This window comes from Erinaceus europaeus, chromosome 15 (assembly GCF_950295315.1).
Source record: "Erinaceus europaeus chromosome 15, mEriEur2.1, whole genome shotgun sequence".
Taxonomy (NCBI): domain Eukaryota; kingdom Metazoa; phylum Chordata; class Mammalia; order Eulipotyphla; family Erinaceidae; genus Erinaceus; species Erinaceus europaeus.
This window is the reverse complement of record NC_080176.1, coordinates 64,913,782-64,985,870: the sequence shown is the minus strand read 5'-3', so window position 1 is coordinate 64,985,870 and position 72,089 is coordinate 64,913,782.

The window sequence follows — 72,089 nt, the reverse complement described above, 5'->3', positions numbered from 1 at the left end:
GACTTGTGCTCCTTGTAACCAATGAAATGCATGCCGCTCCCAGCTTGAAGGGTATATAAGTGGTTTTCCAAAGCAAGCAGGGAGGGGTGGGGGGTTCCAGCATGGCTGGAGTCAGCTAAACACCTCTGGCATAGTAAAGTATCTCCCTGCCCTGCACGTGGTCACGGCCTCAGACTCATCCTTTAGGTCTGCTGTACCCTAAAGCTGAAACACTTGGAGCTGAAACACTGTAACACTCGAGCTGTAAGACTCAGAGCTGTTCTGTGGATATTTTTCTGTAATGTTTTGGAAGCTCCAGTGAGATGACATTTGAGCGACCATGCCCTGATTGGGGCCAGTCATGGGCATCGGGACCAGAGGGGGAGGCAGCCCCCGGAACAGAGATGTGCATACCCTTGATGGAAATTCTGAGGTCTCTCTTCTGTGGTGGACTGAACCCCTCTGAGAACGAGACACCTCTGTATTCATGGTGAGAGAGCAGATGACATACAAGGGCCATGGTATTTGGCACAGGGGCCATGGTGTTCGTCCCAAGAAGTTAAGATAGGCCTAAGTCAACTGAGGATTGTTCACCTTAACCAGCCAAACAGGTTGGCTGGCTGCTGGCCAGCGAAATTTGGCCAGTTAGAAGGGCTATGGTATTTGGCCCAGGGGCTATGGTATTTGGCCCAAGGAATTATCTCAGAAATTTAAAAAGGGAATGTTTTAATCAATGTCCAGCAGGACAATGCCCACAGAACTGCCGTGAACAGCTGAAGAAGCTGCCTGCTGGCAAGGGGGTTTCCCCAGAAGGGAACATCAGTGCCCTCCCCTGACATTTCAGTCCTGGATCTTAGCCCGTGGTGCTGGGAAAGTCTTCCTTTAAATTTTTTTTTACAACTTAATTTTTTAAAATTATTTTTTAAAATATTTATTTATTCCCTTTTTGTTGCCCTTGTTGTTTTTTATTGTTGTAGTTATTGTTATTGATGCCATCGTTGTTGGATAGGACAGAGAAATGGAGAGGGGAAGACGGAGAGAGACAGACACCTGCAGACCTGCTTCACTGCTTGTGAAGCGACTGCTCTGCAGGTGGGGAGCTGGGGGCTGGAACCGGGATCCTTATGCCAGTCCTTGCACTTTGTGCCGCATGCGCTTAACTGGCTGTGCTACCGCCCGACTCCCTTTTTACAACTTTTTAATTTAAAAAAATTTATTTGTACAAAGGAAATGATGACAAAAACCCATAGGATAAGAGGGGAACAACTCCACACAACTCCCACCACCAGAACTCCACATCCCATTACATCCCCTGATAGCCTTCCCATTCTTTATCTCTCTGGGAGCATGGACATAGGGTCACCATGGGGTGCAGAAGGTGGAAGGTCCGGCCCCTGCAGTTGCTTCCCTGCTGAATATGGTCAATAGGTCGATCCATATTCCCAGCCTGTCTTTCTTTGTGGGGAGAGGCTCTGGGGAAGCGGGGCTCCAGGGAAGTCTGGTTGGCATCATGTTAGCTTCTGGAACCTGGTGGCTGAAAAGAGTTGATAAAAAGCCAAATTGTTGACTAATCATGATCCCAGTTGAAGATCTGGAAGTGAGGTAATGGGGGGCATTCATGCAGAAGGCTGGAGTAGTTCATATGAGTTGGGGGGTCTCCGTTTTATAGTTAGTAGGCCTATTTTAGTTTTATTCCAAAGGGCCTATGACTATACTAGTACCCCCCCCCCCCCAGCCCAACATCTGATATGCAGGTGGATCAAAGTTACTGTCTGGGGAGGTGATGTCATGGCTGGAAAAAGGACCAGAAAGCTGGTTCAGGGAAGAGAGTATCTCCAAAATATGGGAAAGGTGTATAAATATTGTTGACTGTAAACCCCATCAATTTGATCTGATCTGGGGCCCATATTCAGCTTAGAAGCCTATGTGACCTCTGCATCCCTGTAGGTCTGAGCTCACATTCTGTGGTCATGAGTAGGAACGTTCCAAGTTGCCCCAATTCCAGGACCCATCTTCCTCAGGTGGTAGAGTATGTTTTCCACCCTCCATTGGGAGGATGGAACATTCTCTAACGTTGTTGCCTCCACATTAAGGGCAAGGTCCTGTGGGGGCCCACAAACAGGTCTATTGTGTTCTTCCTGATAGAGATGACCAGTGACAATGGAGATAGAGATGACCAGTGACAATGGAGAGAGGGATTTATTCGAGGTGTAGGCCCATCATGACACTGGACTCCATCAAATAGGGCCCAAGCTGATGGGGTGGCCTGATAGTGACTAAAGAGTCATCATTAAAGTATGCCAGTCTCTTGCCCTTATTCAGCTTTTGCAGTCATTGCTTTGACTGAAGGAAGTGTAATAGGAAGTAGGTGAGGAGGGTATCTAAGTCTAAGTAGAAACTATTTCACTGTGAACTTTATGGTGTCTTTTTAGGTCTTTGTACTTGCTTGCTGCATATACTGACTCACTGCAGACTACTGTGCACTTTTGCTTTCAGGTATATATTTTGCCCTAATTTATGGATACATGTGAACATATGCCCTATCTCATGGGGCCTGGTCTATATCTTGGTTTTGGGACTTTGTTAGGAAGTGAACCACACTCTCCAAGTCTTCTTTTGACTAAGCACAGTCATTCCAACCTCAGTGTGAGCCTGTCCTAATTAGAAGTGCTTGTTGAGTAGGCTAATAGTTTATTGATCCATATTCTTGCTTAATATTGTGCTGAGTCACCTCAGGGTACATGCAGAATAATAGGTAGCAAAGGGCAACTCAAACCAGTGTACTAGGAGCAAGGTGCTGAGAAGATTGCGAGGGTTTGCCCAACTTCTGACCACCACTTTGCCATCATTCACATCACCTCTGCCCATCCTTAACCTGCAGGTGGGCTGGCATTGCCCTTATAATCAAGGACAGCTTGGTGGGACAGCAGCTGTTTAGTGTTTCACAAACTAAGTCAAATTTAGTATATGGTTTGCACACTCTTGTCCCTAGTGTCCCATGGTCATGAATTGCCACCTTTTTTTCGAGGGAGGGTAGACTTTTTTGGGGTGGAAAGTTAAAAAATTCACACACATGATATAACCTGTGAAAATTCAAATAATATAGAGATCTCTAGAGTATAAAATCTATCAACCCAGGAAATGTCACAGTGGCATTGCAAGCATGCAGTCCTGAGTTCAAATCCAAGAACAGTGTATGTTGGAGTTGTGTTCTGATTCTCTCATGCTAATAAAATCTTAACAAAAAAGTGAAAGTCCCCGTCTCCTTATCCTTACTAGATCCTTCTTTTATTCGTAGACATACCATACATATAGTTGATCCTTAAACAACTCTGAGGGGAGAGGCAGGATTGTGAGCCCATTTAACACACACACACACACACACACACACACACACACACACACACACATATCCATACAAGAGAAATTGAGGGGAGGTAGGGAGAGACACGTGCAACACTGTTTCACTACTCACTCATGAAGCTTCCCCTTTGCAGGTGGAGACTGGAGGCTTGAACCCAGGTCTTTGAGTACAGTAACTGTGTGTGTTCAACCAGATGTGCCACTGCCTGTCAGCCAGGTTTTTGACCCTCCGCCAAAGCTTACCTGTGGTCTCGCCATGGTATTTGTGAATTGCTTTCAGAATTCCCTTCATAATCACAGGTTCTCCAGCATCAAATTTAGTCTATTAGTACATTCTCGGTGGATTCCATGAATGTGGAATCATAGGTATGGAGGGTCAGCTGTACAGATTTTTTAAAAAGCTTTGCATACAAGTGGACATGTATAGTTCAAGCCTATGTTCCAGGGTTTGATGGTATGTATGTGTGATGGTTAGTGTGTTTTTATTTAACTCCAATATCACTTTATGGAGGAAATGTTAGTTGACAGGATTTCTGTTGTCACCAGGGTACATTTCCACACGCCCCCAGATAAGTAGATAGGTATCAGTACACTTCGTCACTCTTAACCACCCCCCCCATTTTAAATTAATTTTTTATCAGAGCACTGCTCAGTTCTGGTTTGTAGTAGTGCTGGAAGTTGAACCAGGGACCTTTGGTGTGTCTGGCATGAAAGTCAAATTTTCATCTTACTCCACCATACGGATTTAGGTCCCCAGCCTCTCCTTAATAATCCCCCCGCCTCCTTCAGAGTCCCCGAATCTGTTGTGATTGACTGTAGTCCATTGAGGTTTTTCCCTGCATTATCTGCTCTGTGCCTTATAGCCCATCTGTGAGTGAGGTCTGGTTCACCCTTTTCCCTTCTGGCCTGTCTTGCTCAGAGCAATTCCTTCTAGCTCCTTCCGTGTTTATAGTTTGTGTTTTTATGGAATCAGGGAAGGCTGTGGAGCCCTGGCTGCTGGGAAGCATCCCCCCCCCACAGAGCCCAGGAAGCTAACTGCCCCAGTGTGTGTGTGTGGGGGGGGGCAGGCAGGGGTCTGTCTATACTGGCTCCTTCCCCTACTGGTGGCTGGTGCTTTGCCACTCAGTGCTGGGACATTGCAGATGGCACCAACATGCTCCAGGGGCCTGGGAATAAGGGCTCTGCAGTTTTGGTCACAGGCTTTCATCAACTTCCCACCACAGGTTGACCTGGCTTTTCTTCTTACGAGGAAAAGGAACGATTTTTCATGCTGCCCTGCTCGTGAATTGCTAGACTAGACCCCATGTCTTCAGTGTCTTATATTATAACTCCTGCATTGCTATGAAGACAGGACCTCAGGGTACATAGGAACCTTGAGAGTCAGTTTTGAAACAAATATTTGAATCACTTTGCTCTTTTAAGATTTACTTATGAGAGGAGACCAGGGCATTACGGTGATATGCAATGCTAGGGAAGGAACCCAGGGCCCTAGGATTGGACTCAACCAGGGCCCTGGACTCAACCTGCCAAACCACCTTCCTACCACTGAGTTCTTGAGCCTTACAGAAGATACTTTAAATCTTGCAAATAGTGAGCATGACCACAACTCTGGCTGGAATTAGAAGATACCTATGGCATCTGCCCCACTGGCTGAGCTGGAATTTTATTGCAGATGAATTCATGCAGCAGACATGGGTACTCTTGTGAAAGACCTAATCAGCGCCTCAGATTACTTGCTTTATGGCCATGACGAGAGGAATACATCCAGTGTGCATGACTGTAGATAGTAGCAGTAGTCACCTTAGTTTGGTTTCCTGAATTTTCCCCAGAAGAGGTTCTAGTTGCTGCTATTTGTTCAAGTTTGGAAATCCAGAGTCACCACTGTCTAAGCAAGGGTTATGAGTTGACTTCTTAAAAAATCTTTTGCTTTACTTTTTTTTTTTTTATATTTGGGGGTACAGAGAGAGTGTCCGAGAGTCTGAGACCGAGACCTGCTTTACCGCTTGTGGAACTTTGAACTTCACCATTGCAGGTGGGGACCTGGAGCTTATCCAGATCCTTGCAAATGGTAATATGTGTGTTTAACTAAGAGCACCAGCACCTGACCCCTCATGATTTGACTTATTTTTGTATATATTTTGGGTAGAGACAGAAATTGAGAGGGATGGGGCAGATGGGGAGAGAAAGATACCTGCAAGACTGCTTCACCTTCTTGAAGCTTTCCTGCCCGCCTGCATATCCCTGAGCATAGTAACATGTATGCTGTACCTCCTGTGCTGCTGCCTTGCCCGTGAGTTGACTTTTCAAGGATCTTACTTGATTCTGTTATTTTTAAATTTTGCAGAATACATTTTTTTTTATTTAAGAAAGGATAAACAAAACCATAGGATAGGAGGCGTACAACTCCACACAATTCCCACAACCCAATCTCCATATCCCACCCCCTCCCCTGATAGCTTTCCTACTCTCTATCCCTCTGGGAGCATGGACCCAGGGTCATTGTGGGTTGTAGAAGGTGGAAGGTCTGGCTTCTGTAATTGCTTCCCCACTGAACATGGGCATTGACTGGTCGGTCCATACTCCCAGTCTGCCTCTCTCTTTCCCTAGTAGGGTGGGTCTCTGGGGAAGTGGAGCTCCAGGACACATTGGTGGGGTCTTCAGTCCAGGGAAGCCTGGCCGGCATCCTGATGACATCTGGAACCTGGTGACTGAAAAGAGAGTTAACATACGAAGCCAAACAAGTTGTTGAGCAGTCATGGACCCAAAGCTTGGAATAGTGGAGAGGAAGTGTTAGGGGGGTACTCACTGCAAATTCTAGTGTACTTCTGCTTTCAGGTATATATTTTGCAGTAGTTTACGGATACGTGTGAACATATGCTCTCTCTCACAGAAACTGGTGTACATCTAGGTTTTGGGACTTTGTTAGAAAGTGAACCACCTAAGATGGAATTAGAGTATACTATGAAAGGAAAGGTCTCACCCGAGTAATGAAGCTGAAGGGTTGTCATTCCACACGTGAAGTCTCTGGACACAGTCTGAAGTGAAGTATGTTGAGGTGGCAATCATTGCGTTGATTAGGTTGTGATCAGCAGATGCAATATTATTTGATATGCATTGGGAGAGGTATACGGGAAAGTGGGCCCTATCCAAGGGTTCCAAGACTGGGGGAAGTAGAGGCTCTATAGTGGAGATGTGAGGTTCCTGCTGTCTTAGGGTTCCAAAAGACAATCGATAGTTAATGTTATCATCACATTATTTGGTAATTGGATTAACTTTGAAAAGTCCTTTTGTTAGGGTTTGCAGAATACATTTTTTAAATAAACAGAAACTCATAGTCAATAATGCTTTTAAATCTGCCTTTTCGTTCATCCAGTATCGGAATTTAGGAAATAGTTTTGCTTTCCTGAGTTTTAAAAGTTAAAACACTATTCTCCATAAAGCATTTTACACTTTTTCAGACTGTGGGCCCATTTTTGTGGTGTTAGGCTATAGTTCTCACTGCTGGGGAGGGGGGCAGGTGGGGTGTAGGGCAGGGCAGTCACATCAGCACCCGTGGCTCTTGCAGAAGGCTTTTAAGCTCTTTAGTTCCAGTGCTTACATGTCTTAGTAAATTCTTAAAACCACCCAAAAGTTGTTCTTTAGAAACTTGCTAAAAGCAAAGGCACTAACTCACTTACTAGAATATACCTGTCATTTTATATCTCTTAGTACATGAGGAATATTTTTACTTTGCTTTAAGGTTGGTTTAATATGAGTTTCCTATGAAAGAAGCTGAAGCACCTCCACTCTGGTGCTGAAGCACCTCCACTCTGGTGTCAGGGATTGAACTAGAGCCTCAAACATGCAAATCCTGGGCTCTTAACAGCTAAACTACCTCCCTAGTAGCCTTTATTATTTATACTTTTATCTATCTATCTATCTATCTATTGGGAGTTGGGAGGTAGTGCAGCGGGTTAAGTGTACGTGGCACAAAGTGCAAGAACCGGTGGAAGGATCCCGGTTTGAGCCCCCGGCTCCCCATCTGCAGCGGAGTCAACTTCACAGGCGGTGAAGCAGGTCTGCAGGTGTCTTTCTCTCCCATCTGCCCCTCGTCTCTCCATTTCTCTCTGCCCTATCTTAATGATGACATCAATAACAACAATAAGGGCAACAAAAAAAAGGGGGAAATAAATAAAAAAACATTTGTTTATTTACCAGAGCACTGCTCAGCTCTGGCTTATGGTGGTATAGGGGATTGAACCTGGGATCTCAGAGCCTTTGGGGTTAAGAGTCTTGTTTGCATCTCCCCAGCAGCCATTACATTGTTCTTTATTTCACTGCAGTGGAACTCAGCATTTGCATTAAAGCAGACCCACCTCCCCAACCCAATATTTTTTGAATGAGAGGAGCAGAGAGAGTGTAAGTGAGCGAGTGTGTTTAAAGTACTGTTTTCCCTTCCTTGGAGTTCTCATTGCCATTCCAGCTGATGTCAGGGATTAAACCAGAGCCTCACATGTGAGGCATATACTCTGCTACTGAGACACCTCCCCAGCCCCATGCCTTTAGATTAAAAACAAGTTAAATATATTGTTTATTGGATACAGACAAATTGAGAGGGAAGGGGGAAAGAAAAAGGGAGGAGAGACACCTGCAGCACTGCTCCACCACTTGTGAAGCTTCTCCCCTGCAGGTGGGGACAGGGAGCTTGAACCCCCGTCCTTGTGTATAACATGTGCACTCAACCCAGTGTGCCACCACTTGCCCTCCTTTTAATTTTTATGTATTTATTTTCACATGGTTCTAATTTTTTACAATAAAAATTAATGTGCTTCTTTGGAAGTCTCAGCTGTAGTTGGATGAGGTTTGCTGAGTTCATTATTTGTCAGTCCTGATATTTGGGGAGTGACTCTGTGTCTGCTGTTACTACATGGACATACCTTCTAGAAGTCTGTCTTTAGATTTTTTTTTTCTTTTGGTAATTTTTTTTCCTTTTTACCAGAGCACTGCTCAGCTCTGGCTTATGGTGGTGCGGGCAATTGAACCTAGAACTTTGGAGCCTCAGACATGAGAATCTCTTTGTATAACCATTATGCTATCTACTCCTGCCCCCGGTAATTTTTTTGATATCTCTTGAATTTTTTATTTTGGATTAAGGACAGAAATCCAAAGGGAAGGGGGAGATATACCCACAGTGCCATTTTACTGCTCAGTTTCCCCCTGTAGGTGGGGACCAGTGGCTTGAACCTAGGTCCTTATGCGTGGTAATGTGTATGTTCAACTAGATGCACAACCATCCTGTCCCTTGCCTTAGGATACTTAACCCAGCTCAGGAGGTAGCACAGGACAGGGAACTCGAAAGCATGGGATCCTGAGTTCAACCTCCAGCAGTTCTTCTTCTAGCGTTTGCCCTTCTTCCGTAGCCAGTCAACAGCGTCAGGTTGAGCCTGATGTAAAGTTTCGAGACCTCCTTTGAATCTGGAGAGGTGGCAGTCGTTGACTATGTGGGTCATAGTCTGTCTGTAGCCGCAGGGGCAGTTCGGGTCGTCTCTGGCTCCCCAGCGATGGAACATAGTGGCGCACTGGCCATGGCCTGTTCGATAGCGATTGAGGAGGACCCAATCATAACGTGCTAGGTCAAAGCCGGGTTGACGCTTGCAGGGGTCTGTGATGAGGTGTTTGTTCTTTACCTCAGCTGACTGCCAACTCTGTTTCCAAGAGACTGGAACAGAGAAGTTCAGTGTAGGCGTAGGGGACCAGATTGGGTGACGAGACGTCAAGCGTTGAACAGGGTGGGCGAAGATATCCGCGTATATTGGCAGGTCCGGTCGAGCGTAGACGTGGGAAATGAACTTAGATGATGCCGCATCCCCACGAATATCTGGCGGGGCGATGTTGCTAAGAACTGGCAGCCATGGAACCGGGATGGAACGGATGGTTCCAGAAATTATCCTTATGGATAATTTCTGGCAGTGATGCCAGAGTAGTGCTCTCATATACTTAAGCTAAACTGATCATTCCAGAATGTCACTCAGATTCCACTTGGTTATGCCCGTCTGTGTCCAGGCCCTGAGCACCAGTGAAGGCTCTGCATTCTCTAAAGTAGCTTATGCTACACGGTCAGACAGGTGGCTTTAATTAATTGCCTGCCACCTGAGCAGGGAGCCTGGGGACCCAGATCCAGGACAATGACTCTGCAGGCTGTGCTTTCCACCAAGGCCTGAAAATCGACCTTCTGTATAATGTATTGGTCTTGGGTGGAGGAGGCATGGTCTGGAGAGGATTTCTCCTTTGTAATGATTCAGCAGTTTTATTTGCATAATTTTTTATCCCAATAGTTCTGTGCTCAGCATGCCCCCAGCTGTCCTTGAGGATGTATGTGTTGGGGGCGGCGGGGTCGAGAAATCGGGCCAGGGTGGGTGTTCCCCGGGCACTCAAGCTCATTAGGTTGCTGGTTTTGTCTATCTCTGGGGCTTGGGGATGGGGAGGGAGCTGAGAAGTCCAGGAGTGCGTCCTGATTCAGGGGGACCTCTTCTCCAAAGAAACCAGGTAGTTAACTAGGATCCCCAAGCAAGGGATCAGAGAACTGATTGTCTTTGGAGTTCTCTTGAAAAGACAAGCCCGTACTCTATAGGCCCAAGCAGTGTTCAGATGCAGTTCACCCAACTATGCAGGTTTTTACAGGAGAACTTAAAAAGAATGGTAACGAACAGGCATATAACTAATTATTTACACTGACCAAGCATTTTCTTGCCTGGTATTACTTAATTTGCATGACAATGTGTTGGAGTAAATCCCAGTTTTATGTGCTGAGCCTGTATTTATTTGACAGAGCAAATTGTCTTTGACGATACACTGGGGGATGTTTTGGTGCTGTGGTATCTTTGTCTTTTCTTTCTACTTTGAAAAGTAGGCCTCCTTTGTGTGCAGGAGGCAAGATGGTAGCCTTCAGTGAAGCCCTGTGAAATGATGGTGCTTAAAGGAATGGGGGAGAGGAAAAGGGCCCTGATGGAGGCAGGGTGCACCCATGTTTCAGAACAAAAGTAGAGTACTGTGGAGTCCAGTCTGCTCCTTCTCTCTCCTCATAGCCTCCCCAGAAGTAAATAACCACAGAAAACATCACATCCTCTACCCTTCCAGCCTTCTGCACCTAAACAAGCCTTTCTGTGTGTGATGTTTATTTTTACTCAGATCGATCTGACTTTCACAACATTCTCTCCAATTCATAGCAAGCATCTGATTTACGTAGGAAAAGCATTTAAAGAGATCCCATAGAAAATACAGGTTGAGTCTTAATGGCTGAGTTAATTTTTCTTTGACAGCCCTTGATTTTTAATTAAAATCAGAATTTTACAATGTTTCCCCATAGTAGCAGAGGATAGATTATTTGGGGGCTGTCTTCACCACACACACAGGAACAGAGTAGGGAGCCCAGCTGTCTGTTCCCTGCTGCTTGTGCTGTGATGCCCATTTCTTTCTTTCTTTTTTTTTTTTTATTTGGATAGGACAGAGAGAAATGGAGAAAGGAGGGGAAGACAGAGAAGGGGAAAGAAAGACAGACACTTGCAGACCTGCTTCACCACCTGTGAAGTGGCTCCCCTGCAGGTGGGGAGCCAGGGGCTTGAACTGGGATCTTTATGCTTTGCACCACGTGCGCTTAACCCGCTGCGCCACCGCCTGACTCCCTCTAACTTATTGAATATCTTTCTTCCCTTGCATTGGGATCTCTAGGAGGGCAGACACCATGGCTGTCTTTTCTTTTTTTTTTTTTTTTAAATAATTTATTTCTTTATTGGGGAATTAATGCTTTACATTCAACAGTAAATACAATAGTTTGTACATGCATAACATTCCCCAGATTCCCATTTAACAATACAACCCCCACAATGTCATTCATCATCTTTCATGGACCTGTATTCTTCTTCGCGGCGGCTGCTGGGCAAGCCGAGTCTCCCGGTAGCCTGCACTGCAGTTGGCAGTGTAGCAGGACTCCAGACACAGTGAGGTCACCCAAGAGCAGGTTCTGCTTGCTTCCAGCCATGGGTGTTTTCTTTAGGAAGAAGCTTTCCAGGGTCCTGCTTCCTCCCAGGGTAAAGCTGCCATCCACAGATGTGTGACCCTGGACAGGTGTCCTGACCTCTCTGGGCTGCAGTTTCCCCATATCTAAAATCTGAAAAACCACCTCTGGCATATGGTGGTGTGGGGCGTTCAATCTGGGACTTCAAGGCCTCAGGCTTGAGAGTCTCTTTGCATAACCATTATACTATGTCTCCTGCCTTGGCCTGAAATTCTTTATTGGGTGCAGAAGGTGGAAGGTCTGGCTTGTATGATTGCTTCTCTGCTGGACATTGGCATTGGCAGGTTGATCCATACTCCCAGCCTGTTTTTGTTTTCCCTTAGTAATTAAGTGCCATTTTATTATTACTATTTAAATTTATAGCTTCTAGGGTTACCACTGTGGCTTGGTGCTTACACAGTGAATTCACCATTCCTGGTGATCATTTTTTCTTTTTTTTTTTTTTGTTGATAGAGACAGAAACTGAGATGAATGGGGAGAGAGAGATCTGCATCACTGCTTCACTGTGCATGAAGCTTCTCCCTTGCAGTGTGAGACTGGAGGGTTGAACCTGGGTCCTTGGTAACGTGTGCTCAGTCCGGTCCCTCAGTGCTAATTTTTAAGTTAATTTGTATGACCTGCAGGTGATGTTATGGTCCTCGGCAGAAGACTTGCCAGCCCTCCTCTAGATGTTGGAAGACAGGTCACTACGAGGGCTCATTCCTTATCACGAGTGTGGCCTGGGTTTGAGGTCAGGCACCAGGGAAAGCTCTAGTGCTGTGGCTGCTTGCTCTCTGAAACAGAATGAAAGAGCTGATGCAGGAACAGATCATGGGCACTACCTTGGACTCCCCCCTCCAAAAAACAAGCAAATGGAATTGGGGGCAGTAACACAGCGGGGCAAGTGCACCTGGCGCAAGGACCGTCACTCAGGTTCGAGCCCCCTGCTCCCCACCTGCAGGGGCATCGCTTCACAAGTGGTGAAGGTCTGCAGGTGTCTGTCTCTCTCCCCCCGTCTTCCCCTCCTCTCTCCATTTCTGTCATATCCAACAACGATAAAAAAATAACGGCAACAAAAGGGAATAAATATTTAAAAAACAAAACAAAAAATAAGCAAAGAAAAAGTCATGAGGACTGCCATGCAGTTTGCCCCTCTTCTGTCAGAGTTCAACTCAGTTGCTGTCTCGGTGGCCTCTGCCTCTTCTACCTTCTAGGCAGCTGGCATGGTATGGTGTATTGGGAATGGCTTTTTCAATTTACAAACACTTTTGAAAAATGAAAAGGACCACAGAGGTGTTTTGGAGTGTATCAGGTTTCGGTAAATGGTTTCTTCCATCAATGTCACAAGCACCAGTGAAGACCAACAGTGTAGCCTGTTTGCAGATATAATTACCAGGGCTTCTGAGATTCTAAAATATACCTTAGGATAGTTTTTTTTTTTTACATGCCATGCTATATCCTTCAAGTGACATTCTCCCCCTTGTTTGTAGAAATCTTTCCTGACACCATGAGGGAAATTTCTACCCTCTTGGGACTTTTGGGTAGAGCTGGTTGCAGCAGCATCTTAGAGATTTTCTTTTAAGTGGTGGAATATATATTCTAAAGTAATGAAAAATAGACTTTGGAGGAAATACATTTTTTAAAGCTCTCCCCATCAGCATTTTTTATTTAAATGCACCACTTCAGGGGGTGGTCCTGAGAGGTTTGCTACTCTTCAGACAATTAAAGACACCCAGGAATAGGCCACTGGGCTGTCTCTCTGATTTCTCACTCTTCCAGTGAGTTGGCTCAGTGGGTAGAGCACATTCCTGGTCTGAGTGAGACCTGGAACATGTTCAGTTCCCAGGTCAGTTTATGAAGGAACAGTGCTCTGTTTTTTCACAACATTAAAGTATACCTTTAGGGCTAGGGAGATAGCTCAGTGTCAGGGCACCATCTTGCTTGTGTGAGGCCCCACAGGCCTCAGATTTGATCTTGATTCGACTATAATGGCTGTGGTTTACCTCTTTCTAATATAGAAAATGTTAAAAATCTCTCCTCTTTAAAAGATAAGTCTTTTAAAAATTACAGTATCATTTTAGCCATAGCACTGCTCAAACCTGACTTGTGATTGTACTGGGGATTAAACGTCAGAGATCTTTGAGTCTGTCAGGAAAATCTTTTGCATAATGATGCTGACCAGACTTCCCTGGATGGACAACCCCACCAATGTGTCCTGGAGCTTTGCTTCCCCAGAACCCTTTCCCACTATGGAAAGAGAGAGACAGGCTGGGAGTATGGATCAACTTGTCAACGCCCATGTTCAGCAGGGAAGCAATTACAGAAGCCAGACCTTCCACCTTCTGCACCCCACAATGACCTTGGGTCCATGCTCCCAGAGGCTTAAAGAATAGGAAAGCTCTCAGGGGAGGGGATGGGATAGAGTTATGGTGGTGGGAATTGTGCAAAGCTGTGCTCCTCTTATCCTGTGGTTTTCTGTTTCCTTTTTATAAATAAAAAAATAATAAAAACCCATTTTTTTTTTTTTTTTACGTAACCATTGTTCTGTTTCCCTTCCCCTAAAAACTACTATTTCCTGTCAGGAGCTTCAGCTTGCCTTTGTGCTAAGAAGACTTGGGACATTCAGACATAAACTCCATTCTGAAGGGAGCACCTAAATGTTGCTCTCTCTCAGGTAACTAGTGGGTCAGGTAAGTCTGCGTGGTCTTCACCCTGTGGTCTGGCAGTTCCTCTCCTAGAGATGTATCCAAAGAATGTAAAAATACTATCTGAAGAGATCTGTGTACACCTATGTTCATAGCAGCACAGTTCATGATAACCAAAACTTGGAAGCAACCCAGATACCTAATGACAGATGAGGGGTTAAGAAAGTTGTGGTATATGATTGTTAATAACAAAATATATTAAAAACCCAAAGTTGGGGCATATATGCACAGTGCAATATGACTCAGCTGTGAGAAATGACAAAACCTCCTTTTCCATATATTGGATGGAACTTGAAGGAATCCTGTTTAGTGAGATAAGCCAGAGGGAGAAGAATGAATACCAGATCTCACTTATAGTTGATACTTTAGAAGCAAGGCAAGAAGAGGGACATACAGAACTTGGACTGGGTGGGATGTATTGTAGCAAAGCAAAAGACTCTGGACTTGGGTAGGTTTTGGGGAGAGTGCTGGGAATCCAGTGCATGGTGGGTAGGTGATGGGAGTGGTGTACAGACACCTATCATGGCGAGATGAGAAACTACCCACATGCTGACAACTGTCCTGTAAACTATAATTTCCCCGATAAAAAACTGTACTGAGCCCTAATGTGTCCCCAAAATCCTGTGGGACCTGAGATACATGGACATGCATCACACTGTAGCCACTTTGCCTGGATCTGGACTCACACAGTCCAGTTGGTTAATGGAGGAGGCTGGAGTTGGTTCTCTGAAAGCCTGGCAGGTAGGTGTAGGGATGTGTGCGTGTGTGTGTGCGCGCACGCGCGCTCACGCGCCTTTGATGAATTCTGCACCTGCTAGGTGCTGTCTAAGCTGTGACAAAAAGCCTTGCAGATTTAGTCTGTGTACTTCTTCCCATGGACTCTTGATGGCATCTGACCTAGTGTTTCCCTCTGTGGTGAGACCAGCAGTCCCCTTTACCCCACGTGGTGTTTCACATCTCTGGAGAACAGACTTCTCTTCCTTCTCTTCCTCTCCAAGGTCTCTTGGGGGTCTGTCTCTGGCTATTTTTTTCTTCTGTCTCTGGTTTTATTTGCTGCTAGTCTGTGGATGGGTAGCTCATAGAGAACTTCTTCCAGAAAATTCTGCGGTTTTCCATGTGAGTTATGTTTTTGGATGAAAATGAGAGGTGGGTCTCAGGAAGGTCTGTGTTCTCGTTCCAGCTGAGATCCTTTCTAAAATTATTATTCCTATTTTCTACTAGGGTTTGTAAAATTTTATTTATTTATTTTCCCTTTTGTTGCCCTTGTTTTTCTTGTTGTTGTAGTTACTTTTGTTGTCATTGTTAGATAGGACAGAGAGAAATGGAGAGAGGAGGGGAAGACGGGGAGAGAGAGATACCTGCAGACTTGCTTTACCGCCTGTGAAGCGACTCTCCTGCAGGTGAGGAGCTGGGGGCTCGAACCAGGATCCTTAGCTGGTTCTTGTGTTTCACACCACGTGCACTTAATCCACTGTGATACTGCTCAACTCCCTCTACTAGGATTTTATGGTAACTTTATGCCTTTGTGATTCCACCACTGAGTGGACTCTTTTCTCTCAGTCTCACAGAAGCAGAGGGAGAGAGAGAAGGAAAGGCACCACAGCCCTGTTGTACCCAGCCCTAAGCTACACCTCTTGGGGACAATGAGAAAGGGAGTGTGTGCTGTGAGTCACCCTGGTGAGGACAGGGAGAAGACAATCGTAGAACAGGTCTGTACACAGGACAGGTCTATACACAGTTTTGCTGTATGACAAGAAGGCTCTGATTTCTCACTGTGGCTTTTCCATGGCACCCCTCAGAAAAGGACTTTCCCGTCTGTGCCTTTGAATGCTCCCCTTGACCTTCAGGTGCTAATGTTATGGACTTGCTCATTCTTCCTTGTTCCCAAATCTTATGTATCTAGATAAATATTGTAACTAGAGTCACAGCAAATCTTTAGTCCCATGTGGAACTGATTGACACCAGCCAGTCACAGGAGACTGTTTCTGAGTCCTTGAGATAGATTGAAGGTTATTCTTACTGATTCTAGTTCTGCTCCCCAAAGTTATAGTGAATGCCCACTTACTCTACACCATAGCATTTCTGATATTTTTGGACAGATAACCCAAGCTTTCCAAGGCCTCTCCAGGTTAAATATGTCTAGTGTCTGCTGCTGTTTCCCATTTAACAGATGCTCAGCTTCTCTGGCCCTCACTAGTTCACCAACAACCTTCTCACTGTGCTTTGCTAAGGACTAGATGGCATTACCTTGATGGATTGGAGCAAGCACAGTAAAAATGAATGCAAATGTTAAATGGCTCATTTAAGTTAGAACAACTCAGTGATGGAAGTGCTGAGTTTGCCTTGGCAGGGCTGAAGCCTGTGTGAAGAACTGATAGCATTTTAGTTGGGCTCATACTGACCTGAATTGGTCCTTTAGCAGGAGTTTCTGTGATTCTTATTCTTTAAAAGAGATACTTTCTCAGCACAGGGTTATGTTCACCCTGATGTCATCATATGGCTAGAAAGATGTTGAGGGTTGATAGGTGTGTTCTACTGAGTAGAGTACACTTTCTGCCGTATGCAAGGACTGATTTGATCAGGCTACCACATGGGAGTTCCTTCAGGGGGGAAGCTTCATGGTCAGTGAAGCAGGCCTTTTCTCTCTACCTCTCTGTGTCCCTTGAGGAAAGAGACAGATGGCTACTGGGAGGAGGAGCTGTGCAGGCACTGAACCCCAGCCGTTACCTTGGTGGCACAACAACAGCAAATCAGTGGGACTGGGTGGTGGTGCACCCTGGAGAGTGCACATGTTACCAGGCACAAGGACCTGGGTTCAAGCCCCCACTCTGTCTACAGGGGGAAGCATCAGGGGTATTGAAGTAGCATTGCTGGCACCTCTTTTCCTCTCAAAAGGAACCAGGAATGGTGGGTTCTCATGTATGTGTTGTGCCCAAGAAAGAACACTAGTAGTGGTAGCTAAAAAAACAAAACCAGAAATACGACAGGATGCTGCCGCTGTGATTTATTTACGCTGTGATTTACACTGCGAATCGGTACACATGGCTTTGCAGGTTGAGGTGAAGCTGCTTATAGCTCCCTGATTATCAGACTGGGGCTGCCCTTTAAGCTCTTGGTGCAGCCCTGGCCACTGTGTTGCCTTGTATGGGCATGGCCTGTCTGAGGTGAGTTTGCTTTTTCTCCTGTGACGGGGACTTTGGACCTCTGGCACTAACTCTGCAAAGCAGGTCAGGCCTACAGAACGGAAGCCTGCAGTCCAACAGCCACTCCACTCTCCCTGAGGTCAGAGAACATTCCCTACACCCTGGCTGTAGGGACCGATTCCCAGTAAGAATCTCTTCTTTTCCTATTATGCACATGGACAAAGACACTGCTGCTTAGAGAAATGAACATGCAGTGTTCTGATTGCTCCCCATCTCCAGCTCCCCGAACCTGGTAGAATTGTACTTTCCCTCCAGCTTGATTTTGGGTATGACCGTAGAATCTGTTGTAGCAAGAAATTTTGTGTGCAGGCACTTGTGGCTTTTCAGATGGCACATCCTTTTATTTGCCAAGTCCCCCTCTTCCCTGTTGACCAGCTTGTTTTAGGCAGGCATCCCAGTTGCTCAGAATAAGGCTGATGCCAAGCAGACAACCCGCCATGAGCATGGAGCAGAGGCACAGTGTGGATGGCAGTGAGCTTGGGTGGTTTGTGACCACAGCAGAACCTGGTCTCTACTGTGCAGAGTGTGTTGGCTTTCTAGGCTTCTGGGTTAGTTGCCAAACTGGTGGCTAGAGAATGACTTGTTGGATTCAGAGTTAAGTCTCATTGGGGTCCATTCTGGAAATAACAGATATTTTTTCTATGGAGAAACTATCCTTTTTAAAAGAATTGGTATATGGAATCCTTTAATTTTTCTTATATTAAAATTCCAATTATTACTGCTTTGTTCTTGTTTAACTTAAAATTTTATTTATTGAATAAAACCAGAGAAATCAAGAGGGGAGAGGGATATAGGGAGGGGAACACCTGTAGCACTGTTTCACCTCTTATGAAGCATGCCTCCTACAGATGGGGACTTAGGGACTTGAACTCAGGTCTTTGTACACTGCAACATGTGCACTCAACCAGGTGTGCCTCTGACTGGCCTCCAACCCCCACCTGCAGTGGGGAAGCTTCATGAGCAGTGCAGTGGTGCTCCAGGTCTTACACTCCTTTATTTTCTTATTTACTACTGGATAGAGACAGAGGAATTGAGAAGAGAGGGGGAGATAGGGGAAGAGACAGAGACACCTGAAGCCCTGCTTCTCCAGTTGTGAAGCTTTCCCCCATGTAGGTATTTTTTCTTTTTGTCTCTCTCTCTCTGTCAAAAAGAAAAAAAGGCCTCCAGAAATGGCAGTCATGCAGACATGAAACCCCAGTGAACACCCTGTTTGGAAAAAAAAATTCCAAGCTTCTACTTATGACTGAGTCTTTCTGTTCACCATCCCCCCACCAAGATTCAATCACACCTTCATAGTGAGCCTCAGAAAAACCTGGGCTTGAGTGAACATCCCTGGTTGATAGGCTTCTGTTGGTATCGCCACACTTGAGTGCCAGGAATGCAATTGGCTCCCCTCTGAACTGTCTGTCATAGGCTGCTCCCAGCCAATATCTTTTCCCAGTAGTAAACCATAACAGCAAGAATAATAGCCCGTGGTGAGCTCTTGTGGTGAGCTATCAAATCTGAGGACCCCTGAGCTGGCATCCCATGGACACTGCCCTCCACAAGATGCTGGCCCTTACTCAGTATTGTGCTTCTGAACTTTGTGCCTCCTCAAGGCTTCCTTAGATCCACTACTTTTCTGCTGAATGAAAGGAAGCTCTTTCCTTTGATTGAAGGCTGTTTGCTGCTCTGATTGTAAATACCAGAAAGGTGTTTTGGACAATCTCCACCCATTGTGGGTGTTAGAATATAGACTCACCGTCTCACTCCTGACTGGAATCTACACTCTCCTATGGGCTGAGTTTTGTCTCCACATTGCTTCAACAATTAGAAACTCCACACTCCTGTCATTCAAAAATGAATTCCTGGGCATGGAGGCATTCCCTTAGTTTCTTTGTTTGCCACATAGTTCAAAAGAAAAAAAAAACTTTACTTTAAAAATAAGTCACATGCTGCTTTTGCTTAGACATTTTGAAAGTAGTGGTTACTTCTTCAAAATGCTAACTAAAATAATGAAAGACTTTGGAGCCTGAAGCTCCAATCCCCTGTACCACCATAAACCAGAATCAGTCAATGCTCTGGATAAAAATGAACAAATACATATATAAAGGGATGTTTTGAGAATTATGTCTGTTATACTTGGACATGGGGGCATAGAAGTTCGATGGTGGGTGTGATGTGGAGCATAGTCAGCTCATGCATTTTTTAAAGAGACTTATTTATTGGGGAAGTTAACCAGAACATCATTTTGGCCCATGCTATGTTGGGGATTAAATTGAGAACCTCATGCTGAGAGTCCAGCACTTTATAAACTGTGGCAACTTCTGGGCTGCTGGCAGTGTCACTTTCAGCATATTTAGTACCAAACACGAAACGTCAGGGTCTGTTCCAGTGATTGTTTTACATTGTATGACCTAATTGTCATACAATGCAAGTAATTCATGTACCTAGAAACACCCCTCCCCCCAAGAAACACTTCTAATAATCCCTGTTGCTGCCACTTGGTAGTTCAGCTGTCTCATTTTTAAAGTATCTTGTATCCCCTCTAGGGTATTTATAACTTAAAAATTGGAATCTTTCCAGTTTTTCTGATAAGTTGAAGAACTGACTCCTGTCAACTGTAGTGTTTTAATTCATCTATTCATTTCATACTAGCGTGTATAATTAGTGTCAGTTCACTTACACAAATAGTTTTATGAGCTATAAGGACATCACACCCACAACCAGCAGTGGGCTTTACCCAGATCACAAGGAAGGAAACCAAGTCCCAGCATGTCAGCAGCTCAACAGCCAGGGCTCTGGCTTAAGGATTCATTTACAATTTCTTAATTGTTGGGTCAAAAGTAAAGTTGGAAATCAGAACAACTTGCTATTCCTGGTCACTCTGGGGAACTAGAGAGTGAGACTGTGTGGTATGAGGGCTCAGACCTAGAGAGCTTTTTCTGCCCTCCGACAAGCACCCCTTTCTAAAATGGTTAGGTCCCCTCATGTGTCATGAAACTTTGGGAGAGTCTCAGCTTGGGCTTGGTGACCCACACTCTCAGAGCAGGTGAAGTCTCTTAAGAATCATCAGATACAGGAACAGATCTATTTTCCAAGTTATTTTTGTGATTAATAGTGACCTGTCTGTAGGATTACAGGATATAGTTCCATGCAGCACCCACTGTCAAAGTATGTGTTCCCAGCCTCCCAACAGTAATAATCACCATAGTTGTCACAAAATACAACATGAGTTGGTCTACTTTTTGCAAATTCATGCATTTCAGTTGTCTAGATTCCATATATGGGCAAAACCATTCAGTAGTTGTCCTTTCACCTTTTTTTTCACCTTTTTTTAAAAAAAAATTTTGCTAAACGGAATCACCTCTAGTTGCATCCATTTTTGTGCCAAAGAACACAATATTTTCCTTCCTTTTTTTTAATTTTAGAAAATATTTATTCCCTTTTGTTGCCCTTGTTTTATTGTTGTAGTTATTGATGTTGTTGTTGGACAGGACAGAGAAGTGGAGAGAGGGGAAGGCGGGGAGAGAAAGATAGACACCCGCAGACCTGCTTCACCGCCTGCAGGTGGGGAGCCGGGGGCACGAGCGGGTCCTTGCGCTTTGTGCCACCTGCGCTTAACCTACTGCTCTACTGCCCGACTCCTTTTTTTTTTTTAACACTAGTATACCATGGAGTATATCTATCCCATAACTTCTTTATCTAGTCATCTGTCAGTGAGCATTTAGGCTGCTTCTATTCCTTGGCTATTGTGAATAGTGCAGCTATGAACAGAGGGGGTGCATATGTGCCTTTGAATTAGTGTTTGCATGTACTTTGGATAAATGTCTAGGAGAGGTAGTTGCTGCATCATAAGGTTTTTCCATTTGCATTTGTCTTAGGACTGGAAGTCTTTTGAGGATGACTCTTCAAAGGCATGTGGACCTGCTGACTGTACTTTGGTCACCTAAGGTGCTGCTGAAATCCCTCAAGATTAGCTAAGAGTTGGGCATTGTACATCTGTTACTTGGGAACAGTAACCAGGAATTAATTAGCATATACTAATTTAGTTTGCTTACTGCTTGAGAGCAGAGTCCTTGAGGAAGAGGAAGTAAGTTACCTGAAGTGGGGGGGTCCCACTGAGGGCTGGCCATTGCCATAGGGGTAATGGCACAGGCTCCACCCATGAGGTACTGGGGCTCACTCCTTAGAATTGACACCTGAGGCTTATGGTATTTATCTGTGCAGGAGAGGAGGAGAAAGGGCTGGGCTTAGTGCAGTAAACAACTGAAAACCTACAGTGAAAATATTTACTCTGAACCACCAGGAAATGGGACAGAAGCTATGTGCATTTAGTGGAGAGCTAAGGGTTTAAGTATGTAGGCACATATAACAATGTGCTCTATAGATTTTATCTGGGGAGAAGGGGGATGTTAAATCTTGAGTGTAATTTGATCTTACTCTCTTGATGGCTTGGAAGACATTAAAAGCTGCTTTGCATGAGATTCCTTCCCCTTCATGGAAGCAGAGCAATTTTGCATTATTTCTTGTGCCTTCCTTCCTCTTCCCCCTCCTCTCTCCCTCCTGCTCCTTCTCTTGCTCCTGCCCCTCCTGCCCTTCCTCCTCCTTTATGTTGTGCTGGGAATGAATCAAGGGCCTTGTACATGCATGATACTGCTGAGCTGCCTCCCCAGCCCAATCTTTTTTTTTGGATCTTCTTTGTTTTTTCAATTAGAGCAGAGGAGAGAAGGCAGGCAGGGAAGAGAAACCAGAGCACTATTCTGAGGCCATAGAGCTCCCTTGGTGCTGTCCAGGGTGCTCCCGTTGTGGTCTTGGGGATTGAACCCAGGATCTCATGCATAGTAAAGCCCGTACTTTGTTCACTGGGCCAGACTTTTGTCATCTTCATTGACCACTCAAAACTTCAGCCTCTGTTCACTGGGCCAGACTTTTGTCATCTTCATTGACCACTCAAAACTTCAGCCTCTGTTTCTGCTTGAAACTGCGGCTCTCCACAGAGCACATATTTCATATGTTCTTTCTTCCATAATTCCTTGCCATAAATAATTTTGTTTCCTGTGTGGGCAAGATGGCAGGAAGGATTGCTGAGTGCTGAAATCTTTGTTGTGGGAATTGACGTGAGAGCCGTTCAGCTTCATTACGGAACACATCACTCCCACCATTTCTGTACTACTAGGTTACATTTAGAGACATATTTTTATCGCATGTCTCCAGAGGCAGTTTATTAATAGACTACTCACAGAGCTGTAATGGACCGGGGCATGATCAATCCAGCCTCATTTGCAGCAGAACAGTGAGGCCTAGGTGGGGGTTGCAGGAAGGGACTTGTCTCTGCTGCTGTCCCATTTATGACATTTGTAACTGGTGCCTTACTATGCCAGCCCCTCTGAAGACAGGTGCTGTGGCTTGGGCATCTTTGGGTCTCCTAGGGCCTTGCCTAGACTTGGTAGACAGTGAGCATCTTATGAGAAGCTGGAGAATATAAAGGCAAGAAAAGTTGCTCTTTCTTCCTCAGTGTGTTTGAAAAGATGCACGGTTGACACTGAGTGCTGTCAGCAGTGTCTGTGAATATCCAGCAGGTTAACACGGAGAGATGATGGCACAGCTGGGTCATTAGGAAACGCTCTGTGAGGGCAATAGCAATTTATTGACCCCTAAATGCCTTCTTCAGACTCTGTCCTAAATCTGCAGAGGGTGTGTGTGTTTTCTTGTGCATGTGCTATTCTACTGCTGGACCTACTTTTTTTTTTTTTTTTTTTTTTTTGTTAAGTTTTAAATGAGGTGGGGAAAGGCAGGGAGGAAGAAAGGGAGCGACACCACTTCACCATCCAGGTATGGTGCTCTCTTGTGGTACTGGGGCTCTGACCCGTGTCCTCACATGTGGTAAGAGACACACTCTTCCAGGAGGGTGTGCTTTCTCTTCCCTGAATCAGGGATCTTACACTATTATCTCCTCTGGTATTTCCTAGAAAAGAAAGAAGGCAGAGGAAGGCACAGGGTGTTTTTCTTATTTACATTTGAGAGGATTGAAGGATTTAACTATTCAAAGAACCATTGAGTGGCCAGGCTGGGATTTAACCTAGGAATCTTGACCTACTGTAAGGTCTGTGTTCCTTCTGTTCTCTGCCTGGCGTGCACGTGCACACCCCCACTCCCACCCCCTCTGAATTTTCCCAGGCTGGTGTATGCATTTAAAATGGAAAGGGCAAAGCGCAAGGATCCCGGTTTGAACCCCCAGCTCCCCACCTGCAGGGGAGTTACTTCACAGGCAGTGCTCTAACCCCTGGGACCCCAGAGCATTGTTTATAACAGCTTTCAGGAATTAATTCGAGTTCAGACTTTCTCTGTATAAATGATTGTATTTTAGGCAAAGAAAACTGAGTGAGCTGCAATAGGCACTGATTGAGTTGTCAAAGGAGATATTAAGACGAAGAGTGGGCTTTTCTTTCTTTTTTTTCCAAGATAAATGAAATTTATTTAAAACTAAATCCTTTTACACTAGAAGAGACCAAGTGTCTCTCCACCTTCAGCCCATAAAAAGAGAGCCAAAGCACAAGCTCATATATAGAACTATATGTGCCCTAAGTATCTTGTTTGTACATATCTCAATTATCACATGTGAATATTACAACATGTTACTTAGACTTTAAGGCATAGATTAAATACTGGAAGAGTGTGTAATACAGTGACTAGAAAGTTACCTCTAGAGAAGGGACTGATGGCAACTTTACTGGGAGTCTTCATGCGTTTAAAAAGTGGGACCTTAAAAGTCTAAAAAGAGTCCTGCAGCTGTATCTCATTTCTTTCTTGGCAGATTATGAATTCATGGACAGGTGAATATCATTTGTGAAGTCTTTCAAGCTTTCATCTTGTGCAAAACTCTTTCTGCACTTGGTTAACAGATGTTGTTCTCTGCTGTGCCACTTCTTGTGTCTGTAGAGATCACTTGAATAGGTGTATTTCTTCGTGCACGTAGAAAAGGCTTGTCCCCAGTTTGCGTGTTCATATGTTCTTTGAGGTGCGATGCATTGAAGTAGGCTTTTCCACAGTCTGCATATGTGCAGATGTAAGACCTTGACCTGCCTTGATTTCTAAGAAATTTATGTCCCTGAGTTTTTGAGGTTCTATTCTTCTGGGGATGCTTCTTGCATCAGAGAGGTACTGGCAGCATTCTGTGATGGCAATGGTATCCCAGAGCTTTCATAGCAATTGTGGTCCTCCATGAAGGCATTCTTCAAACTCTCATTTGGGGTCATCGTCTCATTCTCAGAGATGGTCTGGGAAGTTAGTGAAGTTCTGTTTATCACCACCTGTGATAGATGGCAATCTGGCCTTCATGATGGTTCTGAGAATGACTTTCAATGTTTACCTGACTCTCAGTGTGTTTCCTAATAAAGCTCATGTGGTTCCAGCATGTGGCTCACCACTGGCACATGCTGTTTTAGTTTCCGTGAGGGTCTTGTCTCCAGGGCTCATGGTCTTTGGAATGTTGGTGACCTCTCTCATCTGGGATGATGCTATAGGGTTTATCTGACCAGTTGAGTTCTTCAGTTGCCTGAATATAATCTCATGTATGTCTTCAAGGAGTGTATCAAGTTCATCCTTTTGTGCCTGGCTTAGTCCATGTTTACTATCTTTACCATGAACAGGAAATGGTGTACAGAACTGGGGCATCGGGGCATTAGGGGTCAGGAGGTACTTAATTTCTTCTATACAAGTGGCGTGGGAGTCTGAGAAGTTCTCGTTGTTTTTAGATGTAGATTGCATGTTGATCAATTCAGTGAGAACCGGAGACCTTGCCAGACATGAGTTCATAGTTGAAATGGAATCAGAACTAAGTGGGCTTTTCTTGCAGAGGCTTCATAGCTGGTTCAGGAGGCAGAATTATTCCTCTGACACAAGAGGAGCCTTGGTGAGCAGCTCACAGGCAGTGTCCCCCTCAGAGCTGACTGTCTCCCCCTTTTTCTTGGAGCCCATGTGGCAGCCCTAGGCCTAAAAGGGCAGTCCCTGTGTCTCTGTGTAAAAGCCCAGTGAAACCAGCCTCCAAGGCCAATGCTTCTATTTCACTCCCAGTTGCTCCTGTTTACTTGGCATATTCCTGGTTCTCTCAACCCAAATCCTCTTTAAAGCTTAAGCTACAAAATGTAGTAATTAATGTATCAGCAAAAATCAAAAGATGAAAAGCTCTGTGTGGCAAGTTTTTCTTCAGCCTGTGCTCTGAAGCAGGCATTTCCCTTCTCTGGAAGGGACCAATGCTGCACCAGTCATCTCAGATATTTATGCAGAGATAAAAATGTAGATAATTTATGCTATTGATGGATTATATATATAGATAGCTCTGTGCATGCAATTGTATCTGTCTCCCTTCCTTAAAAATGTCTCCTTTTTGGGGGCTGTGCAGTGGCACACCAGGTTGAGTGAACATATGACCTTATGCAAGAACCTGTGTTTAAACCCCCAGGCTCCTCCTGTGGGGGTGAGGGAAGCTTTGTGAGTGGTAAAGTAATGCTGCAGGCCCCTCTTTCTCTCTCCCTCTCTACTTCTCTCTCCCCCTCTCAATTTCTCTCTGCTATCAAACAAATCAGCAAACAAAAAGCTGCTAGAAGCATTGGATTTGTCATGTAGGCACTGAGTCCTGGTGACAATAAAGATTCTTTTTGTACTCCACTTTTGGCAAGTTTCCTTTTTACCCCCCTTATGTGGTGCTAGGGTCTCGGGCAGGTGTGGCAGCACTGATTTAGGGCCAAGATTTCCACTCATTTAATTTTAGCTACAGAAGAAAGGGACAGAGACAGGAAGAGACACTAGAGTGTAGAATTCTCCATCATTAATGGAGCTTTCCTTGGGGTTTTGATACTCCCATATGATGCTGGGGCTTGAGCCCAGGGCCTTACGCATGGGAAGATGTGTGCTTTACTGAGTGGGTTATCTCCTCACCCCTGGAAAAGATTCCATCTTTTATTTGGAATTTTATTTTGACCTTTTTAAAAATTTAATTATTTAAGAAAGGAGATTAACAAAACCGTAGGATAGGAGGGGTACAACTCCACACAATTCCCACCACCCGGTCTCCATATCCCATTACCTCCCCTGATAGCTTTACCATTCTCTATCCCTCTGGGAGCATGGACCCAGGATCGTTCTGGGTTGCAGAAGGTGGAAGGTCTGGCTTCTGTAATTGCTTCCCTGCTGAGCATGGGTGTTGACAGGTTGATCCATACTCCGTCTTCCTGTCTCTTTCCCTAGTAAGGTGGGTCTCTGGGGAAGCGGAGCTCCAGGACACATTGGTGGGGTCGTCAGTCCAGGTAAGTCTGGTCGGCATCCTGATGGCCTCTGGAACCTGGTGGCTGAAAACAGAGTTAACATACAAAGCCAAACAAATTGTTGAACAATTATGGATCTAAAGGCTGGCATAGTGCAGATGAAGTGTTGGGGGAGTACTCACTGCAGACTATTGTGTACTTTTGCTTTCAGGTATATATTTTGCCCTAGTTTATGGAAACGTGTGAAAATATGTTCTATCTCAGGGTACCTGGTCTATATCTAGGTTTTGGGACTTTGTTAGGAAGTGAACCACCTGGAATGGAATTAGAGAATGCTATGAAAGGAAAGGTCTCACCCGAGTAATGAAGCTGAAGGCTTGTCATTCCACACCTGAAGTCTCTGGACACAGTCTGAAGTATAGCATGCTGGGGTGGCACTTGTTGCGTTGATTAGGTTTTGATCGGTGGGTGCAATATTACTTGATGTGCATTGAGAGAAGCATGCAGGAAAATGGGCCCCACCCTAAGGTTCCAGGACTGGGGGAAGTAATAGGCTCTATAGTGGAAATGTGAGGTTCCTGCTGTCTTAGGGTTCAAGAAGATAATGGATAGTGTTATTGTTATCATCACATTATTTGGTAATTGGGTTAACTTTGAAAAATCCCTTTGTTAGGGTTTGCTGTATAGTACCCAGTATCTTGTATATAGCTGTGCCACTGGTTGCTTCTGTTCTACCTGGTCTAGACTTTTGAGAGAGTCCACATATCAAAGACTCAGCCTATGTATTAAAAAGACTCAGTCTGTGTTTTAAAAAGTTCGAGACATACAATTTCCCCCCTCATATTAAATAGTGATTTATATGACTACACTTTAATAGGAGTGTACATAAACACCATTCGCACCACCAAAAGACTGTCCCATTCCACCCATTCCCCCCCGCCCGCTGCCCCAGGAAGCCGAATGTGTCCGCCCTCACTCTCACCACAGGTTTTTTACTTTGGTGCCCTACTCTAGATTTAGTCAGATCCTGCTTTTAGTTTCCCTTTCTGTTCTTCTTTCTCAACTTCTGTTGATAAGTGGGATCATCCCATACTCTTTATCTTTCTGACATGGCTCACTTAACATAATTCTTTCTAGCTCCATCCAAGATGGGTGAGAGAAGGTGGGTTCATTGTTCTTGATAGCTGCATAGTATTCCATTGTGTATATATACCACAGCTTTCTCAGCCACTCATCTGTTGTTGGGCACCTGGGTTGCTTCCAGGTTTTAGCTATTAATGAATTGTGCTGCTGTGAACATAGGTGTACACATATCTTTTTGATTGGGCATCATGGAATCCTTGGGGTATATCCCTAGGAGAGGAATTACTGGGTCATATGGAAGGTCCATGTTGAGCCTTGTGAGAATTCTCCAGACTGCTCTCCAGAGAGGCTGAACCAATTTACATTCCCACCAGCAGTGCAGAAGGGTTCCTCTGTCCCCATAACCTCTCCAGTATTTGTTGCTGCTGTCCTTTTTGATGTATGCCATTCTCACAGGAGTGAGGTGGTATCTCAGTGTTGTCTTTATTTGCATTTCTCTGACAATCAGCGTCCTGGAGCAGTTTTTCATATGTTTGTTAGCCTTTTGGATCTCTTCTGTAGTGAATGTTCTGTTCATGTCCTCTGCCCATTTTTTAATGGGGTAATTTGCTTTTTTGGTGCTAAGTTTGCTGAGCTCTTTGTATATTTTGGTGATTAGTCTCTTGTCTGATGTATGGCATGTAAAGATCTTCTCCTGTTCTGTGAGGGGTCTCTTTGTGAGATAGTTTCTTGGGCTGTGCAGAAGCTTTTCAATTTGATGTAGTCCTATTGGGTTGTTTCTTCTTTAGTCTTCCTTGTAATTGGGTTTGTTTCATCAAAGATGTCCTTGAGGTTTAGGTGGGAAAGTGTTCCACCAATGTTTTCCTCTAAGTATTTGATAGTTTCTGGTCTAACATCCAGGTCCTTGATCCATTTGAAGCTGATTTTTGTTTCTGGTGAGATAAGGTGGTTCAATTTCATTCTTCATGTTTCAACCCAGTTTTCCCAGCACCATTTATTGAAGAGAGCCTCCTTCTTCCATTTAATACTTTGGGCCCCCTTATCAAAGATTAGATGTCCATAGGTGTGGGGGTTATTTTGACACTTTAAGATTTTCTACCTGGGGGTATGGATTAACCTGTCAACACCCATGTCCCCCAGTGAAGCAATTACAGAATCCAGACCTCCCACTTTCTGCACCCCATAAAGATCTTTGGTTCATACTCCCAGAGGGATCAAGAATAAGGAAGCTTCCAATGGAGGGGTGGGATATGGCACTCTGGTGCTGGGAACTGTATGAATTGTACCCCTCTTAGGTCACAATCTTGTCCATTAAGTCACTAATAATAAAAAATTTGCTAACACTTAACACTTGTGAACAAACATATCACCTGGTAAACATACCCTGTAAATGTTTTCTGTACACTGGAGAATGTGTACCCTGCTACTATGTGGTGGGATATTCTGCTCATGTTTGTTAGGTCCCTTTGGACTGAAGTCTATTTAAACGCACCATCTCCTTACAGTGGCAGTCTGGCCATCACTGAGCATAATTCTGTGTTTTTCCTGGTGGTGTCTAACAGCTCAAGCAACCTTTCCTCACAAATTCCCTGACTGTGATTTCAACCTTTTTTCTTTCTTTCTTTCTTTCTTTCTTTCTCTCTTTCTTTCTTCCTTCCTTTCTCTCTCTCTTTCTTTCTTTCTTTCTTTCTCTTTCTTTCTTTCTCTCTTTCTTTCTTTCTTTCTTTCTTCCTTTCTCTTTCTTTCTTTCTTTCTCTTTCTTTCTCTTTCTTTCTTTCTTTCTTTCTTCCTTTCTCTCTTTCTTTCTTTTTTTCTTTCTCTTTCTTTCTTTCTCTCTTTCTTTCTTTCTTTCTTTCTTTCTTTCTTTCTTTCTTTTCTTTCCTGCTTCTCCTTTTCCTGCTCCATCCATTCTCAGGTTCATTCCTTGTGTTCTGTAGCTCCAGAATTTGGAGCTCCTTTATGATTTTTATCTAATCTTTTTTCTGTTCATGCGATAATCCTGATATTGTATTGTTTGCTTTCTTTTAAAGAAATATTTTGATAGAGACAAATTGAGAGGGGAGGAGAGGAGGTAGAGGAGACAGAGGAGAGACACTGCGGCACTGCTTCACCACTTGTGAAGCCTTCCCCCTGTAAGCGGGGACCAGGGTCCTTGCGCACTGTAATGTGAGTGCTCAACCAGGTGTGCCACCACCTGGCTCCTTGTCTTTGTATGCGTATAGTCCATTGATCACCCTTGCAATAGCTGTTCTGAAATCTTTTTGATATAACGTCGATACTATGTTTGGCTTTCCATTTCCCTGCAGCTGTAGTCTTCTCCTTCAGGCCTTACCCACTGACTTCTTTTTTTTTTTTTTTTTTTAATTTTTTATTTAAGAAAGGATTAGTGAACAAAAGCATAAGGTAGGAGGGGTACAACTCCACACAATTCCCACCACCCGATCCCCTTAACCCACTCCCTCCCATGGTAGCTTTCCCATTCTCTAGCCCTCTGGGAGCATGGACCCAGGGTCGTTGAGGGTTGCAGAAGGTAGAAGGTCTGGCTTCTGTAATTGCTTCCCCGCTGAACATGGGCGTTGACTGGTCGGTCCATACCCCCAGTCTGCCTCTCTCTTTCCCTAGTAGGGTGTGTCTCTGGGGAAGCTGAGCTCCAGGACACATTGGTGGGGTCTTCAGTCCAGGGAAGCCTAGCCAGCATCCTGGTGGCATCTGGAACCTGGTGATTGAAAAGAGAGTTAACAAATGAAGCCAAACAATTTGTTGAGCAATCATGGATCCCAAGCTTGGAATAGTGGAGAGGAAGTGTTAGGGAGGTACTCACTGCAAACTCTAGTGTAATCCTGCTTTCAGGTATATATTTTGCAGTAGTTTATGGATACGTGTGCACATAAGCTCTCTCTCACAGAAACTGGTGTATATCTAGGTTATGGGACTTTGTTAGAAAGTGAACTACCTGAGATGAAATTAGAGTGTACTATTAAAGGAAAGGTCTCACCCGAGTAATGAAGCTGAAGGGTTGTCATTCCACACGTGAAGTCTCTGGATACAGTCTGAGGTGAAGCATGTTGAGATGGCAATCGTTGCTTTGGTTAGGTTGTGATCGGCGGATGCAATATTATTTGGATTGGATTGGGAGATGTATACGGGAAAGTGGGCCCTATCCAAGGGTTCCAGGACTGGGGGAAGTAGGGGCTCTATAGTGAAGATGTGAGGTTCCTGCTGTCTTAGGGTTCAAAAAGACAATCAATAGTTAATATTATCATCACATTATTTGTTAATTGGGTTAACTTTGAAACCCACTGACTTCTGACTTACCACTGAGTCACTTCTGTCAGGTGCGCCGGCACTGGGGCCACAGCTATTGTGCCCCCTTGTGGCAGAATTCCGAAGATTGTGGCTCTCTGGCTGGGGATATATCAGACCTGGTCTGGCCACCCTTGTCTTGCCCAGGGTGGCATTGGGGTTGAAGTTCATGGTCAGTGCCCGAGCAGCAGACTCAGGGCCCACTTTGAGTGTGCTAGTCCTCAAGGCTCAATCTTGCCATTTTTGGAAGCATATACCGGGTGGGGTGCCTCCTCATGGGAGGGTGAGGCAGGTTCTGTCAGATGGCTCATTGTATACCACTACCCCCCCCCTGCATTGCTCCAGGGAGGTTCTGGGACATCTTGGGAAGCCTGGACCCCACCCAGGGAAGTAGCCTAAGTGTGATCACCTCAGAGGCAACACCCAGCACTGAGACCTGTGCCAACTCATCCCTCCACACACAGGCAGGCCAGGCCCGTCCGACAGCGCCAGTGAGGTGCTTTTATCCAAGATGGACACCAGTCTATCAGTGTTGATGGGGTTGTGTGTGAAGCATGCTGTCATGCTGCTGTCATTCACCGCCTTCCTTTGGAATTATTCTGTCTCGCACACATAGCAGTGTGCTCAACACATGATTCTGCCCCCCCCCCCCCATTTTTTCTGAACAGAACGCCATTCAGGTTTCTCATTAGTTCTGGGGGTGGTGCCGGGGATGAAACTCTCCACATCAAATCTTGTGCATGACCCCCGACCTTCATGTATATCCCCAGCCCCACATGCTCTCAGTCCCTTGACAGTGCACCTTGGTGGTTGGTTTCTTTAGCTCTGTGGCAGTGGTTCTCCATCTTAGTGTATGAAAGAGCTGCGAGGAGAGCCCAAGGGCTCAGGCTCCGTGAGCTAGGCCAGACCTGGACCTGCTCACCACTCCCTGGGTGACTCTGGGAAGGGCCAGAGGGGAAAGCCACTGCCCCTACTGTGCTGCATCACTGTACTCAGCTCCTCTGAGAAGTATATGGTTGTTTCCAGTGTTCAGGAACCCTTTGTAGTTTTTGGAGCTGAAGTGTCAGACACTGGAGCAGTAGCCAGGAGAGGCGGGACTGTGTACACAGGCCAGAACTGGTCTGGGAGCTGTGGAGCAGAGGGAGTTGTCATTCAGTGCTTGGTGGTTTCTGGGGTTGTCTATACCTGCCTTAGCCTTCCCTGTGGTGGCAGCTGGGGTTCGATAGCACGTGAACTTTCAACTGAGCATCTATCCCTCTCTCAATCCTCTTCCCCCCTTCACTTTCTTCCCTTTCCTTCTTTCCTTTTAAAGATTTTATTTACTTTTGCTTTATTGGATAGAGACAGAGAAATTTAGGGGTAAAGGGGAGATAATGTGAGAGGAAGAGAGGTCCCTGTGGCATTGCTTTACTACTCGTGAAGCTTCCCCCCTGCAGGTGGGGGCCAGAGGCTTGAACCCAGGTTCTTTGTACATGGTAATGTGTGTGCTCAGCTGGGTGTACCACCACTTGTCCCCCTGCCCCCATTCTTATGTATTTTATTTTCTGGAGCCAGGGTCTTATGCATACATGCACCCATCACTCCCAGACCACTTTTTTATTTGGATAGTTCTGAGCCTCTATCTCCTTTCCATTCTGGGGATCAGGCATGCCCACACTGACCTTCCCAGGGTAATGTTCAAATAGAATTGCTGTAATCCCCCCACCCCAACTCCCATTTAATTTGTGTGTCTAATTTGTGTGACTCTAGATAGAGAAAAGAGAAAGGAATAAATGATTTAAAAAGCAAGCAGGGACCAGGTGGTGGCACATCTGGTAGAGGGCACATGTTACCATGCACAAGGACCTAGGTTCAAGCCTCAGTTCCACCTGCAGGGGGAAGCTTCACAATTGGTGAAGCAGTGCTGCAGGTATCTCTCTCTTCCTCTTTCTCCCCATCCCTATTGATTTCTGTTTCTATTCAATAAATAAATAAAAACATACATTTTAAAAGCAATCGATGCTGGGGAAATGTGCTTCCATGCACTGGTACCTAGGAGTTTGCACGTCCTTTCCGTAATGTAGTTGCTTAACCAGGTGGGCCACTGCCTGGCCCCTGTATGGCGTTTCTGGATGACTGAGGTCGGCTCCAAGTGTGATAAAAACAGCTGTTTCTTATGTTGCTTCCTTCAGCCCCAAGGGACCCCTGGCCTGTGTGGACTCTGGGGTACCTTTGTAAGCAATGTGGGGTGTGAAGAAAGGATGCTCTTTGGTGACTACTGCAGTCTAGCCTTGGACAGGATCTTAGAAGTCATCTGTCTTTGCCATTTCATTGTTTTTGTTAACTCTGTATCCTCTAATATCTGGTAGGCCAGACTAACATTCCTGAGAAAATTTATTGCTTAAATCTCGTAAGAAAGCAAATGATGCAAGTCACAGGCAATGTGTGTTGAAGATTTCACATGGCTACTAGCTAGGTTTCCAACACACACTCTTCTCAGTGGCTTCTCAAAGACACCTGCAAATAAGATGGTGGCAGGACTCCAGCATGAATCTCGCTGTGAGCAGTCAGAGTTCCTGTGAACTCATCTTTCATCTCGGCCTGTCGTGTTCTCTTTGTGCTTTATTTTTACCTTTCTCATTAGAGAGCCTCAGATAAAACAGAACAAGACAAGGCTTCTCTCTGCTCGCTTCTTTCTTTCTGGGGTGTGGTTGTCCATGCTGAAGTGCTTTGAAGGGAACATGAATTAAGGGATGGCTTGGGATCACACCTCCTTGCTGAGGCTTTGGCTTTTTTTCAGGAAGGGAAGCAGTCAGATCCTGGGTTCCTTCTGTCCTCAGCAGCATAGGCTGGTCTTGAAGAATCATCTTCCAGGCTTATCAAGTAATAATTATGGACATGGGTCTCTCTAAATTAATAGAAGCTATTTCTCCATCCCATTGACTCAGGTGAAGACTTTTACATATACTTGAGTAGTGGAACCAATGGATGTTACCAGGCACTTTAAGAGGTAGGGCACAGAGATGCAGATGGTTTTGAGGGATTAAAAGGTGTTTTATGTATTGAATTTACCTACCTCTCAGGTTTTCAGTGGAGGCGCTTAAAGTTCCTGAGTTTCATGCCCCTACATACCTATTTTAAGCTATGCAGTTTCAACCAAATTCTAGTTTTTCTAGTTATGACCCTAGTGACTTAGACAACGAAGAGAAGCAAACTTTGTTATTGGACAAATCCTGACCCAGCTTTAGTCTCAAGAAGAGAGATGGGACACACACACACACACACACACACACACACACACACACACACACACTCTGAGATTATAGTGCTTTTCTCCTTCACTGGCATTGTTAATTGAAATTGAACTGTTGTCATGTGAATCATCTCTGTCTCTGAAATATATGTTCAGCTTATAGTCAACCCTTACCACTATGGAAGAAGGAAAGTTTCATCTCTACTTTATGTAGGAGACTGAGAACAGAGATGTTTAGCAATTTGGATAAGGCCACACAGCTAGGAAGCTGCAGAACCAGGACTTGAACCCCTAGTGCAGAATCACTACACTCTTTTTCCCCCGAGCACACCCTGCTTTCCACTGTGCTTCAATTTCTGGAGACTCCTCGAAGGAGCGCAGTGGTCATGGCTTGTAAAACAGAGCAGATGGTGGTTTGGGGGAGAATTTATTTGTGCTCTGGATTTTGTGGGATAGCATTGAGTCCTTGATTTTGTTTCTAAAGTGGAGAAGGAGGCACTGCATTGGTGTGCTTGGACAGGGCAGAAAACAGGAAAAAATTGCTATGTTTTTGCCAGTGCCTGCTTTGGAGGCAGGAACTCCTTTGCATATATTCTGCAGACTCTGATTTGCCAGGAGAAAATGGTGCAGGAGGAGAAAATGGCAGGTCCGAAAGCTGGCTGGGCTCTGCAGAGTTTCGGCTCCCGCAGACTTGACTGTGGACTGTGGCTGGTGTGCGAGCTCTCTGCCTGCTAGAACATTAGAGTGATTCACAGAGTGTGTGTTTGGGAGTCCAGCCTTGCTCCAAATAATAGAGGGAGGTAGTTTTCCCCTGCTGTTTTGAAACTAGTGAAATGTCACATTGTCACCTCCTGTCACTGTGACAAATAGGCTTTTGTACAGAGCTCAGTATCCAACTCAAGGCTTTCAAACTGCCTGTTGCCCCGTAGGCTTTCGAGCTACACATGCTTTTAAAGCATGGCTCAGCCTACCTGGTTACTGGAGAATAATAATCATAATGATGACTTAGCTCCAGGGAGTGCAAAGCATTGTGCTAAGAGCCAGATGGAGTTAACTGTCTGAGGCTTGTCAGAAAGGCTTGTTTGGTGGGAGCTGCTGGCAGGTGGCAGAATGCATTGACCTCTCACTTTTCCTCACCTCCTCACCTCCCACTTTTCCACCCAGGACTCCAATGAGGGGAGTGGTCAGAGGGGCTCAGGTTGACTCGGGCAGCTAGCTGCCTTCTTCCAGGCCTGCTGGTCCACACAAAGACTGTCAGCTCCAACAGAGTGAGCACAGTGCTTGTTCGGTTTTTGTTGTTCCTGCCACCTGGGTTATCACTGGAACTTGATGCAAGCACTACAAGTCCACCATTGCCAGTGGCCATCTCCTCCTCTCCCACCCCCCGTGCCCCACCTTTTTCCCATTATACTAGATAGGACACAGAGAAATTGAGAGACAAGAGGGAGATAGAGGAGCCAACAGTGACACCTGCAGACCCGCTTCACCCCTCGTGGGTAGTGCAGGTGGAGAGCTGGGGCTCGAACCTGGGTCCTTGTGCACACTTAAGTGTGCACATACCTGGGTGCAACCCTCTCCAATGCCTTTTTTGGGGAGCCGAAGCCTGCATGTGTATCATAGGCAGGGAGGCCTTGGAGAATCAGCGCTTGAAAATACTGATTTTTGACATTTAACATACAATCATTATGCGTATTTCCCCAGGTGATTTTATTCCAGTGTTTGTTTTTTAAGTTAACTTTTAAAAATATTTGCTTTGGAGACTGAAATTGAGAGGGAAGGAAGAGAGAGAAACACCTGTTTTACCACTCATGAAGACTGTCTCGCTCCCTGCCGGTGTGGGGCTGGAGGCTTGAACCCAGGTCCTTACACACTGAATGTATATACTCACCCAGGGACGCCACAGCCCAGCCTCCTTCCAGTAAGTGTTTGTTCTTATTAATTTGCCACTAGGGTCATTGCTGGGCTCAGTGCCCCTCATCCCAAGTGTCTTTATTATAAGCCCAGGCCCTCTGCTGGTTTATCACTAAGTGGCAAAGCATTTTGCTTTGTTGGATAAGTTCTTGAAGCAAGTCACAGGAGAACTCCCCCCCCCCCTTTTTCTTACCTTCTTCACATGGGCCTGATGTATTTTTAATTGTGCTCCCAGCGTTAACCAATGTTTTTCAATTGGATCACTGTGTAGCTGACAGCTGATGCCAGCTCAGTATCTTGGCAGCCTGCCTGGGCCTGGCTTGGCTGTTCTGGCTTTGGGGCTCTTTCTGTTGAGGCTGCCCTGGGCATGTGGAGTGTTCTGGTGTGCACAACCCCCTGGGGGACCTGGGTGGAGGGGTGTGGGGGCATATGGGGGTGGGGGGTCATTGAATAAAATTGACTAGGTTTGGTTTTTGTTTTTCTGCTAAAAGCATATCACACTTTTCAAAAATTCAAGAAAGTCTGGAACCTAAACAAAACCACAATCTAACCATTCCTGATAGGTGTTTTAAGATTCGTCCTATTAATGAAATGTCGGTGCTGTAGTATCTCGCTGTTTCTCTATCTGAATGAGGAAACGTCCAGGGAATCATGAAATCATACAGACAGGAGGTCCAGTCACTGCACTTCACCCCCCCCCCCCAAAAAAAAAGAAGACTCCAGATACTTAAACACTGCAAGTGATCATCCTAGATGTGCTTGGCATTTGTACCTGGGCAGGACATGGTGTGAACATCTCCTAGAGCTGTTGAGCAAGTCGATGGGAGTGTGTGAGTCTGCTGTTCTCTTTATCGTTTTGGTTCCTCTCTGAGGTGTCACCACTTTGGGATGGCTTTTTCAGGTAGTGGCTGAGGGAAGGAGCCAGAGATAGAGAGGGGAGGAGACTGTAACACCAGCACTTTTTCCAATGCTTGGGTGCGATGTCAAACCTTGGTTCACACACACCCATGTGAGCTGTTTTGCTGACTGGAGTCTTCTGTCTTTCAAGGAGAAATTCTCATCTATATTCTCCTGCACTGTCAACACACACACACACACACACACACACACACACACACACACACACACCCCTTCTGGACAATTGCAGTGACCCTTTGTTTCAGTTCTTTCTGTTATCTATATAGGATTCCCTTTCCTAAAGTCTTTCTCTGGGACTCATAAGAGTACGACCATTCTTTTTTAAATTTAAAATTTTTTTAAATTTTTAAAAATTTATTTGAAAAAGGAGACATTAACAAAACCATAGGATAAAAGGGGTACAACTCCACTGAATTGTCAACACCAGATCTCCACATCCCATCCCCTCCCCTGATAGCTTTCCTATTCTTTAACCCTCTGGGAGTATGGACCCAAGGTCATTGTGGGATGCAGAAGGTGGAAGGTCTGGCTTCTGTAATTGCTTCCCTGCTGAACATGGGCGTTGACTGGTCGGTCCATACTCCCAGCCTGCCTCTCTTTCCCTAGTAGGGTGGGGCTCTGGGGAAGTGGAGCTCCAGGACACATTGGTGGGGTCATCTGTCCAAGGTAGTCTGGTTGGCATCATGTTAGCTCTGGAACGAGGTGGCTAAAAAGAGAGTTAACATATAAAGCCAAACAAATTGTTGACCAATCATGGACCTAAAGGCTGGAATAGTGCAGATGAAGTGTTGGGGGGGGGGTACTCACTGCAGACTATTGTGTACTTTCGCTTTCAGGTATATATTTTTCCCTAGTTTATGGATACATGTGAACATATGCCCTATCTCATGGGACCTGGTCTATATCTAGGTTTTGGGACTTTGTTAGGAAGTGAACCACCTGGAATGGAATTAGAGAATACTATGAAAGGAATGGTCTCACCCGAGTAATGAGGCTTAAGGGTTGTCATTCCACACCTGAAGGAGTATGGCCATTCTGTGTGGCTGCAAGGAGAGTCATGTCCAGGGCCACCTGCCATCCTCAGCCAGCCTGGCTTCCTCACAGATACATTCCCATCGACCTGCTTTCCCTCTTCAGAGTCTCACTTTTTTATTTTTTAATTTTTATTATTTTTTATTGGAGAATTAATGTTTTACATTCAACAGTAAGTACAATAGTTTGTACATGCATAACATTCCCCAGTTTCCCATATAACAATACAACCCCCACTAGGTCCTCTGAATCCTTCTTGGACCTGTATTCTCCTCACCTACCCACCCCAGAGTCTTTTACTTTGGTGCGATACGCCAATTCCATTTCAGGTTCTACTTGTGTTTTCTTTTCTGATCTTGTTTTTCAACTTCTGCCTGAGAGTGAGTTCATCCCATATTCATCCTTCTGTCTCTTATGGCCCTCTTCTGCTCCCATCCTGCCTCTTTCCATTCTGTTTCTTAGACTGTTGAAAACTTAAAAAAAAAATCCTATTGATTTAATTACAATCAACAAGTCCATTGGATAAAAGGGATACAATTCCACACAATTTCCTCCACCAGAGTTAATATCCCACCCCCTCCAAATGGAGCTTTTCTATTTTTTTATCCCTCTGGGAGTATGGACCCAGGATCGTTATGGGGGTGGAGAAGGTGGAAGGTCTGGCTTCTGTATTGCTTCTCCACTGGACATGGGCATTTACAGGTTGGTCCATACTCCCAGCCTGTCTCTCTCTTCCCCTAGTCGGGCAGGGATCTGGAGAAGGAGGGGTTCCAGGACACATTGGTGAGGTCATCTGCCCAGGGAATTCACATTAGCTTTATGGTAGCACCTGCAACTTTGTGGCTGAAAAGCATTAAGATATAAAGCAGAACAAATGATTTAATTATCAGGAACCTAAAGGTAAGGCTATAGCAGATGAAATTTGGGATCTCCATTTTGGAAAAAGCTAGGTCTATTTTAGGTATATTCTAAGGGGCCCATGACTTTACTAATTTTTGCCTGAGCCTGATAGCTAACATGCAGGTGACCTAAAGGTATTGTCTGGGGAGATGGTACAGTTGGAAATATGACTAGAAAGCTGGACTAGGGAAGAGTACTCCCAAACATGGGAAAAGCATGTAAATACCATTAACGTAATCCCCATTGATCTGACCTAGGACCCATATTAAGCACAGGAGCCTGTATAACCCTGCATCCCTGTAGGTCTGAGCTCGCATTCTGTGGTCATAGCTAGGAACATTCTAGGTTGTACTCATTTCAGGACCAGTTTTCTTCAAGTGGCAGAGTATGTTGACCCAGTCTCCCTTCAAAGTGGGGTAGTCCCTACCATTGTTGTTCCACATTGAGGGCAAGCAGGTTCACGATGCTGTTTCTGATGGAGGTGACCATTGATGGTGGAGAGAGGGATCTATTGGTGGTTTAGGCCCATCATGTGGGAATCTCAGGATTCCCTGACTTGGGCCCTGGATGATGGGGTGGTCTGGTAATGACCAAGAGAGCCATCACTGAAGTATGCTGGTCTCTTGTTCTTATCCAGCTTTTGTAGTCCTTACTTTATCTGATAGGGCTAGCCTTAGAGTAATTGAGGGTAGTGAAATAAGTGGGTGAGGAGGGTATCTAGGTCTAAATAGAAACTATTTGATTAAGTACTTTGTTTTTTTTTTGTTGTTTTTTTTTTAGGTCTTTCTACTTGCTTGCTGCACTTACTGAGTCAGTGCAAGTTATTGTGCACTTTAAGGTACATATTTACCCCCTAACTTACATGTGCACTATCTCATTTTTGTTGTCAGGTCAGTGATAATGTCTGTCTGTATTTTCCAAAGCTGTGGAACCATAGGGAAAGAGAAAGAGGGAAGAGAGACAGTGTGAGAGAGAGATGCTGGAGATCCCAGGAGCTCTGAGGGGCAGTTCCAGTCTGAGTCTGAAAAGCTGAGAAGCTGTGGAGCAGCTGGTGAATGCTCTGCATCAGAAGCCAGCAGAATTGCGACTCAGGAAGAAACCTGATGTTTCAATTTGAGTCTGAAGACAGGAAAACACAGGTGTCAACCAGAGCCTATCTGGCTAAAATTCTCTTAGCCTTTTGGTGTTCTTTTCAGGCCTTTCATTGATTAGCTGTCACCCCCACACTTTAGGAAAGGCTGTCTGCTTGACTCAGTTTACTGATTCAGATGTTGATCTCCAGAAAGGCCATCATGGACTTTCCAGAGAGATGAACCTGGGTCATGCACATGACAAAGAGGACACCCAAGTGAGCTATATTGCCCCCTGATAACACCTTAGTCATAGTAAGATGTTGAAGTAGGGTGTTTTATGGTATTAGTAAGTGTGTTCACTAATTTTGTTGTGCAACCATTACTGTCTCTAGAACATTCTCCTTTCTCCCTACTGACTTGGTATCCACTGAACTGTGACTTTCCCATTCCCACTTCTCCCTGAATCTCTTCTCTCTCTGAATCTGCCAGTTCCCTCACAAGTGGAATGTTCACGATTTGCCTGTTTGCCTCTGGCTTATTTCACTTAGCATAATCTCTTTCAGGCTCCTCAATGTTTTTTTGCTGGATTTTCTTCCTTTTTTGAAGTCTGATTTTCCATTTTGTGTGGAGCCTTTGCTGCCCACTTATTACCTGTCAGTGGATGTGAAGTTTGTTTCTGCCTCTTGGCTGTGGTGAGCGAGTTGCTGTGAACATTGGTGTGTGGAAAGTGACCTATTGGTCCTTGCTTTGGATTCTGTGGGCTGTGTACCTAGATGCTGAATCACCTTGGGGTTCGATTAAATGAGCTAATTTTCTAAAACTCCTCCAATAGTTCTGGGCACATAGTAAACGGAGCATAGAAAGATTTGTTAACAAAAATTGAGGCATCTAGAGATGCTCATTTAATTGATGGTTCCTTGACTCAGCATTCTCTTACCGTTTTTCAGATTTATTTATGTATTACTATGAAAGACACAGAATAAAAAGACGTGTGTGTGTGGCAGAGGAGCAAGAGTGAGAATGAGAACAAAAAGCAGAGCACTTCTCATTTCTGGCTTGAGTTGGTGCCTAGAATTGATTGTGGGTCTCTGTGATCTCAGGCATACAAGTTGCTACTCTAACAAGCTGAGCAATTTCCCTTGCCCCTCAGTTGTTTTTCTTTAAGTCAGGGAAGGTTGGTTAAAAATCCCTGGAACCAGGATGTCACTCCAAGGTCTCACACGAGGAACTATTGGCACATTCTGGACACAGCTGGACTACCTCTAGCAGCTGAACCAGGATGTCTGGTAGCTTGGGTCCAACACTAGCTTTTCAGTTTCAAATTTAAGAGCATGTAGCATGTGCTCTTGGAGAAAGGGGAGTTGTGCAGGTGGTTCTGTTATGTCCACCAGTTCCCTGCTGGGGATCCCCATGCCTGTGTCAGAAAGGGGTTCATCTTTGGTGGGTCCGTTAGTCTTCTGAGCAGTGGTCTGGTTGCAGCTGGTCTGAGTGGCAGGGTGGGTGGGGAATGGGGGCGGGGCTTGATTTCTGAAGGCTCCTGCTGCAGCAGCTCATAACTGCTCCTGGCTTTGAGTCTGCTTTCCAGCTCTGCAATCTCCTTATTGATCTCTGCATCCTTGCCTCTGTCCTCTGCTCCATGTCTGGGGGAGAATAAAGGAGAGTGTTTCTGTCCTTATTCGGATGTCTGCAGTCTATTAAGATCAGCATAATATCCTTGCAATCCTTTTTTTGACTGAAACCTGCCTTAAAGGCATGAGCTCCTAAGATTGTCCAGTGCACAGGCAGCCCTTGTGGGCTACCGATGGACAGGTACCGTGGTGAAGGGTTAAGGCTGTTGTCAAAGGCTTGTGCATTTTCTAGATTGGAGAGTCACACAAGGATTCTCTGGAACGCGAACAGCTGTCTTTCCTTGTCATTGCATAACACTTCCCAGACCCGTGATATTCCTACTCTTCCACCATTTCTCTATTTAATGTTCACTTGAAAACAGAGTTGGACTGTTGAGGTAAGTCATCTGGGAAGGCTCTTTCTTTGCCATGCTTGGGATTTAAGCCCCCTGATACACTGCATGTAAGTACGCAGCATTTGAGGGAGCTCTCTCTGGTGCTTCTCCTCTTTCTGAAAAAGAGGTGAAGTCTAAGTGACAACAGCAACAGAGAAAACAGAGAAAGAATTCATACTTTTCCAAGCTTTTTAGTACAACAAGAGCCCGTTGACATTTCCCATAATAGAAAACGCCATTTCCCTATGATGGAGAGGATGTTTGGGACAAGATGTACTAGTGTCCCCTGGGGAGGAACTGTCTGTTCAAAGCCATATTTTGATAAAAGTGTTCTCATGTTGTGTTTTGGAAAAGTCTTAATCTCCTGGATTTACAAGGATGTCTCAAACAGAGTGAAAGGGTCAGTGGCTGGAATGGCTCTCTACTCTCCACACCCAGCGTAAGTGGGCAGTATGGGGTAGAGGGCCTCTCTGGTTTGCATACCAGAAAGAAGGAAACTGTTAATCACAGGCTCTGGTGAGCTCTTGCTGACATTTTAGATGCTGGTTCAACCAGGTCTGCTAAGTGGAGCCAAAGCATGACTTGCTATGGCAGAGGTGATCTCACAGACCTCGGGGCAGTCACTCAGATGACTGTTTTGTTGTTTTTCATTTTCTATGACGATTGCTGTGAATGCAAGAAGAGAGATCAACTCTGGCTGGGGTTTGAATCTGGGACCTGAGCATGTAAGCCCTGTGTTTTACCACTGAGCTGTCTCTCCAATGATGAGTTTTGATTGGGGAAAAACTTCTTAGTCCTTATCCAAATGTCAGCACAGGGTATAGTGGTCTGAGACTTAAGTGTAGCATACGTAGTCTCCCCGGGCTGTGGTGAAAGTGCTGGGTTGTGGTGCTGGTTTGAGTCTGAAGTGTCTGTTCCTCAGTCCCTGTGTTGGCCAGTCTCCGGTGGGTGGCTCTGGAGGGGAATGAACACTTCTCCATGTTCCGGGATCCGAGTGTTTCTTCTTGTCCCAGGGACTGAGCAGGGAGTGTGTGACTGACTGCACTGAACAGTTTGGCTGAGGCACAAGATGAAACCCGGACGGCAGTGAGTTCTCAGGAATACTTTACATTTGGTGATAATTGTTGTTAGTAAATGTTGGCTGAACTAAATTGAGCACAGGTTCCTGAAAAAATAAATAGCAGAGCGAATCCTGTCTTAAATGCAGGGGAGTCTGATATTTAGGAAGGGGCTCTCTGATGAATCCTGTCACACATAGCCCTTTGGATGTATCTTTTAGGCAAATCCGACGTTCACATATTAAGTTTGTTTAATGTGAGGTATCCCAGCATTGGAGATTTACTTTAAAAGGTCACTGATATTATAACTCAATTATGTTACTAGATAGCAATTCCAGGTTATTATTCTTGCATGGCTTATGAGCACACTTGGGTGATTGATCCTGTGAGTGAAGAAATAATTAAGCCCTCAAGATGCTGATCAATCTAGAAAGGGTGGATATGCAAACTGTAAAACCAAGACCTGCAGGTCCACTTGGGGTGCTCACAGGGCTGTGTGTGGGGTGGGGGCCGCTGACAGTGCTGCTCTAGTAGCTCAGTAATGGCTCTGTGAAGGCTCTAGGAGGGAGGGGAAGGGGAAGCCCTCTTAGGATGGAAGGATTTTGCAGAGCAGGGACTCAAACTAGGATTAAAGGAATTTAAGTGTGTGTGTGTGTGTGTGTGTGTGTGTGTGTGTGTGTGTGTGTGTGTGTGTGTGTGTGTGTGGAGGGGTGCTTTGAAATCTGGGCAGTGGCAAATGCCAAGACCCAGAGGAAAGGGCAGAACTGTCAGCGGGCTGGCGATAGGGCCAGGCTGCAGGTGGACAGAAACAGCTCCTCAGTTGCTGCATTTGGTCTAGAAGCTCCTGCAATTTGTGATGGCCTTCAAGGTCTCACTTTTTCCAGTCTCCAGGAAGAGCAGTGCTCAACTACTCATCTCAGGGTGGTGCAAATACTCCCCCCAAAGCAGAGGCAGTCCCTTTCCCTGCACTCAGCGTCCTCTGACAGTATCCTGGGCCAGGTAAAGTTTATCTGCCTTCAGTGTATAAAGAAAGAGGCTCATGTGTGAAGTGGGACAGCTTACCTAGTGGGGAGCCAGGGCTGGACTCGGTACTGGCTGCTTCATGGGATGAGAGGGAGCTGGAGAAGGGCAGCTCGAGTGACAGCTCCATTTTTGTCTCTTTTGGATGGAACCTGCTAGAATCTTCCATGGGGTCTGGAAACAACCAGTAATCTCACCTGGAGCAGTGAGGCGCCCTCCCCCGCCACCTTTCATTTTACTCCTGCCACCCCCCACATCTAAGCTCCAGGTGCTCCCTTCCAAAGCGGTGCTGAGTGTGAGAGATCAGGAAGCTGACATTCTGCTTTGCTCCCAGAAGGGGATTAGCACCAGAAGCCCTGCTCCAAATTGGTGGTTCTTCCTCCCTGGGTTGTCAGTGAAATGGATTCACCGCTCAGAAGCCAAGATACTCAGCACATACAGTCACACAAAGCACTGCATTGGCAGAGCACACAGTGGTGGTTCTTAACACCTTTCTGAAATGCCCAACATACCAAAAGGTAAATACATAAAGCATTATGTCCAGAGGAAGGAAAAGGCTGCAGTTCCCAGAGGACCTCCCCCTGCCTTTGCTACAGACCACTCAAGAGGACAGAGTCCCTTAGAATATTCATACCTGTTAGGTGACATCCAAAACAAATTATTGCCATTGTTGGCAAAATTGCCTAATTGAATTTTCCAAGAAGGCCCTGGAAGATGATCTGGAAAAGATCAGGAGTGGAGCTGAGTGAGGCACCTGACATGAAGGACTTGGGTTGATTCTTATCAGTGGAATCTCTCCCTTTAATGCCGCCTCCCTTTAAGGGGAGAGGGAGACCTGTATAATTCTCTAGCTGGAGATCGAGAGCTCATTCCTGCTGCTCTCTGACCCTGGGACTTCACACACACCACTGAACCTCTGACTCTCATCTTCAGAGATGACTTTCCTGCTGAGTTTCTCTGTGCCCTCGTCATGCAGACCGGGTGGACCAGTGAACAGAAAACCTCCCCAACCTCTGAGATCACTGTCTGCAGTGACAGCAGTCTCTGACTCTACAGACAAAATGTTTAGGGAGATGGAATGAATGCAGCTGTTGGCATGTAATGAGTGAGGAGGGAAAATAGAATGTGTTGAGGATTAAAAAAAAAAAAAAAAAAAAAAGCTCTGATGGGAAAAGCCTGTTGCTGTTGGCCTTGTGTTCAGTTAGTCTAACTGCTGTCCGGAGTTGCTGGGATGTTCAAGAACTGTACCACCCTAGCAGGGGAAGTGGAAGCCTGTTAGAAAGCAGATCCCTGGGCCTTCCCTCAGGCTAGTTGAAACAGAATGTGTAGGGAGGAGTTAGGGATCTGTTACCCAAACTGCTAGCTGAATTTTTTCTTTGAGTACAGCTTTAGGGGAATGACCTTGGGCCTCACACATGTGCAATAATACCAGTGCTGAGTGGCCTCCCTGGACCATTTTTTTTTTTCCAGAGTGGTGAGGGGGAGGAGAGTGACTACAGCACTGCTCTGCCATCTACAGAGTTCCCTAGTGCTCTCTAAGGTGTTTCTGTGTGGCGCCCTAGATTCAAACCTGGGATCTCATGCTTAACAAGCCATGTGCTCTACCAAGTGCACTAGCTCCTGATCCCAAGTAATTGTTTTTAATATTTTATTTATTTATATATGTATTTATTGGATAGAAATGGAGAATTCAAGAGAGCAAGACACCTGCAGCCCTGCTTCACCATTCGTGAAGCTTTCTGCCTGCCGGTGGGGACCAGGGGCTTGAACTTAAGTCTTTGTACATTGTAACATGTTTACACTATCAGTGTGCCACAGACTGCCCCCTCCCTAGTGATTTCTTACAACTGGCAAAAATGAAGCTGTTTGGGCAGCCTGGTATTTGAGGAAAGGTTGGAAATATATTGGATTATCAGAAGGTGTTTTTTTTATAAGAATTTTTTTTTGCCAGAGTACTGTTCAGCTCTGGCTTATGGAGGTGTTGGGGGATTGAACCTGAGACTTTAGAGCCTCAGGCATGAAAGTCTGTTTGCAGCGCAGGTGGTGCAAAGCACAAGGACCGGCATAAGGATCCCGGTTTGAACCCCAGCTCCCCACCTGCAGGGGAGTCGCTTCACAGACGGTGAAGCAGGTCTGCAGGTGTCTATCTTTCTTTCCCCCTCTCTGTCTTCCCCTCCTCTCTCCATTTCTCTCTGTCCTATCCAACAACAACTACTACAACAATAAAACAACAAGGGCAACAAAAGGGAATAAATAAAATAAATATTAAAAAATTTTTTTTTAAAAGTCTGTTTGCGTAAACATTATGCTATCTACCCTCTGCCTGGGAATATATTGGGTTAATGAAAAAGTCACAACATAGAGAAGTACGTCATTTGGTCTGGCAAATATCATTTTAAAATAAAGATTAAATATATAGAGAGAACTAGAGCCCCAATCTGGTGCATTTGATGCTGGGGATCAAACTCAGTACCTTATGCTTGCAAGTCCAATGCTTTATCCACTGTACTACCTACCACCCAGCAAGGAATTGTGTATATTCCATAGGTGTAGAAACATATCCCTCTTCAGTGGTTTGTGGCTTCCCTGAAAGCCATAGTTGGCTCCAAGCCTAGTTAGTGAGATGGTGGGTGGGCTAGAGCTTAAACTATTGATTTTCTTAGTGTGGCCTGTGACTAGCAGAATCAGAAGTGCCTAGAAGATTGTTAGAAATACAAATGCATGGGGACTTGGTCCAGCTTCTGCATCCCCCTCTGTTGGGGTGTTAGCAGGCCCTGCAGAGGAGTCTCAGACACAAGCTGTGTAAGCACCACCAGTGCAGGTTCTCAGCAATCAGAGGTGCTCACTTCACCTAGGATACACCTGCTTCCAGGTACTGAAGGCCGGGACCACTTTCCTCCTAAGACTGCCATGTTGGGCTTCAGACAGGAAACGTGGTCTGTCAGTAGACATGTTTTTCTGTAGCAGTGACCCAGGTCTGTTGGTTCCAGAGTGATCAACTGTCTCAGCTTGGCTGGGACTAATGGTGTTTCTTTAGTCCTGGGGAACTTAGAGTGCAGAACTGGAAAAGTCCCAGACAAACTGGAACCATTGGTCATCCTGGAAGGTCTCAGAATTTGTATATACAGTTAAGTTTGTTGTATCCTACAGAAATGGAATCACTCAATGAACATTTCCCTGATGACATTGTGTGTAGGAGGCTGAGGCATTAATAAAAAGGTTCATTAAGTCTGTGGTAATACATGGCTGTTGTTGCTCAAATGCATTATCAGTCTTCCTTCTCCCTGTGAAGTATGGCAGGAGCACTGTGTGTGTGTGTGTGTGTGTGTGTGTGTGTGTGTGTATGTATGCTGGTATAATCCAGCACTAATATTTGCTCCCTTTGTGCCTTAAGAGGTTGCTATACAGTGTGACACAATTGTGAGTCCCTTGGAAGTGAGGTGTGGCATGCCAAATGAGGGATGTTATGTAAACTGGAGGCAGGTGGGGGGGGGTCTCCAAAAGGAAGTGGTATTATCAGCAATGAAGTGGTCTCCATTTGAGTTGAAGCTGGGAAGCTCTTTGGGCTTTTGGCTGAGTGTAGCTTTCCTTTCTCTCTTGCTCTGCTGGGTGGTGCCTGGCCTATGGTCTGAGAAGAATAGGCCTGTTTGCTTTGTGCACTTTATTTTCTGAGCTTCTCCGAGCAAAAAAGTGATTGCTAATTTTTCCATTGTACAGATTATAGGGCTTGGTTTTAGAGAGAGAGCAACTCAGACTCCTAGGGTGAAAGGGGGCGATGACATATGGTGTGTAGAATGATACATAACCCAAACTTCCTGTTCAAATTGTGTAACCAGTGTTTTCTAGAAATGTTTCTTGTGTTAAAGAATAAATTGTAGAAGTTTCTTTGCCCCTGCAGTAGTTCACCCATGCACCAGGCTGTTCTGGGGCTTAAAGTCTCCACATAACAGGAGGCTAAGAGGGGAAGAATAGTTAGGACTTTAATGGAGGGACCCCAGATGGCTGAATGTGCTATAGCCAAGAACTGATTTTAGGACCATAGGCTGACTGGCATGATCTGAGGATTCTGTCGGAGACTTCCAATGTTCCTCAAGTTCATTGGGTCCATTTGGAACCCTTTTCTAGGAAAACACTAGCCCTGCTATTCAGAAAAGTCCCTGTAGTTTTTGAGTTAGTACCTCGGTCCCAGGAAGAGGGTGGAGATGAGGGGGCCTGGGGAGGACATGGAAAGCAGGAATGTGGCAGTGTCCTTTCTCTCTGCTGTCATCTATGATTAGTTACAGCTGGAAGCATCCCAAGTCTGGGTTTTCAAAGGTGGAAGGAAACCCTCAAACTGCATATAATAGCATCCTTACATTCGTATGCACAGATAAGTCACCAGAAAATCTACCCCACTGCTTAAGAAACAATTGCTGTGAGATGAGCTAGAAGGAGGAGGAATACTGACTGATCTCACTTACAGGTGGGCTGCACAAAGCAAAGGACAGCACAGAGTGACTCCTCAGTGGACTGTATCACAGAAGATCTCGGGACTCAGGGAAGGAGGATTACGATTACTAAGGGAAGGCTGGGGAATTCAGTCCCTGTGGTGGAATAAGATGGTTTGGTTGAGGCTGAAATGTACTGATATTTATCTGGGAGAAGTGTAGAAATATACACTTGTGACAACAAAAATCTATAAATCAACATTTCCTTAATAAAGTGATACTGGAACTGAAAAAAAAAACCTCACTGTGATGAGAGCTGATGTCTGATAACAGGGATTTAAACATGGGAACAGTACTGACAAATAATTGGCTAAGGAGATAAATACTCAATGAAATACTACTCTGCAATGAAAGAAGAGGACATTGTGTCCTTTTGGACTAAATGGATAGAACTGGAGGAGATTATGCTCAGCAAAATAGCAAAGAAGTAAAAGACAATTACTGATGGTTTCATTCATATGTGGAATCTAGAGATCTGATATACATGAACTGGAAAAAAATCAAAACAAGAAGCAGTCAAACTGTTACCAAGACTTGTGAGAACTCTGATAGTTATCTTTGGGAAGTGGGAGGGTGGGATACAGAACTCCAGTGGTAGCTGTGGTGTGGAACTGTACACTGTAATCTTATAATCTTGTAACCTGTTAATCACAGATAAAAATTGAAATAAGTATACATGGGAATGGTAGGGGCCAGGTGGTCACACACCTGGTTGAACACACACACACACACACACACACACACACACACACACACACACACACACTATATATATATATATATATCAGGTTCAGGCCCCTGGTCCTTACCTACAGGGGGGAAGCTTCATGAGTGGTGAAAACAGTACAGCATGTGTGTTTCTCCTCTTTCCCTCTCAATTTATACCTGTATCTAAAATAAATAAAAATATATAAAACATAAGAACAGGCTTAGTGGTCCTAGAATGTTCTGTAAGATTCAGAAGCCAGGCTAATGACCATACTTCCCATAGAAATGGAATCAATGAATTTTAGCAGTAAGCCATCAGGTCTGTGAGGCCAGGGACAGTGTCCCCCCACCCCACTACATTTCTAGAGCCTGGTTCTCAGTCTATGTTTGGTGAATGAAGACTAAGCCTGCTTTGAAGAGAAGAGGGTACCTGAGGACCAATGGCCCTAATCTCAGGCTAATTGAACTTCACCTAAAGACTCAATTCCTCAGATGGGTTTTGAAGGTCAGCTACAGAGCTGGGGTGGAGGCATAGGGGGGACTGCATGTGCCTTGCACTGTGTTCAAGCTTTTGAGTCTGTCACTCACAGGGCAGATGGGGAGAGGACAGGCACCCATGGACTGTGGTATGTGGAGATATTACTGACTCTTGGGTGGTGGGGTGGGTCTGGTTTGGCTACCTATGCTTTGAAGAGATGGCAAATTGTTCCCCTGAACACATGTTGTTCAACCTCAAAGTTAAAGAAAAAAAAGGTTGAGTTCTTTAAAAAATAGCACCAGTCTGTGATAACAGAATCATTTTATAGAATGGTCCTTCATTGCTGTTTAAGAAGGCTCAAGTTACCCAGAGTCTGACCCCTGTATTTGTTGATCAGATTTTTAAAATTGCCATTTTGTGTTTTTGTTTAAAAAATATTTATTTGACAGAGAAACAGAAGAAAGGGCAAGATAGAGAGGGAGAGAGACCTCTGCAGCATTGCCTCACTGCTTGCAAAGCTTCCCCCCTGCAGGTTTTGGGGGGGACCTGGGTCCTTGCACACTAAATCTGTGATCAGCTAGGTGCACACCACCCAGCCCCTGCTGATCAGGCTTAAGACATGAAGAGGAGGCTGTGTGCCGGCTGCTGCTGACGGCTCAGTGTATGTTCTTTGGTCCTTGTGATCCTCATAGAAGTGCAGCTCAGAGTGTGTCAGTGTCCCTGTTTCACAAACCCTCTGAGTAGGGGGCCCAGAGCCCATTCAGGCTCAGATGGGTGAGAGGTGGCACCACAGGTACATGGAATTGGCCTGCTGCCTCTAGCCCAGCCTGTGCCGAGCCCTTGGGCTTCAGTACCAGGAGCCTGCCGACTACTGTCTTTCAGAGATGACAATATACAACCACAAAACCCAAGTTGGGGGGATGGGGTGAGCCCTTTTCCCAAATACTTAGAGCTCGGCATTATGACACTGTGACCAAAAGAATGTTCAGGAACAATGAAGGACAATTGCTATTATTTATCTCAGTAAAAATTCTAAAGGTTGCAATATGGAATCCCAAATTATTTTTTGATTAGTGATTTAATATTGATTTGCAAAACTATAAGGTAGCAGGTATAACATACCATTCTACTACTAGAGTCCTGGGTCCTCATCCTCTCTGTTGGAAACTACTGTAGTTCTGGTCACAGATTTGGGTTGACTTGATAACTAAATATTGCCCATTTTTTTCTATGTTCGTGCCTTTACTACTTGTTGGATAGTATGCCAGCTCCCCCTGGCTTCTGCTTAACCATATGCCTATATAGGGATAGATTTAATCCCATTCAAAGCTTTGGTCTATTTACATAAATCACTTTTATATTTACATAAAGCACCACACTCCCTCCAGGGCATTGGTGGTTTAGTGGTAGAATTCTCACCTGCTCCACCCCCTCTCCTTGTCACACCCTGATCTTCCACCAGTCACTTTTCGCTCCACCCTCTCTATATCACATCCTGTTTCCACCCTACTTGGAGAGTATAAAAACAGCTGCTCTTCTGATTAAAGACACTTGGAAATTGCTTTCCGGCTCCGAGAGTTCCAGAGTGTATCTCCTGCGAAGTAAGTGCGGCACGAATTCCTGATCCCTCTCCCATGCAGCAGCCTAGATCGGCTCCAGTTGAGTTCTCTCCAACCCAGAGAGCACTAGCTCGGGAAGAAGCACCCTCAGGCTATCCCGGCAACTACTTTTCTTCTTCTTTTTTTTTTTTTTTTTTTTATAAAAAGGAAACACTGACAAAAAACATAAGGGTACAACTCCACACATGTCCCACCACCAGAACTCCATATCCCATCCCCTCCCTTGATAGCTTTCCTATTTATCACTCTGGGAGTATGGACCCATGGTCATTATGGGGTGCAGAAGGTGGAAGGTCTGGCTTCTATAATTGCTTCCCCATTGAACATGGGCATTGGCAGGTCAATCCATACTCCCAGCCTGTCTCTCTTTCCTTAGTGGGGCGGGGAACTGGGGAGGTGAGGTGGGGTTGTCTGCCCAGGGAAGTCAGGTTGGCATCATGTTAGCATCTGGAACCTCATGACTGAAAAGAGTTGCCAAACAAATTGTTGACTAATCATGAACCTAAAGGCTGGAATAGTTAATAGGAAGAGTTGGGGGGGGGGTATCTCCATTTTATAGTTACTAGTCCTATTTTAGTTATATTCCAAAGAGCCCATAACTACACTAGTTCTCTCTCCCCCCTCAAGCCTGACATCTGACATGCAGGTGGATCCAAGTTATTGTCTGGGGAGATGATATCATGGCTGGAAAAAGGACCAGAAAGCTGGATCAGGGAAGAGAGTAGCTCCCTAATATGGGAAAGGTGTATAAATAATGTTCACTGTAAAACCTATAGATTTGATCTGATCTGGGGCCCATATTCATCTTAGGAGCCTATGTGACCTCTGCATCCCTGTAGGTCTGAGCTCACATTCTGTAGTCATGAGTAGGAAAGTTCAAGCTGCCCCAATTTCAGGACCCATCTTCCTCGGGTGGAGCATTCTCTACCGTTGATGATCCACGTTGAGGGCAAGGTCCTGTGGGGGCCCATAAAGGCATCTATTGTGTTGTTCCTGATAGAAATGACTGGTAACAATGGAGAGAGGGATTTACTTGAGGTCTAGGCCCATCATGTCTGTGTGGGAATCTCAGGACTCCTCAACTAGGGCCCCAGCTGATGGGCTGGCCTGATAGTGACTAAAGAGTCATCATTAAAGTATGCCAGTCTTTTGCTCTTATTCAACTTTTGCAGTCCTTATATGATAGGGTTGGCTTTGGAGTAAGTGAGAGAAGTATAGTAGGAAGTAGGTGAGGAGGGTATCTAAGTCTAAGTAGATACTATTTCATTATGAACTTTATGATACCTTTTTACGTCTTTCTACTTGCTTGGTGCATATGCTGACTCACTGCAGACTACCGTGCACTTTTGCTTTTAGGTGTATATTTTGCCCTAGTTTATGGATACATGTGAACCATATGCCCTATCTCATGGGACCTGGTCTATATCTTGGTTTGGGAATTTGTTAGGAAGTGTGAACCACGTGAAATGGAATTAAGAGAATCCTATGGAAGGAAAGGTCCCACCCGAATAATGAGACTGAAGGGTTGACATTCCACGCCTGATGTATCTGGACTCATTCCGAAGTGAAGCATGCTGAGGTGGTACTCGTTGCATTGATTAGGTTGGAATCAGCAGATGCAGTATCAGTTGATATGAATTGAGAGAAGCATGCAGGAAAGTGAGCCCCACTCTAGAGGTTCCAGGACTGGGGAAAATATATGCTTTATAGAGGAAGTGGGAGGTTCCTGCTGTCTTAGGGTTTAAGAAGGCAATAGTTACTGCTATAATCATTATTTGGCAATTGGGTTAACTTTGAAAATCCCTTTGTTAGGGTTTGCTGTATCATATACAACATAATCATAATTTATGTCCTTTGGCATTATTTGTGTACAGCTGTGTCTTATAGAGTAATGCCACCAGTTGCTTCTCTTCTCCCTGGTCTAAGCTTTTAAGAGTCAGCATTTCAAAGACTCAGCCTATGGTCTGTGTATTAAAAAGTTTGAGACATTCAGTCAATTTCCATGTACAAAAATTAGTGGCATTTCTTTATGCAAACACTGAATCTGAAGAAGAGGATATCCAAAAATCACTCCCACTCACTGTTGCAGAAAAATCTGTAAAATACCTAGAAATAAACCTGACCAAATTAGTGGAAGACTTTTATACTGAAAACTGAGTCACTGCTCAAAGTAATAGAAAATGATATCAAGAAATGGAAAGATATCCCATGCTCATGGATTGGAAGAATTAATATCTTCAAATTATTCTCCCCAGTGCCATAATACAAATTTAATACGATACTCATCAAAGTTCCACCAAGCTTTTTTAAGAAAATAGAACAAAAATTACAATCATTTATCTGGAACCAGAAAATACCTAGAATCACCAAAACAGTCTTGAGGAAAAACAGAAATGGAGGCATCACACTCCCAAATCTCAAACTATATTATAAGGCCATCGTCAAAACAGCCTGGTCCTGCGACAAGGATAGGCACACAGACCAGTGGAACAGAATTGAAAGTCCAGAACTAAACCCCCACACCTATGGACTCTAATCTTTGATAAGGGGGCCCAAAGTATTCAATGGAGGAAGGAGGCTCTCAATAAATGGTGCTGGGAAAACTGGGTTGAAGCATGCAGAAGAATGAAACTGAACCACTTTACCTCATCAATAACAAAAGTCAACCTCAGGTGGTTCAAATACCTGGATGTTCGACCAGAAACTATCAAATACTTACAGGAAAACATGGGTGGAACACTTTCCCACCTAAACCTCAAGGACATCTTTGATACAAACCCAGCTGCAAGGAAGACTAAAAAATAAATCAGTGGGATTATATCAAATTCTTCCACACAGCCAAAGAAGCCACCACACAGAGACCCCTAGAATGGGAGAAGATCTTCACATGCCATACATCAGACGAGAATAATCGCTAAAATATACAAAGAGCCCAGCAAACTTAGCAACAAAAAAGCAAATGACTCCATCCAAAAATGGTCAGTGGATATGAACAGAATATTCACTACTGCAGAGATCCAAAAGGCTAACAAACATATGAGAAATTGCTCTGGGTCACTGATTGTCAGAGAAATGCAAATAAAGACAACATTGAGATACCACCTCACCCCTGTGAGAATGGCATACATCAAAAAGGACAGCAGCAACAAATTCTGGAGAGGTTGTGGGGACAAAGGAACCCTTCTGCACTACTGGTGGAAATGTCAATTGGTCCAGCCTCTCACTGTGCTACAGATGGACCTTCCATATGATCCAGTAATTGCTCTCCTAGGGATATACCCCAAGGACTCCATAACACCCAACCAAAAAGAGGTGTGTACTCCTATGTTCATAGCAGCACAATTCATTAATAGCTAAAACCTGGAAGCAACTCAGGTTCCCAACAACAGATGAGTGGCTGAAAAAGCTGTGGTATATATACACAATGGAATACTATGCAGCTATTAAGAACAATGAACCCACCTTCTCTGACTCATCTTGGATGGAGCTAGAAGGACTTACGTTAAGTGAGCTAAGTCAGAAAGACAAAGATGAGTATGGCATGATCCCACTCATAAACAGAAGTTGAGAAAGAACAGAAAGTGAAACTCAGGAGGATCTGGCTGAATTTGGAGTAGAGCACCAAAGTAAGAATCTGGGTTTAGGTGGATGTTCGGCTTCACTGGGTGGGGATAGGAGGGGGAAGGATGGGATGGGAAATAGTCCTTTGGTGGTGGGAATGGTACCTATGTGCACTTCACTTCTCTTCTAAGTCACACCTCAGTTTACTCTCCTGGAAGATGCTCACCCCACCTGTCTGTTGCCTCTCCTTTTTTTTCCAGTCTGTACTAAATCAGATGTAATAAGAACTTTGTATACTGGGTGCTTTTTTTTTTTTTTTTTTTTTGCCTCCAGAATATTCACTGGGTTATTGCTGGGGCTTGGTGCCTACACTACAAATCCTCTGCTCCTGGAGGCCATTGTTCCCATTTTGTTGCCCTTGTTGTTGTCATTGTAGGATAAGACAGAGAAATTGAGAGAGGAGGGGAAGATGAGGGAGAGAGAAAGACACCTGCAGACCTGCTTCACCTCCCATCAAGGTGGGAAGTCGGGGGCTTGAACCGGGATCCTTATGCTGGTCCCTGTACTTTGCACCATGTGTGCTTAACCCACTGTGCTACTGCCTGACCCCCCCCCCCCTTTTAAACAGACAGAGATAAATGAGAGTGAAAGGTCACAGCACCATGCTTCCATTAATAAGGTAGGATCCAGGCTTGCATCTGGGCCAGGCACAGGGCAAAGTATCATACCATCCAAGTGAGCTATTCCCCCAGCCCCCCTTGCTAGGTGCTTTAGAGAGAGGCACAGAGGACCATGCAGGCAAACTCAGGTGGCAGATAGATTTTAGTGCTGCAAGTGTGGCTGTGAGATGGAAATTTAATCTTTTGCAATCTGATCCCATTTGTTCAGTCTCCAGATTTAACTTGGGAAATCGATAAAATGAGTTAATTGTGTGTTCTCTCTCTTCCATTGGTGTAGCTGCTCTTTAGGCTTTGAACAAAAGCTAAACTCCCTTGTACTTTAAGCTAAAAAAGCGTTCCAGATGACTGGGATGATAACAGCAGTCTTCTGAGCCACTGGCATTGAGGATAATGATGAAATCCAGGAAGAGAGTAGATAAGAAGGGGTACTGGGGCGGGGGGGCTTCCCCAGTGGAGTCTGCCAAGATTAAGCCCCTGCACTGACTTCAGTCTTCCTGGGCCCACAGAACCTATATCCCTGGTAGCTGGTACTTTTTGGGATGTTCTTTAATATACAGAATTGAACTGCAGCTTCCTCTCCGAGTCTGATAATTACATGGTCCCACTGGATGCTTTGACTAAAAGCAAAGGAAGTCTCAGGCCTCTGACTTGAATAATTCAATTGAATCAAGGCAGTGTTCCATAACCCGGTAAGATGGATTTTGTTTCCTTCCCTGAATCTTGCCCCTTCCTTACCCTAATCATGGTGGGCCTTGTAGCCAAGTGGGAAAAAATTGTCCTGGTGGCAGGGAGGCATCAGTGAGACTTGGAAAGCTGGCCAGGCATCTGGTTTTATGTCAAATCAACCCTTGCAGTAACTTTAGAATGGATATGCTTCAGTCTATAAGGTGAATTGTTCTGTGCTCAGTACTTAGAACAGTGCCAACCACAGAGGTGCTGAGTAACCTTTAACCCCTCTGTACAGGAGCCACAGAAAATGCCTCCTTTTTGTTTAGCAGAGCAGGTGGCAGGGAGCAGGGTCAGGGCGACAGGCACAGTTGAAGTGTATCTCTGGGAAACAGCTAATTCACTCCTGGCTCAGGGAAAGGGCTCTGCTGGTCCATTATTCATAAGTAGTCATTCTTTTACCACCTTGAGTTAAATGAAATGATGTCAAAATCTCATGTGAGGGAGAGGCTTGGCAGTTTGAAATTTGGTGGTGGTGGTATATTAATGTTTTACTGAAATAAACAGCCTGGTTTCTTTCAGTCCCTCATTGTGTAGAACTAGAAATCATCTGCACTGGTTGCTTGGCTTTCAGAAATTAGTTCGTTTTCAGAAGCGTCTTGACAATAGGCATTTTATGATGGTCATTAGTCTTTTTTTTTTTAATCATCACAGAGCCGGTAGTTATTGAGCTTCTACTACATACCTTCAGTTTAAGAAACCTCAATGGGGGAGTCGGGCTGTAGCACAGCAAGTTAAGCGCAGGTGGCACAGGATGGGCGTAAGGATCCCGGTTTGAGCCCCCGACTCCCCACCTGCAGGGGAGTCACTTCACAAGCGGTGAAGCAGGTCTGCAGGTGTCTATCTTTCTCTCTCCCTCTCTGTCTTACCCTCCTCTCTTCATTTCTCTCTGTCCTATACAACAACGACAACAACAATAAAACAACAAGGGCAACAAAAGGGAATAATTTTTTTTTTATAAAAAAAAAAACCCTCAGTGGTAGAAGCCTTCAGTTCAATGAGGGAGTTCAGGCTGTGAGGACAACATGGACTTGGGGCTGTGCGGATCAGAGGAAAGGGCATGTGTCTATGTGGGTCAGGTAGAAAGGGTTTTTCACAGGGGAGGCTTTGTTATATGCATCAGTGCAAAAAAAAAAATCAGTTGGGATGATCAGCTGGCTAAGGCATCATGGAGGTTCTGAGCTCAGTGGTATGGGGACCCCCACTATATCTGCCTAGGGGAGCCAGTTTGGTGGGTACAGGCAAATGCTCAGTAGGAGGCCTGTCTTTCCCTCTTGTTGGGGACATCTCACTACTCCTGGCATGCTGACGGGGAGTGCTGTCACTGCTGTGTGCCAAGGATGCCTGGTCTCTCGGGGAGCAATGTTTGTCTAATACAGATCATTTTGGTTATTAATATAGATTCCTAGTCCCATCCCAGATCTTTCTGGAGGGAGTTTCAGTTCTCTTTACAATGCTTCTCCCCAATTCCTGCCTCATATCCATCCTGTTTTGGCACTTTTGGGGAAACCCTCTGTGATCACTCTATCTAGAACAGCACTCATGCCCCCCCCCCCCAAACTTGGGTTGTTTTCAAGCCCCTTGTGCATTGCTATTTAGATCTGAGGAGCTCCTTCCCTGCAATATGAGTCCATAGTGTAGTGATCCTTTCTTCCTCTGTACCCCAGTCCTGGAGTCTGCCTGGCAAATTGTAGGCCTTCCATAAATGCATCATATAAAGGTTTCAGGGGAATTTGGCTTCAAGGAAAAAGGGAAGGAGTTGGTGAGGGACAGCCCTTCAGCATGCTAAGGAACTATCTGAGAAGGCTCAATTTTAGAAATTCCAGTTCCAGTATTCATTAAGGAAACTTTTTACCCTTTATGTGGTCATATCAGCATTAACTACAGAAAATGTGATGACCTTAATAACCAACAGTGATTATTTTCAAAAATACTCTTCAAATGTACAACCATAGAAATAATGAACATGCCTATTATAGATCTGAGTTATGACTGACCTCTTAAGAGAGGGTTTGAGCAGATGCCCAGTCCTTGAGAACTTTGTCTTATGTAATGAAATTGGAATCAGAGAGCATGAATTTTTGAGTGGAAGACTCAATCTGACTGGAGAGCCTGCAAAGAGGAAAGATCAAGAAAGGTGTATTTATTGTTAAATTAAACCATAATCTTGAATTTGTGTACTTACCTGTTTCAATCAGTGATTACACTAACAGAATAACTTATAGTTATAATATAACTTATAGTTATAATAACTTGCAGTGTCCTCTGCAGGAAAAGGAATTTGGTTTATTTTTATACAGAATTTGCTTCTGTAAGTTCATCTCTGCTTAACTTTTATTTGACTTCTCTAGCAAGAAGTGCTACTCACTGCTACTGATGGAGGGTCCCTTCAGGCTGCCCTCTCCCCTTCTCTAGGAGTTAGCAGTGGGGAAGCCAAGAGTCAGCATCTGTAGGGGCAGAAAACAGCCTTGGGTCTCCCTCTAGTAGATGCGGAGTGAATTTGAGTGATACACTGTTTTTATACCTTTTACCATTTTCCTATTTAGTAAGATCTCCACAAAGAATGAAAATGTGACCAGAACCACCCTAGGAATATCTGATGAAATTCCCTCCCCCCCCCCCAAATCTCATATTGTAGTAATTTTACTTATGTGGTAATGTCTGTGAAACTCTCAGATCTGCTCACTGGCTTCTGCTGGACTGATAGTATTTAGTAAGGCAACACTGTAGCTGGATCTGTAGTTGTTTGGGTTTATCTCTCCCCCCTTACTCAATTAAAAACTTTTTTTTTTTCAGGAGAGAGGGAGATGAGAACACTGCACAGCTTTGCCATGTGACAGTGCTGGGGGGAGGGGGAATTGAACCTGGGACCATTGGAGTCATGGGCATGTAACTCTGGTGTACTCCTGCTTCATTGTAGTTCCTACTGTAACCACTCATTTGTTGGTTTGATTTTGGGCAGATCTATATTCAACAGTGCAGCAACTTTGAGGTGGTAAACAGCATTAATAAGTTTTTTTTTCCTCCAGAGTTATTGCAGGGGCTTGGTGCCTGCACTACAAATCCACTGCTCCTGGAGGCCATTTTTTCCATTTTTGTTGCCCTTGTTATTGTTATTGCTGCTGTTGTTGGATAGGACAGAGAGAAAGTGAGAAGGGGAAGATGGGGAGAGAAAGAAACCTGCAGACCTGCTTCACTGCCCATGACGCGGCACCCCTGCAGGTGGGGGAGCCAGGGGCTCAAACAGGGATCCTTACGCTGATCCTTGCACTTTGCACCATGTACACTTAACCTGCTGTGCTACTTGCCCAGCCCCCTGGAAACTCTTTTTAAAAGTTACTTCATGACAGAGAGACAGAGACACAGAGCACTGCTCAGCTTTGGCTTGTGGTGTTGGCTGGGAATTGAACCTGCAACCTCAGAGCCTCAGGCATGAAAGCTTTGCAGAACCATTATGCTGTCTCCCCAGCCCGGAAATTCTTTGCTAATAGAATGAAAGCCTGGTTCCCTCACTTCCACTCTCAGCGGGTCCTATGCTTTCAGGCTCTACATTTCAGGAACATGCTGTTTGAGTGGCAAGCATTTCAGGATAAGGAAAATGGCATCCTTGATTCACATATGAGGAGAGGTGGGGAGTCCCGGGGATGGGCAGCCAAGCTATTGGCTCTGGTCCTGTGCAGTAATGTGCACCTGGAAAAGTGCTTCCTTCCCCTTTCTTTTTTTTTTATGGATTTTTTTCCTTTATTGAGAAAGTTAAGTCAAAGTTACATCAAGTAAAACCAATTCCAGAGTCCAGAGGTGGGGGGGAATTAAAATCCACAATAGAAAAAAGTTGACGCTGTCTGGGTTATATATAGATTCTCTGGGTTCAGAGAACATCTCTTTAATTGAGAAATCCTAGGCGTTTCATAATTAACCTTTTGATACAAAATGGCAAAATTTGTAACTATGGTTCTTGCTGAAGAAGTCCATAGGACAAGCAGAAAGTCTTCAAACATTGAGTTGAATTCCACAGGGGGTTATTTGGCTTTTGAATTATTTTCTCCTTGTCTAAGAGGTAGCAGCAGCAAGAGCATCCGCCTTCTGGGAAGCTTCCTTCTTAGTGTGATGAGCCTGTAGAATGGCCACAGCTTTATCCACCTTGGAGCGGAGAGATTCTGGGGACTCCAACATGTGTAGCAGCTCAGAGTTATCAATTTCCAACAGCATTCCTATAATCTTCCCAGCCAGGTTTGAATGCATAGTTTGGATCAATGGGAACAAACGTTCACCCAGCATCTGTTTCTGTTCCTGGGGGGTACATCTTGCCCTTTCTTATGTAAAATGAGAATAAAGGCTATTTTAGGCATTTAATACTCCATTGGCTACCACCTGTACAGGCAGGGGGGTAGGTTGTGACTAAGAAGATAGTAGTAGTTCCAGGATTCCTCCAGCACCAGATCAGGGACACAGATGATGGGGTAAGATACTTGCTGACATTGGAGGCTGTGCTTAGTGAGAGGCTCACACTTGGGTGAAGATTTGAAGCAGACCAGAATGCAGGCAGTGCAGAAACCCTGAGAACATTTCAGACGGGAGAGCTAGCCTGGTGGTCTGAAGAGCAACAGGAAAGCCTGGAGCTGGAGCTGATGGGAAAGGGGCAGGGCATGAGGTTAGGGAGTTGATAGGGTATGCGAGTGATCGGTTTGAGCAGGACACTGGCACACCCAGCCTGTTCTCCCTGCATCTACTCCAGGGTCCTTGAGGAGGTGCATGTGTGTGAGAAGGGTGCCTGGCATGTATAACATGCTGGGTAGGGTGGCTGACTGGTGTTGCTCATGGGAGAATGGGGAGACTGGGGTCCCCACCTCAGCAGGCTGATGCTCTGAGAGCTCCCTGTCCAGAAATTTTCCCCTCTGGGGCAGGGGAGTGTATTTTCCAAGTCTTCTGGATATCATGGGGCAGGCATGCTTCTCTCATTTAAGATGTTGATGATGATTACTGCGCCAGGTTTATAGCTGGGGCTCAGTGTCTGATAACTCCAGTGTACCTGGAGGGTGTTTTCTCTTTGATAGAAAGTGACAGATTGAGCTAAAGAGAGAGACAGAGTGGGGGGGGGGAGTGAGGAGAGAAGAGATACCCGCGGTACTACTTCACAGCCTGTAAAGCTTCTCCTCTGCACGTAGGGACTGGGGTCTTGAACCTGGGTCCTTGCACACAAAAATATGTGCACTCCACTGCATGTGCTACCACCTAGCCTCCTGGCTCTAGTCTTGATTGTAAATGTGCTGGCATGTGCCCTCCTGATGTACTGGCCTTGCTCACAGTGGCTCCGGCAGCATGGTGGCAGCCATGAGCAGGCAGTGTCTAGGGACCCTAACTGATGCCAGTGATCAGTTAGTGCTGATCCACATCACCTGTCTCAGAATCATCAGCCCACTGATGAAGCTCTTCTTGGCTCCACAGCCAGAGAGGATAGACATCTAAGACACACAGAATGGGTGGCACCAAGGAAGGAAAGGGCTCCTCAGCCCACAGCCCAGCTCCATTCTGGAAGCAATGTCTGCAGCCCCATGTTAGACTTTAGTCATTCACAGCTGCCTGGAGGGAAAGTTGTCCCAAGTCCTAACTGCATACCTGGTATGGGAAGTAGAGTTGCTACATAGTGTTACTGTTGAAGGTTAGTTAATAGCACCAAAGCCAAGGACTCTGGGGAAAGGACGGAGTGGGAGAGAGAGGAGAAACTTTCAGGTCCTTGTACATGACGATGGAAAAGAACCTAAGTTGGGGGTGAGAGTGTGTTGCAGACACCTGTCCTGGGGAGATGAGAAACTGTGCCCATATGCCAACAACTATACTGTAAAACGTCACCCCCCCCCCAAATATTAGCAAATAGCAAGACTATCTACTTAGGGTCAGACCCACAGAAGCACTGTGGATTGTTGAGGTCTTACATTTGTAGGGGGTCTGTCTGCATAACTTTTAGTTGCTCAGTCTTTTAGAAACAAGCAGCTGGCAAAAGGCAGCCTGGAGAAGCTGTATTTCTGTCCTGCATACTCTAATGTCTCGTTGCAGTCATGTTGAAATCACATGAACTTAGTTGGTTCAGTTGTCAGTGTTAAAACTTACAATTGAGAAATCGGTATGTTGTGGTAGTTCAGAGGGGACTGGCACACATCTGGACACACAAGACTGAGTTACACACAGCAGCACGAAAGGCAGAGTAAGAGAAGCCAAAGACAGACCCACACAGAGTACCTGTGAAGTTCCACTACAGGTAGAGCTCAGCTCCATCACTGAGAGACTCTTAGATCAAACGGTGGCCAAATTAAAAAGGGATTATTTAAAGAGAAAGAAGAGTGACCAGTCTGTCGGGGAGGACCATATTAAACTGGGAGCTCCCAAGGGAGGCCCTGTTCTCTGCTTAGGGGATACTTTGCAGGGTTAAGGAACCGTGGTGTGCAAAACATGTCAAGCAGAGTTGAATTCAGAAGAGAGGGAGACTATTCTCTCCACAGCTCCTCTGCCTCCCCAGAGTCCTACACTCTCATTTGAGGGTTCATGATGGTTCTACATACCTCGGGCACTGGTGGGGGGGGGGCGATGTTTTGCTAGTTGAAGGGTGTGTATGCACCTGCTCACTCACATGCATTAGACAGGACTCTGGGAATATGCACAGGTAAGGCAGACCAAATGTTCTAATATTAAGTTCTGTGCCAAAGGGTGTGAGATTACTTGTCTGTTTTATTTAGGAGGGGAGGAAGGCCATGATATCTGGAATCTAACTGGTCAGTGCTGTGTGCTTTGGTGAGGTGATAAAGTCAAATGATGGGGATGGTTGGCACTCTGTACCACCCAGGCCATTCCTGCTTGGGCATAATTTAGGGATGATTCTGTGCATGGTGCTTTATCTTGTTGCCAATGGACCTTGGCTGCACAATTGCAGATGCTCTGTCCCTCAGTGCCCCCTGCAGTTGGAGTTGCCTACTCACCATGTTTCACTGCCTCTCATATGACAGCCCCAGAGGAGGAAGCATTCTGATTTAGCAGGAGCAGATGTCGCATAAAATACTTGCTCTAGCCATGACAAAACAAAACTGTGAGTTAGTCATTTGAGTCTTCTCCAGTGACTATCTAAGCAGATGTGCTAACGTGGAAAACACCACGTTCCTTCCTTGCTGCTGCTGCTGCTGCTGCTGCTGGCCCTGCCTGCACCTGATCTGGTGCTTCCTCCAGTTCCCAGCTCAGCCTCTGCACAGCATTTGGAGCATCAAGGTTGGCCCTGAGCTCGGGAGCTGCCCCCTGGTTGGAGGATGAAAATTCCCTGATGGTGGCCGTAGCACACTGAGGGTCAGCATGTGGACTGGGGAGCAATACACTTACAAACAACTGATTGGAAGTGGTCCAGGTTGCTACAAATTTGTCATTATTAGCTGTTGGGTAGTTACTCCCCTAAAAATGACAAATTGACCCACTTGTTGGCAAGTGCTCAGTAGAGCAGATTGCGTTGTGGAGGAAGCATTGAAGCAAATATTTTATTTTGCAGAGAATTATCCACTCTGCTCTTGAGAGCTGATTTCCTGTCTTTTCTTGCATCACACCACCAGCCTCTTTGGTAAAACCAGTGTAGTTTCTCTTTTGTGTGGGGTTGAGTATCTTTGCCCTGTCTTTGCCAGTCCCAAGTTATGCTGTGTCTAGTTTTGTTTCACTTAGTTTCTTTTGAGCCTTGGTGTCTCCAGTGTCCATGATCTCCAGCCCTGGTCTCCTTATTGGCATCAGGTCCTTGGCACCTCTGGCTGTCTCCTGAGCCTCCAGTCCTGTGAGACTTGAGGCTTGTGTCAGAGGTTTCACTCTCCCCTGAGCACGGGCATGCGTTATATGGTGAAGCCTCGCTCAGAATCAAACTGGACCTGTGATGTGTGCTCATTTATCACACTTACCACTTGGAAAAGAAGTCCTTCATTCCACTGTAAAGTGATGAGTGATTTTTAAAAAACAAATACACTGAGACATGTCTCAGAAACTCACTCAACTTATCCAGTGAAGTCATTTTAGTACTATAACAACCATACAGTGCTATTATTCCAGCCATTTTAGTAACATAAACACATGTATTTATATATTTATATTTGTGGTCACTCCTGGGATGTCAGTCACTGCTCCAGGCCAACTTTTTTTTTTTCCAGATAGAAAGACAGGGACATAGAGAAAGAGACCACCACCAAAGCTTCCTTCAGTGCAGTAGAAGCTGGGCTCCTATTGGCAAAGCAAATGCACTGTCCAGGGAACTATGTTGCTGGCTGGGAAGCAAACACCTCCAGTCACTACAGTTAAATAAGTCTGTAATGAGGACTTGTGATGGGCTGTAAGGACCTAAATCTGGGAATCACGTGAATGGCTAAGGCACATTATCTGCTTTCAAGGAAATGAGTGAATGAGTGACCCAGAGACAGGACAGGCTGCACTGGCAGCTCTGGGAAGTAGGTGTGGGAGGGAAGTCAGAAAACTTAGACCTTGAAGGATGACTGGGGAAGGATTTCAAGAGAATAAGATGAGGAAAGAAGGGACATTTCCACAAAGAAGGGATCATGTGGATACCAGTATTGCATAAGTCTGAGGCTTGCTCACTCAGGAAATGGGAAATTCAAAATGGGGCTCTTTGGGATTCTATTGTGACTGTTAGAACTTACTTGTAATTCAGAGAACATAGGAAGTAGGCTTGGAACTCGTAGCTCCAAAGCACCAGTTGCTTGCTTTGGCTTATTATGGCGATGGTTCCCCTTCACACTAGCCGGTAGCTAGGCAGGCGTCAGGCTCAGAGAGGTTCCCAAAGGAGCTGAGAGCAGACCGTGTCCCCACCCAGATAAGCCTATGCTGTGGCCAGTCTGAGACCATCCCAGAATTCAGAATTCACCATTGGGCCTGGGAGATGGTAGCCTGGGAGAGGAATTGGAAAAAGGACAGCAAGCAGGAATGCAAGCCAGGGGATTTGAGGGTCAGATGGTGATTATTATTTTTGGAAGGATATTCAGTAGGTACCAGGCTAGTGACAGAGCTTTCATGCTTGTATAGTGAGCCATCTGATTTGAGGCAAGCAGGTGCACCAGAAAGGGCAGGCTGAAGGAGGGCATGGGAACTGTGGTCTGTGGGAGTCAGAGCGGAGGGGACTGAGATGGCACTCTAGGGAACTGAGGTTTAACTAAAGAGATGCTGGGAAGGAACAGAAGGCAGGTGGAAAGATTTGGTGATGGTGTCTATGTTGTGCTTACTTTATGCCTGTAGATAGATGGTGTCTATGAAGTGCTTACTTTATGACTGTAGACCAGAAAGAATGAGACACTTGAAGCTGCCTTTCTGTTAAGGAGAGGTAGGCCAAACGTGGCCATTTCAGATGATTCAACTCCATGTTTAAAGTGCTTCCTTTTGGTGGTCTGGGATATGGCACAGTAGATACAGTATTGGGCTCTCAAGCATGAGGTCCCAAGTTCAATCTCCGGCAGCTCATGTATCAGAGTGATGTCTAGTTCTTTCTCTCTCCTCCTATCTTTCTCATTAACAAAATCTTAGAGAGATTCAAAAGTGCTTCCATTTGCTCTCAGCAAGATTGCTGTTTGGACAGTAAATGACTTCGTCTGCCTTTAGTTTTATTGAAGAGGGAGAGGAAGAAGAGAGAACCAGAACTCTGGCACATGCAGTGTTGGGGATAAAATTGTAGGTCAGCTCTCTAACCACTATGCCATCTAGCTGGACATCCTTATTAGACAGAGAAAGATGAAGGCAAGGCATATCTTTCCTAGAGTTCTGAACAGGATGACCAAGGGAATGGCCTGAGGCCAAAGATGCGTGGGGATGGGATGATACTGACCTAGATAGCACACTAAATTTGGGACTTAATCATACTTGTCTATCAGATAGTTCCATTTCCTTCGAAGGAGAGAACATTTCAACCTCTGCGGATACTTGAAAATGTAAGACGTTTTTCAGTGCCTCATGTAGGAGCGACAATAGCTGTTACTTGGCATCCTGGAAGATTTCTTTATGTGATTTGACTGTATCTGTGCCTGCTCACAGGTGAGGCCCTGCACTGTGAATTTTCTTCATAATAATTAGTGGTGGGTCAGCCAGGGTCCTGAAGTTCACTTAACTCTGTTAAGTGACATTGGGCTCTCTCCTCCAAGTCAGCTTGCCTTGCAGACACTTGTCTCCATTCACTGTGGAGGTGGAATGTCCCTGGGTGATTATGGACCAGGCAGACCCACTACCCTCTCCTGTGCCCACTCCCCCTGCACAGGGCTTTCTCTCACAGCCAGTGCACTTGCCAGCCCCATAATGTGAGCAAGGACCAAGTGTCTGGTGGGGAAGCAGAAATGTCACTGTGATAAAGCTATTTTGGCTACAGACAAGTGTACACCACCAAGCTAGAGAATCTGGAAGAGATGGAAGAATTGCTGGAATATATACCCTTCTAAAACTGAACCAAGAAGAACTACAAAACCTAAGTGGACCAATCACAGACAAAGAAATCGAAACAGTTATTAAGAATCTGCCCTGGTGCAAAGCACAAGGATGGCGCACAAAGCACAAGGACTGGCTTAAGGATCCCGGTTCAAGCCTCCGGCTCCCCACCTGCAGGGGAGTCACTTCACAGGCGGTGAAGCAAGTCTTCAGGTGTTTCTCCCCCTGTCTCTGTCTTCCCTTCCCGTCTTGATTTCTCTGTCCTATCCAATTTATTTTTTGCCTTGATGAAACAAGGGCAACAAAAGGGGAAAAAATGGTCTCCAGGAGAAGTGGATTCGTGATGCAGGCACTGAGCCCCAGTAATAACCCTGGAGGCAAAAAAAAAAACCTGCCCAACAACAGTCTTGGACTAGATGGCTTTACAAATGAATTCTACAAAACCATCAGGAAACTGTTAATACCTATGCTTCTAAAGCTCTCCCAAAAGATCGAATAAATAGGGACACTCCCACCTTCTATGAAGCCAATATCACCCTGATTCCAAAAGAATATAGGGACACAACAGAAAAGGGAAAACTACAGACCGATATTGCTGAACCTAAGTGCCACAATATTGAACAAGATTCTAGCCAGCCAGATACAGCAGTATATCAAAAAGACTGTTCATCACAACCAAGTGGGATTTATCCCAGGAATGCAAGGCTGGTTCAGTATACATAAGTCAACCACTGTCATTCACCACATCAAAAAAGCAAAACCAAAAACCGCATGATGCAGAGAAAGCCTTTGACAAAATCCAACAGCCATTCATGATCAAAACACTGTTGGTATGCATGAGACCCCTTCTGTTTCATTTGGTTTAAATCCCCCCTGCTTAACACTATTCTATTTACATAACCACTTCATTCTATTTACATAACCACTGTTAACAAGTTCCACCCTCCCTCCAGGGCATTTGTGGTTCAGTGATAGGATTCTCGCCTAATCTGCCCCCTCTTTGTCACACTCTGATTTTCACCAGTCACTTTTCTCTCCACCCTCTCTATGTCACATCCTGTTTCCACCCTACTTCGCAAGTGTATATATATAAAGACAGCATTGTGAGTTTTACTGTACTTTGAGTTCAGCTTAGCTCGTCTTAGATTGTGCTGTGTCCTGCATGAATAAAGAGATACTGCGTACAACCCAGCTATGAGTCCCTGGTCGTCTGTTACCCGCCCGTGAAGCCAGCCCGGCGAAAACAACCTAACCCATCGAAAACAACAAAACACTACAAAAAAATGGGGATAGGAAGTTCCTCAAGATAGCGGAGTCCATATATAGCAAACCTACAGCTAACATTATACTCAACTGGCAGAAGCTGAAAGCATTTCCCCTTCAGATGGGGGACTAGACAGGGCTGTCCATTGTCACCATTACTCTTCAACATAGTTTTGGAAGTTCTTGCCACTGCAATCAGCAAGAGAAAGGAATCAAAGGAATACAGACTGGAAGGGAAGAAGTCAAGCTCTCACTATTTGCAGATGATATGATAGCATACATAGAAAAACCTGAAGAATCCAGCAGAAAGCTACTGGAACTTATTAGGCAATATAGCAAGGTGTCAGGCTACAAAATCAATGTACAAAATCAGTGGCATTTCTTTGTGCAAACACTAAATCCAAAGAAGTGGATATCCAGAAATCACTCCCATTCACTGTTGCAGCAAAATTAATAAAATACCTAGAAATAAACCTGACTGAAGAAGTGAAAGACTTGTATACTGAAAACTGAGTCAATATTCAAAGAAATAGGAAAATAATAAGAAATAGAAAGACACCCCATGCTCATGGACTGGAAGAACTAATATCAAAATGAATATTCTCCCCAGAGCCATATACAGATTTAATGCGATATTCATCAAAGTTCCAACAAATGCTGGAGAGGTTGTAGGGACAAAGGAACCTTTCTGCGCTGCTGGTGCAAATGTCATTTGGTCCAACCTCTGTGGAGAGAAGCCTGGAGAACTCTCACTGGGCTACAGATGGACTTTCCATATGACCCAGTAATTACTCTCCTAGGGATATACCCCAAGGACTCCATAACACCCAACCAAAGAGATTTGTGTACACCTATGTTCATAGCAGCACAATTCATTAATAGCTAAAACCTGGAAGCAACCCAGGTGCCCAACAACAGATGAGTGGCTGAGAAAGCTGTGGTATATATATATATATATATATATATATATACACACACACACACACAATGGAATACTATGCAGCTATCAAGAACAATGAACCCACCTTCTCTGACCCATCTTGGACAGAGCTAGAAGGAATTATGTTAAGTGAGCTAAGTCAGAAAGATAAAGATGAGTATGGGATGATCCCACTCATCAACAGAAGTTGAGAAAGAAGATCTGAAAGGGAAACTAAAAGCAGGACCTGACCAAATTGTAAGTAGGGCACCAAAGTAAAAACCCTGTGGTGAGGGGTAGACATGCAGCTTCCTGGTCTAGGCCCATATCTGTGTGGGAATTCTAGGACTCCCTGTCTAGGGTCACAGATGATGGGGTGGCCTGGTAGTGACTAAAGAGTCATTAAAGTGTGCCAGTCTCTTGCCCTTATCCAGCTTTTGTAGCCCTTACTTTGACAAGGTTAGTTTTGAAGTGATTGAGGAAAGGTGAGGGAGAGTATCCAGGTCTAAGTAGAAACTATTTCATTGGGGTGGTCCGGGAGGTGGAGCAGTGGATAAAACACTGGATTCTCAACCATGAGGTCCTAAGTTCAATCCCCGGCAGCACATGTACCTGAGTGATGTCTAGTTCTTTCTCCGCCTATCTTTCTCATAAAGTTCTTTAAAAAAATAACTTTCATTAGTTACTTTATGGCTTATTATTTTTTTTAAATAAAAATTCTCATGGGAAGTGGAGAGGGTCATGGTAATCTTCCTTCCCTCCCAAAGGGACCACCATTCTCTAAATATGTCATGACAAAATTTAGCATTGACATTAAATTCTTACTATGAAAGAGCCCATGAATATTACAGGAAATCGGGAAGACATAGGAAAAAAAAAAGTCTGATCTCACCACTTTTCTCTTGAACACGTTTTTTCCTCCCTTCTCATTTATTCCACCGGTTTTAGTGGGAAGGGTCCACAGTGATCGCTTGTTGTATGCAGACATGTACCTACCCTCCATGGAATGTTTAAAATCAATCAAGTATACTGTGCTTGGGAATCCTGATTATATTCCCAAACGCATGTTGGTTTACAACTTCAGAGTACTGACTGTAATATGCACTTGGATGACTGCCCAATGAGATACTGCCACCCCACTGGTGATGGACATTTAAGCTACTTCTCAATTTTTTGACTACAGACCAACAGCCCTACTTAGCTATGACATCATGAGTCTGGTGCTTCTGCAGGAAAGACTCCTAGTGGGTACTTCCTGGTCAGGCTGCTCTTAGCTTTCATGCGTTTTGCTTCTCTGTCAACAGCATGAGTGTGCCTGTTACTTTTAGTGCCACCAGTCTACCAGTCTTCCTTCCTACCTTCCTTCCTTTTTTTTTTCTTCTTCCCCTTCTCCTCTTCCTGTTTGTTCTGAGTGGTAAGTATGTACACACGTTTGGTTGCCTGTCTGGAGTATAGATTTCTTAAGCAGAGGCCCATGAAAAATAAAATTTAAATTAAAAAAAAGAGAGAACCTATAACATTCATATCTGGTTTCCCATGTCACAACTAGGACAGACTACAGAAAACAGTAATATACTATAAAGTATACTGAATGAAATTTCAAATGAGTAGTAAATTCTAAGGACCATTTAGAGAGGCCAGCTGTCTGTAGTAGAGTCCCAGAATTCTTTACTCAGTACAAAGTGTCCCTAAAGTGCCTCCTGATTCTGTTCAAACAAGCCTTGGCTGAAAGTTTGGAGTCAATCCTCATCCTCTAGGAATTTCTGTATGGTCCTTTCCACATCCTTGGCTTCCTTCTTCTTAAGATGGTGCATGCACCTTGTCCTCTCACTTCATCTTCATTTGGCACTGCCAGTTCCAGGCTAGAAATCAGCTCTTTCCATGTGCTTTTTCTTTCTTTCTGCAAAGTACATAGATTAAAAACTATCTCATTGCTGAGTGATCCTTCCTTGAATCAAAAGTGAGGCAGAGGTTCTTTTCATCTATTCATTGGCTCGTGCTTATTCTTGGGGGAACTGTTTATCTACATATCATTCAAGTCTTATTCCTGATTTATGGCCACTTCCAGGATGGTAGGCACTAAACTTCTCTCTGTACATTTGTGAAATGCTCCTCTGTTTCTTGCCATTTGTCTTTAAGTTTGGTTATGGAGAGTCTTTGAAATAATGAATGCTGTTAAATCTGTCACTCTTTACCTCCTTATGGGCTTGTAAGTTATGCTCTGTGTAGGCTTTCAAATTCTTGAAAATGAAGTACTTCTGGAGCCCAGCAGTCTTGACATTTCTTCAGTGAGTCAACTAATGTTGGGTTACTGAGTGTGCGAAGTGTCCTTATATCGCACTGGGCGGCTTGCTCCCCCTCCAACTCCATTATGAGCACTGCCATCTCACTGTCAGTCACTCATGATACAGCTTTTTTTTTTTTAGGAAATTGAGTTTAAGCCTGAAAGTCATGGTCAAACTATAAGCAGCTAACAACCTCTTTCAGGAGCCCTGTGGTACCTTTGTAGTCTTTCCTTACAGAGCTCTTTGAGTAGACTGGTTTTTTTTCCTCCCTAAAGGCTAACTTTTAAAAGCCAATATCATGAACTTTAAATGAGCACCCTGCTTTAGTGAGACATGCTACAATAAAGGCCAGAAGGGGGGGGGGGGGTCCTGTACTCTAATCTCCCTTCTGCTTTAAGTTGTGTGACCTTGGCTTGGTCAATTTAACCTTTCTCCTTTCAGCTTACTTTTTCAAATTCAAGACCTATCCATCCCTTTTAATGCCTCTCCCACCACTGTTCTTGGCTTCAAGAGTCTCTTGCATCTTAGCTTATAGCTGTGTCTGCTCCTATGTTTTTTTTTTTTTTTCTGTCCTCTTTTCTAGTCCTTTTTTTCCCCATCTTTCGAAACTCTAATTTGAAATCCCTTCAAGGCAGGCAGTTATTCATTCAAAAGCTTCTCTTTGTTTCTGCAAGCACTTAGCCATGTCAGCCTCATTTCCTGGACTCTGTCTTTGCAGCTGAAATTAGAAACCTGCAGCAGTATAACAGATGCTAGAATCTCAAGAAGTCACAGGCCTGAAATAGCTGAAACCCATTGACTAAGGGCTTGGCTATAATTCCAGTGCCAGCCCACAATGGGATATCTGGACTAGGTGCTTGGTATTGCTTT